At 53.1% G+C, this 65356-nt stretch overlaps 7 non-coding genes across 7 annotated transcripts; 5 read left to right on the top strand and 2 right to left on the bottom strand.

Annotated features, from left to right (window-relative positions):
* Positions 1-7494: 7494 nt before the first annotated feature.
* TRNAI-AAU (transfer RNA isoleucine (anticodon AAU)) lies at positions 7495-7568 on the top strand. The gene has a single exon. It is a non-coding gene; the product is annotated as a tRNA-Ile (tRNA).
* Positions 7569-16241: 8673 nt separating this feature from the next.
* TRNAA-CGC (transfer RNA alanine (anticodon CGC)) lies at positions 16242-16314 on the top strand. The gene has a single exon. It is a non-coding gene; the product is annotated as a tRNA-Ala (tRNA).
* A 5193-nt stretch (positions 16315-21507) lies between these two features.
* On the bottom strand, positions 21508-21580 carry TRNAF-GAA (transfer RNA phenylalanine (anticodon GAA)). Its single transcript has one exon. It is a non-coding gene; the product is annotated as a tRNA-Phe (tRNA).
* A 3994-nt stretch (positions 21581-25574) lies between these two features.
* TRNAI-UAU (transfer RNA isoleucine (anticodon UAU)) lies at positions 25575-25667 on the top strand. Its single transcript is given in 2 exon segments — positions 25575-25612; positions 25632-25667. It is a non-coding gene; the product is annotated as a tRNA-Ile (tRNA).
* An 8813-nt stretch (positions 25668-34480) lies between these two features.
* TRNAL-UAG (transfer RNA leucine (anticodon UAG)) lies at positions 34481-34562 on the bottom strand. The gene has a single exon. It is a non-coding gene; the product is annotated as a tRNA-Leu (tRNA).
* An 8543-nt stretch (positions 34563-43105) lies between these two features.
* TRNAF-GAA (transfer RNA phenylalanine (anticodon GAA)) lies at positions 43106-43178 on the top strand. The gene has a single exon. It is a non-coding gene; the product is annotated as a tRNA-Phe (tRNA).
* Positions 43179-58996: 15818 nt separating this feature from the next.
* Positions 58997-59069, top strand: TRNAM-CAU (transfer RNA methionine (anticodon CAU)). The gene has a single exon. It is a non-coding gene; the product is annotated as a tRNA-Met (tRNA).
* Positions 59070-65356: the final 6287 nt, after the last annotated feature.

Here is a 65356-nt window from a genome sequence, read left to right as displayed (position 1 = left end):
ATTAGCACCGCCCCCAGCCCCACGTCCGAGGCATCGGTGAACACCAGGAAGGGCTTGTTGAAGTCGGGATTTGCCAGCACTGGGGCCCTGACCAGAGCCTCCTTCAGCGCGCAGAGGGCCTCTTGGCACTGCTCGGTCCAGACCACCTTGTCAGGCTTTCCCTTTTTACACAGCTCCGTGAGGGGGGCTGCGATGGAGCTAAAGTGGGGCACAAACCTCCGGTAGTACCCCGCCATCCCAATGAAGGCCTGGACCTGCTTCTTAGTCTGGGGTGTTGGCCAATCTCTGACAGCCTCCACTTTAGCTGGCTCTGGCTTTAAGCAGCCGCTGCCCACCTTGTGGCCCAGGTAGGTCACCTCAGCCATTCCCACCTTGCACTTCCCTGCCTTGATAGTCAGCCCGGCCTTCTGGAGTCGGTCCAGCACCTGCTTGAGCTGGGACACATGGTCCTCCCACGTCTGGCTGAAGATGCAAATGTCGTCCATGTAAGCCAGGGCAAAGCTCTCCATCCTTTTCAGTAGCTGGTCCACCAGACGCTGGAAGGTAGCGGGTGCCCCCTTGAGGCCAAAGGGCAGGACCAGGAACTCGTAGAGCCCCACAGGAGTGATGAAAGCCGACTTCAGCCGGGCATCTTGGTCTAATGGCACTTGCCAGTACCCCTTGGTGAGGTCTATGGTGGTGAGATAACGGGCTCCCCCCAGCTTGTCTAAAAGGTCATCAGGCCTGGGCATGGGGTAGGCGTCCGAGACAGTGATGGCGTTAAGCTTGCGATAGTCCACACAAAACCGAACAGACCCATCTTTTTTAGGGACTAACACCACGGGAGAGGCCCAGGGGCTGGACGAGGGTTGGATCACCCCCAGAGCCAGCATGTCTTCAACCTCCCGCTCTATGTCCTGAGCCGTCCTCCCTGTGGCTCTGAATGGCACACACTTGACAGGGGCGTGGGTGCCTGTCTCTATTCAGTGGACAGCCAGGTCAGTGCGTCCGGGTCTGTCAGAGAACAGCTGTTGGTGCGAATGCAGCACCTCCTTGATCTCCGTCTGCTGGGCAGGGGTCAGCTGGTCTGAGAGGGGAATAGACTCCAGCAAGGAGCCGGCTCCAGTCCTTGTGAGTAAATCCACCAAGGGATCATCCCCCTGCCCCTCCCAGTGTCTGCACACGGCCAGCACCAAATTCTGCCTGTCCCAGTAAGGTTTCATCATGTTCACATGATAGACCCGGTGGCTGTGGGCCCGGTTCGACAGTTCCACCACATAATTCACGTCATTTAGCTGTTTGACGACCTTGAAGGGCCCATCCCAGGCCGCTTGCAGCTTGTTCCGCCGCACAGGTATAAGGACCATCACTTGATCCCCGGTGGCATAGGCTCGGGCCCTGGCGTTACGGTCATACCAGACCTTTTGCTTCCTTTGGGCCATGGAGAGGTTCTCCCTGGCCAGGCCCATGAGCTCGGTGAGTTTTTCCCGGAAGGTCAGTACATACTGTACCACTGACTCCCCTTCAGGAGAGGCCGTCCCCTCCCACTCTTCTCTGAGCAAGTCCAGGGGTCCCCGTACCCTCCTTCCATACAGCAGCTCAAACGGGGAGAACCCCGTGGATTCCTGGGGCACCTCCCTGTATGCAAACAGCAGGTGGGGTAAGTACTTGTCCCAGTCATGGGGGTATTGATTCATGAAGGTTCTCAGCATCTGCTTCAGAGTCCCATTGAACCTCTCCACCAGCCCATTGGTCTGCGGGTGGTAGGCTGTGGCCCAGGTGTGCCGGACCCCACACTTGTCCCACAAGCTTTGCAGTAGGGCCGACATGAAGTTGGACCCCTGATCTGTGAGGACCTCCTTGGGGAACCCCACTCTGCTGAAAATGGACAGCAGTGCATCTGCCACGGTGTCAGCGTCGATAGAGGTCAAGGCCACTGCTTCTGGGTATCGCGTGGCAAAATCTACCACTACCAAAATATATTTCTTCCCCGAACGCGTTGCCTTGCTGAAGGGGCCCACTATGTCTATAGCCACTTTCTGGAAAGGCTCCTCTATGATGGGCAGTGGCCTCAAGGCAGCTTTCCCCTTGTCCCGGCTCTTCCCCACCCTCTGGCAGGGATCGCAGGACAGGCAATACAGACGGACAGCTGCAAAGATCCCTGGCCAGAAAAAGTTCTGTAACAACCTTCTCCTGGTGCGGTGGATCCCCTGGTGTCCTGCGAGCGGGACATCATGGGCTAGGTACAGCAGCCTGCGCCGGTACTTTTGGGGAACCACCAGTTGCCTCTGGACCTTCCATGGCTCCGCTTTGCGTCTGGGAGCCCATTCCCGGTACAGGAATCCCTTTTCCCACAGGAATCTCTCCCTGCAGCCCTCCCCCAGCTGTGGAGCTGGGCTGAGACTGGCCAGTTCCCTCAGCTTCTGCAAGGAGGGGTCTCTCTGCTGCTCTGCCTGGAATTCTTCCGCTCGGGCAGGGGCGGATGCTACTTCCCCATCTCTGCCTGGCTCCAGCACCCCTGGCCTGTGAGATCTGGTTTTTGGGGGCCTCCTTTCTCTCAGGGTTGGCCCCTGTGGCTTTGGCTGGGCCTGTACCCCTGAATCTGGGGAGCGCACCCCTCGTTTTCTTTGGCTACGGGTCAGGACCAGGGCACGAGGGCGTTCACCTTGCCAGTTCTCCAGGTCAGCCCCCATCAGTACATCTGCCGGCAAATGGCTGTGCACGCCCACTTCCTTGGGGCCTTCCTTCTTCCCCCATTTCAGGTGCACCCTCGCCATGGGCACCTTGAAAGGGGTCCCATCAATTCCTGTTATCGTCAGGTGGGAATCGGGTATCATGCAGCCCGGTGCCACCACCCCGGGTCGGGCCAGCGTCACGTCAGCACCTGTGTCCCAGAACCCCGTGACCTTTTTCCCGTCTACCTCGAGGGGTTTGAGACACTTGCTCCACAGAGGCATTGCCGCCCCCACTCTGTAAACTGGCCTCTGAGCATTTGGTCCCCCTGAGGAGCTGGTCTGTGGGGCGGATTCGGCCCAATCCGAGTGCCCATTGTCAGCACCACCCACCTTGGCCGCCAGCCCCTCTGACTTCTGGGACCCCACCCAGTTGACTCCATGATTCCCCGGCCTGCTCAACCTGTCTGGGAGCCTGGGGCACTGGGCTGCTCTATGCCCCTTTCGCCCACAGCGGTAACAGCCTGGGTCTTGTTGTGTCCCTCGTGCCGGCTGCTCTGTCCGGGCTCTGTTTGGCTCTCTGGGGGGTGGGTGGCTGGCCCCTCTTTCCTGGGCTTGCCCAAGAGGTGGTCCCCTCTGTCGTACAGTTAGGGACCGGTCTCTCTGAGATTCTCGGTTTCTCCAGGACTCCCTCTCCCTCCGGGACTCCCTCTCTCTCCGAGACTCCCTCTCTTTGTGGGGCTCACTTTCAAACCTGGCCCGGCTGTTTGTGAAGTCATCTGCCAGTTTCCCTGCATCATGTGAGTCCCCTGGCTTCCGGTCCACGAGCCACACCCTCAGGTCAGGTGCGCACATCTCGTAGAATCGCTCCACGACCGCCAGCTCGATCAGGTCCTCTACGGACTGGACTCCCATTCCGAACGCCCACTTCTGGTAGTATTGCTTCAGGCGGGCGGTTGTATCTACATGGGTTTCCTCTGGCCTCTTCTGCGCCTCCTGGAACTTCTTCTTGTACATCTCCGGAGTCAGCCCGAACTTATGCAGCAGGGCCTGTTTGAGCCGTTCATAGTCCCCAGGCTGCAGCCCCACCAGCTGGCTGAGCACCGCTGCGCCCTTCCGGCCCAGCAAGGGGGTGAGGTGCCGGAGCCACTCATCTGGGGGAACCTCATGCAACTCACAGGCTCGCTCAAAGGCGGTGAGGAACTCATCCATGTCCCCTGTGTCCTGACACTGGGCCAGCACACGCGTCTCCAAGTGACTGGCCACCCCGAGCCGTCTGGCCCTCTCCCCGCTTACCGCAGCTGGGGCCTCTTGGCGTCTCGTCTCTGCCATGGTTCGCTCATGCTCCCGCTCTCGCTCTCTCTCCTCACGCTCTCGCTCTCTCTCCTTCCGTTCTCGTTCTTTCTCCTTCCGTTCTCGTTCTTTCTCCTCCCGCTGTGTCTCTTGTAGCTGGCGCTCGTGCTCACGCTCTCTTTCCCGTTCCTGGCGCTCACGCTCTCTTTCCCGTTCCTGGTGCTCCAGTTCCTTTAATCTCACCTCGAGCTCCAGCCGTCGCAGCTCTGCGGCGGGGGACTCTGCCCGCGATGGACCACCGCTAGCTGAGCGCGACCTGGTGGGCACCGCGTCTGTCTGACGGCGTCGAGCCCCTGCTCCTGTCGGAGAATCCGAAATGCTTCCCGAGGCTGACTGGCCACTTTCTGCCGGGACAGGCTCTGCCCCCCCGGATCGGTCATTCTCTTCCAGCTGTGCAATCAGCTGGGCCTTGGTCGCCTTCCCCACGGTCAGGCCCCTCTCTCTGCACAGCCCCGCTAGCTCTGCCTTCAGGAGTCGGGTATAATCCATCTCCCCGCTATCTCCCGGGGTATCCACTCACCAGCAGCAGCTGCAGGAATGGCTCTGTTCCCCCTCTGACTCCTGTGAGACTCCTTCCTTCTCTGGTGCTCAGTCAGCCACTGCTGGGAGCTCATCCGTGGGTGCAGTGCATCCCACTTCTGACACCAGTGTGATGGGGTTCAGGGGTCCCCCTGCACTGCACCCCGCCCGCTGGCAGGAGAGACTCTTACTCAGCAGGTACAACAGCAGGTTTATTAGGCAACAAATGTCCAGTTTCTCACAGAAGCAACAGCATAGCAGCCAGAGACAGTCCTTCCAACCTGTCCTGGGGAGAGGACCCCAAGGGGTGCCCCTCTGGGGTGTAGCTTTCCCCCTCCTCAGCCTGGCTGCCTTCCAGCTCTCCCTTCTCCTCGCCTCTAACTGCCGCCCCCGATTCAAAACCCAGCTCAGCTCCTCCCTGCTCTTTGTTCAGGCAGAGGTGTTATCTGCCAGTTGTAGCCCCAGGGTCATCCTTAGCCACTGGGAGCTGCTGCTTGCCTCGGACATCCAGCCTGACTCACACATGCACCCCCCCCACTCCATCACACCTTCACTCCATTACCCTTCCTAATGCCCCTTCACTGGGGTGCTGATGAGTGACAACCTGACCTGCAGGGCTTGTTATCTTCTGAGCAGCTGCTGCTGTGTCTGTCACAGCCCTGGATTTATAAGGAGGTTCTACACAACAAAGTTATTTAAAAATAACCATCCCAGCATCTACAGAAGGCAACCGCTGCTTTGAAATAATTCAGAAATAAATAGGGGACGGCTTACTTTGAAATCGGTAAACCTCCTTGTACAAGTACAAGTACAAGTACTAGCAGCTATTTGGAAACGGGCTGTGGAGATGGGGCTAGAGCCTATTTTGAAATAAGCCATTGTGCGTCCATTGGATGCATCTGAAATTAGCTTCCTGTGTGTATATGTGGTATTAGGAAATCTTGGTCTTGCCACTCACTGGTGCTGCAGCTCCCCAAACACTTCATGCACCCACAGGAATATTGGCACAACACATTAAGGCTGACACAATTTAGCACTGGTGAGGGCAGAACCTTAACCTGGTGTTTTCCCTGTCTCTCTTTTTCCCACCACCAGCTGGATCAGACTCTGACCCTCCCCACACAGACGCTGCCGTCCAGCGCAGTTAGTCGTGGGAAAGGAGAATGGGCCAAAGAGGATCCTCCTTGCGCTCACGTTCCTCACCATGAATTCTCTCTCCAGTCTCCGGGGCAGAGCTCTCAAGAGGGAGACTCCCTGAGGCAAAGCCCTGGGGGCGGGTCTCTGCGATGGCCCCAGCCCTGCAGCCTGTCCCACCTGGCCATTGTGCTGGACTGTCTGTGAGGTCACCACCTCCCCACCTCCTTTAACCAATCATCTGAGGTTCTTCCAAAGGCCCTTGTGATGTCACAGACACACCCACCAGTGCCCTGCAGGGCTCATGTCCTGCCCCTGGCAGCCCCCTCTGCAAACGCACCCCAAGGGTCTGCAACAAAAAAGGCACATAAAAACACGAAAACCCCTAACTCCTCCCATCCTCAGTGTCCTGTGGGATCCTGGCACTGGGGCAGGTGGGGAGAGAGGAGGGGAGATTGGTGGATTCTGACCTGTCCACTGCAGAGGGCACAATAAGTGAAAGGAGCATTTTAACTCCTCCTGTCCTCAATGTCCTCTGGGCAGCAACTCCAGCTTCCCTCTGGCACAATGTCTGTGCTGGGGAATGGGAAGGTGTTGTTGTGGACAGTCCAACCGTGTGGGTTGGCCCCACAAAGACACATTTCTTTAAAGTGCAACAAGACCATTTTTTTGGTTTAAGATACAGACTAACACAGTCACCTCCCTATCAGCAAGCAGTGACATAATAAGGTGGCTTAGCCGGCTAACGTACCTGACTAATAAACAGGAGATCATGGATTCAGCTCCCAGTGCTGCCCTGTTGTATGTCTTTCTGAATGTTTTCCTACGTCTGGCTGGGGAGCAGAGAAGACCTCCCCTGGCAATCTCTCTCCCTGCTGGGGAAGGTAAAGGCTGATGGAAAAGGAGCGTTGGAAAGAATCTGGTCACAGCCTGGAGCTCGGGAAAAGGCAGGTGTGATTGGTGTGGGGAAGGTGCTGCTGTGGCTGCCAGAAGACAGTCTGTGCCTCACAGCTTTGTGGTTCTGGGGGCTGCCTGTGCCAGCCAGCTCCTCCAGCACGTTTGTAACACAGACACAATTCCCTGTCGGCAGGAGCTCTGTTCTGCCCTGTCTGCGGGAGCAGCTCCTGCCCTCGACCTGCCGCTGCAGAGACACCCCCCAGCCCTGTCCCTGCAAACCATGTGCACACACTAGTGAGTGACAGGGGGCGTCTCACTCCCAGGCCCACCCAGCTCTGCCCCCACCCCAGTGGTAATTCACCTCTCACCCCAGCTGTCCCCAGTGCTGACCTGACACACCTGAGATCCCTCTTGTAGCTTCCTTTTGCTTCCTCACCAACATTTCCTCACCCTGCTGGGAAGCAAAACCCCTGCAGTGGACATGAATTGTGCAGGTGGGAGACGCTCTGACACAGCCCCTGGGCAGGGCCCAAGGTTTCAGCTGGTGACTGTGCAGTGCAGAGGGAGGAGGAGTTTGGCTGCCAGGGGGTAGAGGTGGCAGATGTGAAGGGGAACCCGGGCAGGGCTTGTGGGTGAGGGAGGAGGGGAAAAGGGCAGTGGGGGGGGTTGGCAGGGTCTAAGGGACAAGGGGATCAGGGCAGTGGGGAGGGGTGGGAGAGACAGGATCTGAGGGACCCACTGCGGGGCCCAGGACAGCTGGCAAGGGGCAGCCGGGGCTGGGGGAACTCCAAGCTGGGCTCAGAGCAGTGGGGGATGGGTGAGAGAGTCTGAAAGGGGAGGCCAGGCTGGTGGGGGAGGGGAGGAAATCTCCGTCCAGTGGCCCTGCAGCTGCCTGTTGCTCCTTTCCAAAAAGGTCCCTTGTGAGAGACTTTTTGCAGCTGGCCGGCTAGCTCAGTTGGTCAGAGCGTGGTGCTAATAACGCCAAGGTCATGGGTTCAAGCCCCATGCTGGCCCTGGGCAGGTCTTTTCTGCTTTCCTTCTAGTGGCTGCTCTGGGCAGGAGGCCAAAAGAGCTGAAGGAACCGGGCTGAGAGGCTGGCAGGGAGCAAGTGGGAGTCACCACCCCAGGCTGAGGGAAGGGCTGCAGAGTGGGCCTGGGGGAGGTGAGGATCCCCAGATTCCCAACTCTGCAACACACACCTCCCACAGGAAGGAGCAACAGGAGCCCTCTGCCAAGGGCACCAGCCCCCTACAGCAGCTCCATTGGCTTTCTCTGCTCCACACCTCCCCCCAAAGGCCTTCTGGCCTCCCAGGCTCCCTCCCTGGACACCTGCTACTGCAGCACCACAGGCCCAGGTAACTCACCAGTGGTGCCAGTCCCTGCCTGCCCTGCTCCTCTTCCTGCCTGAGTTCTGCTTCTTCACTCAGGTCCCCCAGCTGCTGCTCTGGTGGGCAGAGGACTGGGGAAGGCAGAGGAAGGGCCCTTGGGGGTGGGGTGCAGAAGCACAAGGAGCAGGCCCTGGAGGAAGTCCCTGATGAGCAGCTTTGGCCATGGGAGCTCAGGAGACGGGCAGAGAGGTACAGGTGACAGGGTGGTTCTCTGCAGAGGTGGGGTTGGCTGACAGTCCTGGGGGAACGCACCCTCCCCGGATGCTGTTTCCCTGCTGCCTCCGTGTCTGGGCAGCCCCTGATGCTGTCCCATCTATGTGGTGCTGAGTGCCGCTCATCATCCCCCTGAGAGCCCGGGGAACAGAGCTGTCCAGAGTCCACATGCACCTGGACTGGTGGCCCTGTGGGATGCCTGTGGCCACCCCGGGTGGGACCTGACACTCCCTCCCTGAGCACTAGGGAGGCTGGTGTTCATGGCACCTACCTAGGGGTCCCTCCAGGAAGGCAGGCGAGGCACAGTCGGACAGGACCCAGCTGGATGGCCTGGATGGGAGATCGATGACAAGAGCCCCTTCGCTTTAGCCCTTGTCATCGCTGGTGGGGTCGAGTGGCTGTGCTGTCCGTGGTCGCCTGGTGCTGGCGAACGACCCCGGATGCTCCTCGCCCTCGGTCGCTGTCTCTGGCTCAGTGTCCCTGACAGATGTGTTGAGGAAGATGGTGGGAGGTCCAGCCTACTTCAGCCCCAGGAGGCAGTGGAGCTTTTTGTAGAAGGGGCAGCTTGTGGGGGCTGCCCCCAACCGCCCGGCTGCGTCCCAGGCCCTGCAATACCCCTGCCACAGTTCTTTTACCTTTGACCGGACCTGGTCCAGTGTGCAGGTGGGGTGGCCGTGGCCAAGCGGCCCCTTTGCCAGCAGCTGGAAGGCGACTGCATTGTGGCAAAGGACCCCCCTTTGTTAGGGGACCTCCTCATCCTTCCAGAGGGAGAGGAGGTCCGGGATCTCGGCTTCTGTCCAGGAGGGGGCTAAATGATTCAGGGCCTGGGCCACCTCCTGGGACAACTCCCCGCTGTGTTTGGAGGGCCCCTGGGGTGGGTGGGAGTCTGGGTGGCTGGTCATAAGTCTGGGTGGTGTGGGGGACTGGCTGTCGGTCGTGGTGGCTGGTGAGCTGGAGAGCAGTGTGGCCTCACTGCTGGCTCTACACTCTCAGCTTCCTGCCTGAGGGTTTCTGGGAGCCTGCGTCCTCTTAAGCATGGTCGGACACTAGAACCACAGAGCTCCGTCTGTGCTGTGAGCGGTGCTGCCGCCTGCCGGCTGATTGCTGCCGTGGAGGACTCTCCCTTTTGAATGAGCGGGCCGCGGAGCGTCTACACTTGATCTCTTTCGAAGGAGGCCGCTCTTCCCATCCTGGGGACAGAGGACCGACTTCGAAAGAACACGGGAGTTCTTTCAAACTTACTTTCGAAAGGGCGCAGGGTGCGTGTATGGACGCTCAGCGGGTTCTTTCGAAAGAGCTCGGTCTTCCAATTCTAATTTCGAATGTACTTGCTAGTGTAGACGCAACCTTAGGGGCAGCTTGGAGCTAGAGCAGGCAGGGAGCCTGTTTTATGCCCATTGTGCTGCTGAGTGGGAACTGTCTTGAGATATTCATCTCCAGGCTGTTTGCACCACAAACATAGGATCCACAGCAACCCCCGGACAAGAGCTTAAGACCGTCTGCACACACTCCCAAGCCCCTCTCCAACACCTGTCCCAATATGCAAGGGGCTGCTCTATGGATTGTCTGTTAAGCCCCCTCTCGGGCTGAGTCAGCTGAACCCCACCCACTCAGGCCCTCTGGGCCGTGGTGCACACTGCAGTCTTCGGTTTCAATCCCTGCCTGCCCACACTGTGTCTGGGGACAGGAGGTGGCTGGCTAATGTTGGTGGCCAGCAACAGCCTGCAGCTGTTAACTGTGTTTTATTCTGGGCAGGCAAGAAAAAACAACTTATTTCCAGCTACAGAGGAGGGTGAGGAGAAAAGAAAAGCTCTGCAAAGACATAGGCCAAGTCATTCCTCCAACCCACCCCATATGCTGTGGCCTGAAGCAGCTCCCGTCATTTCCTCCCACACAGATTACAAAAATTGCTGCTGGGCACATTCTGATGGGAACCCTGACAGAAATCTGGGGTGGGCGTGTGACCCTGCAGCCTGCGGTCTGCTGGATTGCTCGTGAGCTTGCTCAAACCTGAGTAATTTTACCATGTGTCCCGCATGCAGCAAATGGAAATAAGGTCATGCAAGGGAAAGTGCTGCCTTGCATTGTGTAAGAGACCCCTTGTGGAGAACTCGACCTTGCGTCTTCTAACAGTGTAGGAACCTCTCCAGCTCTAGCAGGGCTGGGTACAGGCACCTGACTGATTCTCACTACCTCGACAATCGCACATCTACATCCTTAGCTGTGCAGAGTTTTGCCCTCCGCTTTGGTGCCAAAATTAACAAGCCATAAAACTCTGCAGGAAAATCCTGACCTCCAAGCACACGCTCTTCCAGCCTTTCATGCACTTTCTCCATCCTGTACACACAGCACAACTGAGAGCTGTGCAATGTGGATCATGAATGCAGTGGCTCCTCACTCAAGGCACAGTGCCCATATCCTGCCAGAGAACTCCCCATGCAGAGATGGGCCAGGGATGGCTCAGCCCCAGTCCAGCCAGTCTTGGCACAGGGAAGAGCCACGGCAAAGCTGTTAATTCTACCCCTCCTACGGTTGGACATACCCCACTTCGAGACCATCCCCAGTTCAACTCAAGGGGGCCTGGTAAAATGGAATCCAAAGGAGAATCAATGTCACATTTCCACTTTCCCCTACCCACCCTGATCCTGCATAACCAAGAATTACCTCAGCACGGCTGTCAGGTGTGTTCACCTGTCACAGCCCACTGGAAGCCTCTCAGCATTAGTGGCTCGTCAAAGTGCAGCTCCCTCTGCATCTCTGTGGCTTGCTGCCCTTCTTGAGAGATTGCAGCTCACACTATTGTTTTCTTTTCACAAGTGTTTTCTAGAAGCTGAGTGCTTGGGGAGCCATCCAGGAGAAATTCAAATGCAGCCCAGCCGATAAACAGAGCACCCACATCTGGCAGGGTGTGTTTTTACTGGTGGTGCCCACACGCACATGCCTTGGTGTACGTTTAATTTATTCTGCACATGGAAAGATGATATTAAAAGGTACGCTGCTCTCAGACCCTTGAACACCTGTGGGAGGGTGGGTCATTTCTTAGAGGGCTCATTCCCTCCCCCACATTCTGCTGTCTCTGCTTATGGCTTCTCACCCGCAGGCTGCTCTCAACATGCTCCCCAAGTGCCAGGCCTTAGGGCATGGTGGAGATGGGATCCTGAGTGTCGCTGTCCTTACTGGCTGGGTGCAAACAGACATGGGGAATTCCAGCTCCATCCAGGTAGGTGCCTCGTTGGGAGAGGCCAGTGGTAGCCAAGTGTTAGGAGCAGATGTTCATTGTTGGGGGTAATGGCTGTGCTGGAACCCATCCTACCCTCCACCTCCGCCCTGCACGGAGGGATCGTGTCCCACTCAGAAGCCCTCAGGGATTCAGTGCTGTGCCCTGGGCTTCCAACCTCCTGCTGCCGCTTGCTTGGTTCCTCAAGCTGCTGGCATCCCAGAGTGAAGGTGAGCAGCGCTGCTGCTGTGAGGAGCTGGAGAGGGGGAGCTGGTCGTCATGCGCACCAGCTTGCAGGTACTTCCATAGGGGTCATATCTGTGATCTCCATCCAGTGTCCTCATGTACCCCAAAACCCAAGTCTCAGCCAGGACCCTGGATCTCTTCTACACCCCACTCGCTACCCAGAGCCTAAACCCACTCCAGGACAACACCTCAGAGCCTGGACCCCCATCCTCACACCCACCCACAGTCCTGAGATCCTTCCACACCCAGAGCTCCCTTCTGGAAGCCTGAATCCCTAATGTCTGGCACCTCCCTAAAGCCCAAACTCCCAGCCAGAGCCCTCACACTTCTGTACCCCAACCCTCTGTCCCAGCCCAGAGCCCTTCCCCCACTCAGACCCCTTGGCCGCACTCCCACCACATGAATTGTGTTATGTGCACCAGGGTGAAGGGGAGGAGTCACACGTCAGCTGCGTGTTGCACCCCCTCACCTCGACACACATAAGAAAATTCATGCCACTCGGGTGTGGGACAATTCAAGGGAATGCCAGCTGGACCCTGCCTGTGGGCCCCTGGTGTCCTGAGTCAGTCCCAGGGCAGGCTCCCCCCTAACTCTGCTTCCCCCCCGCAGGCTCTACTGACGGCGGAGGCGAGTGTCCGAGGGATGCTGCACGTGCTCTCCACGCTCTGCGAGAAGGACAATGGGGCCTTTGGGAACTGGGAAGGGGAAGTTCTTCCCTGGTGAGACGCTCCCAGCCCTGCGCCAGGAGCTCTGGGCCAGGCTGTTCCAGTGACCCTGCTGTCAGCTGTGCCTGTGTCCTCAATAAACCCACTGAGCTAACGCAGCAGCACTGCCTGAGCCGGGCCTGCTCTGTCCTGTCCTGGGAGACACTGGCTGCGCCTGGGTGGAGCTGCCATGTGACCATTGGTTCCTCCCCGCACAGCCAAGGCGCAGAGCTGGCCTGTGAAGGAGGAGCTTTGGGTGGGTGGCTGTCTGGGAGGGGGTGGCTGAGGGTGGCAGCCGGGGTGAGGAGGACACCCAGGACCTCACTGTTGCAGAGAAGAGGGCCCAGGGAGAACCCACGTGCAATGATACCACCTTTCCTGGACTCATGCAGTGTGTTGAATTAGCTGTGCCGAGATATCCCAGCCGACACTCCCTAACCTGGGCCGAGAAGCACCTGTCCCCAAGGCAGGCAGGGGTCACTGGGACAGGGTGGCCAGGAACCTCTCCATACACTGGATCTCTCTCTCTCTTCATGTGTCTGTAAGACAGGAGGATACTCTGGGTACAGCTGAGAGAGCCAAACCAGGGCAAATTGCTTCAAACTGGGTGTAGAGGTTGGGTCAGGCATGTGCGCTCCCTCTGGGGTGGAGCAGGCCACAAGACCTCTCCAAACCAAGGCACTGCCTGGTTCTGGGCAGACAGCAGTCTCCATGGGCCCCAGTCCCATTTAACAGGGCTGCAGGTGGGCAGTCAAGGTAGAAGCCCCAGCCCTAGGGCAGTCCCTTAGTCAGACTCAGCCTCTACACAGCCAGTCTGTGTAGAAGCCCTGGGCCTGGGGCAGGGCTGGGCGGCGTTTAATCAGCCTCAGTAGCTTGTTCGCAGGGCGGGGCAGTCCAAACAATATAAGAGCCCTGGGGCAGGGGCAGGGCGGAGCGGTTCAAACAGTTTGCCAGTGGGTTTCCCCTGAAGCAGGGTACAGCACCAAGCACACCACCAAGGCACTCTGGGTTGGGAGAGGCAAAGGAGATGGGGAGGGGGCACAGGCACACCAGCTCTGGTCAGCGGGGATCCCCCAAAACACATCGACATGGGCTCTGATGGGGCGTTCCCCCGGCTGCTTCCTACCTCCACCTCCCTTGTCTCAAGGTCCCACGCCGTGTTATCTGGGAGGTTGGGCAGTTCTTTGTCGTCTGGGTAAGTCGCCGCCATCGGGTCTGGAAAGTCGGGCATGCCTACGTCATTGGGCTAGTGCAGTGACAGTAGAGCTGTAGGCTCAGGATGGTTCTGGACCCCTGGGTCGGTCTGGGATGCACAGGTAGCTGGCAGCCAGCAGATCAGGACCTTCCCTGGAGTGACTTCATAGAGGGGCAGAGAGCTCAGGTCAGTCCAGGACCTCTGAGTAGCAGGTAAGCAGGAGGGTCATCTCCACCTCTGGGGTCATGTCAAAGCAGCAGGTGGGCCCTTCTGGCCAATCAGCCACCTGGGTGTATGGTCTTTGTCTCCTGATTCCAGGACCTCAGCCAGACTCCTCTGCTTGGCGTAGAGGCCACCCTTTTAGTGAGCCCTGGGTCCTGTCATGAGCATGTCCTGTCTCCTGTGTCAGTCTCTGTGGGGCTGGGCGCAGGTGTTCTGGGCTCACCCACTGAGGCCTCCAGCAGGCGTCCCCTTCTGCTGGGGATGGGGGTGCAACACCCCTTTGCTACACAGGGCTACTTCCATCCCAGCACTGGGTGTTCTCCCCACATGGCACCAAATCAGTCACAAAGAGCACATCTGTTGCCAGCCTGGCCAGCAAGAAGTCACACAAGCAGTTTTCTTGCACACCCACCTTCCCTTGTGCCACAGCCCGTATCCTCCTCACCCAGACGTAAACCAATCTCACCAAATCCACCCAGGTTCTTCCAGTTCCAAAGGACCTGCCACAGCCCCAGGTCAAGGTACCCAGAAGGTCTTTCCCAAAAGAGCCCACTGGGCCAATCCTTTTGTGTTTATTAAGAAGAAGAAAGACGAGGTGGAGGGTAAAATTGCCAAAACAATCAAATTGCAGACCCCAGTCACAAAGTTTTTGACGCAGCCTTGCAGCAGAAGTGGGGCAGGCTGCTGTCTTCAAAGTCTCTACAGCTGGCAGAGAACTATTTTCATCCCTTGACCACTGGGTTCTGGGCACAGCACACCTGTGCTATGCCGCTCCACTCAGCTGTGAAGGCTTTACCCAGCATGCAATCTGGTGAGTATCCTGCACTGACGCTGGCAGAGGGCAAGTATTCTGCTGGCGAGTGGCTTTGCAGCCATGTGGTGGTCCTGTGGCTGTTAACTGGAAAGACGGTGATTCAAGCGCACCCAGGAATGGTGCTATTAAGAGTCTGCTACTGACTACCTTTGTGTGAGTTTCCTTACAACTGGAAGCAGCCTTCCCTCTCAGCTTCTTACCCAAAAGAGCAGACTGTGCGAATACCGCACAATCTAAATTCGAAAGCTTTCTTCAGAAATAAGAAAGGGAGAAAATGTTGACAGTCAAATGGTGAGAGCCACCCAATTACCGACCCCAATTGCAAAAAATTTGTTGCAGGCTTGTAGAGCAGCAGAGTAAACTGCCAGCTGGCTGAAACAAGACTCTTACCACCACCTCCTCCTGTCTGAGCGTGGCTCAGAAGGCCTTTTGGACTCACTTTTAGTACATAGGTTCCACAAGAGAGGAGTTGAAATGAAGACCAAAGTGGAGGCGCCCACCTGCATTCTGGGGGCTCTTGTTCCCACAGGGGAGTGCACTAGGCTGAATAAATCAGTTTCCCAACCTTGGCCAGAAAAATCACATGAATATCTGAGAGGTGTCAGGCAAAAGGAGTAGCATTGTCCCCTTCAGTGGTGTAACATGGAAGATTCCTCACCTTCCTCCTCCCATTCAATTCCAGGGGACGGAGAAAAGGTTTCTGCAGAACTATCTAGAATAACAGTTTCTGTACTGCTTCCATCCAGTGGTCTAGCCATTGTGGGAGGGCAGCAGCCAATGAGCCTCAACCTCTGCAGCCCTCATCCCTTCCTTTCTCAGCCACCAGAGAACCAAGGCCACATCCGTGTTCCCTCAGACATTGCCCATCCTCGGGCTGGAGGAATTTCCTTTTGGGCGGAATGAATTTTTCATGGGTGACAGCAATGATAGTGTTGTGTAGATTTGCCTCATGGGTACAAATAAATATCTTTGTTGTAAATACATATTTGGAACAGCTCATAGGTAGGGAAGACAATCAGATTTAAGCAGCTGATAACTGACAAGGAGCAATGAGTCTGATGATTATTTCATATGATGTCATTCTAAAAAGAATATTAACGCCCCATTTCAGGACCTCTGTTTAATCACCCATTCTAACAGCTCCAGCTGTTAAACACACCCAGATGGGACACTCTGAAAATGGCTTGAGAAATAAATGACAGACTTGGCTATTCAGTAAAAGGTTAAAAATATGCCCCAGAGGAAACCCCTCCTCCCACAGACCACTAACTCTCCACTGCAGCTGCTCTCAGAAATGAAGCATCTGCCAAAGCACCGCATGCTACAGACCTCTGCAGTTCACAGAGTCACCCGTTACATGTACCTCACCTGCCCACGGAGCTTAATCAAGCTGAGTCCAGGGAGGGGACACAGCCCCCAGAACATGTGCAGAGGACACCAGGCACTACAAAGCCACAGGAACCTCCCTGTCCAGAGCAGCCAGGCCACTTAGTCAAGATGCCCCAAGGGCTCACCTAGAGCTGGAAACTGTCATTTTGGCATTATTAGCAGCACTGTCTGAACAGCTCAGCCAGCCAGCTGGTAGGAACGGGTCTTACAAGTGTCGTCTTAGGAAAGGAGCCAGGGAGCTGCAGGGACATATGGACTCAACAGTGAGGGGGCTGGGGCACAAATTTGGCATATAGTCAGGGGAATTAGCTCAAATGGTAGAGCGCTTGCTTCGCATGCAAGAGGTAGTGGGATCGATACCCACATTCTCCAATGACTACTCCATTTTCCACACTTTTCTTCCAAGGCAGCGTGAGAGCAGTGCCTCCTTCCTCCTCCTTCTCGGTGACCCCCCAGAAAGCTCTCAATGTACAGGGGGGGGATCTGTAGCTCGCTGAGCTGAGCTGTGTGCAAGGGCTCAAGAGAGCACTTTGAGCATCTCCTCTCCCACCTGGTGGGAACAGACACACATTTGATGTGGAGGCTGGATATGAAAGAGGAGGCCGTGGCCATGGACTGCCTCTGCTGAGAGAAAGTGGTGATGCACACGTGAGCCATTTACCTCATAGGGAGATACCCCTGCAGTAGGTAGGAACAAGTTGCAGGTGTGTCATTTGGTGTTCAGGCTGAGTGCTGCATACACAGAGGTTCTGGAGTTGGGGTGGCAGCTGTGGGGTCTGCTCCTGTGGGCTCTGTGTCTGTGGGTAGGAGAGCAGACAGGGCAGCTGCTGGTCTAGGGCCCTGTGCTCTGGGTGAGCTGGGAGCAGCTGAGCTCAGCAGCAGGCAGCAGGCTGGGGTCCCTCCAGAGGAAGCACGTTGCAGCAGGTGGTGATGCTGTGACCCCTCTGGCAGGGAACATGGGCCTTGTTAGTGTCGTTCTCAGGGCAGTGGGGGTAGGGGATAGGCAGGGTCTGAGGAAACACCCGGCAGGGGCCTAGGACAGGGGGTGAGGGGCAGCAGGGTCTGAGGGAATTCCTAGCCAGGGCTCAGGGCAGTGGGGAATGGGAGACACAGACTGGGGCTGGGGGCGGGGGAGCCAGGTTGGGGCTCAGGATGGTGGTGGGAGGGGGTTTGGGAATGCGCAGGTGGGATGCTGAGCTGTGGGGGAGGGACAGCGATCTCACTGCAGGGGTAATACTGTCCTTGCAACTGCCAGTTGCTCCTTTCTGAAAGCACCTCGGAGAAGCCTGGTCCTCTGTGGGTTGGCTGGCTTGTTTGGTTAACACTCAGCCCTTTGCTACCTCGGAGACAGCTTCAGGGTGCTGGTCTGTTCCCCTTTGCTTGACTGCTAGAGACAGCAAGGGCCAAAGATCAAGGAAAGAGGTTGAGTGGCTTGTAGGGAGCAGGCCAGAGTCCTGCTGAGAGGAGCTGGCAGGATGCAGATGCTTTGCTGGGTGTGGGGGAGGCTCTGCCCTTTACTCCCCTCACTCATTTACCATTCCAAATCCCCTGTCACTGGGGTGCTGGTGAGTGACAACCTGACTTGCAGTGCTGGGTGTCTTCTGAGCAGCTGCTGCTGTGCCTGTCACAGCCCTGGGTTCATAAGGGGGTTCTACACAGCAAAGCTATTTCAAAATAACTATCCCAGCGTCTACACAAGGCAACCGCTGCTTTGAAATAATTCAGAAATAAATTGGGGTTGGCTTATTTTGAAAGGCGTAAACCTCATTGTACGAGTAAGAGCAGCTCTTGGGAACAGGGGCTGCTAAGACAAGGACTGGAGCCCATTTTGAAATGAGCCGTAGTGCGTCCAATGGCTGCATCTGAAATAGGCTTCCTGTGTGTAGACGCTGTATTTGGAAATCTTGATCTTGCCGCTCACTGGTGCTGCAGCTCTCCCAAACACTTCCCGCAATATCGACACAACAAATTAAGGCTGACAAAATTGACCTCAGCGCGGAGCCAGTGCAGTCGGTAGAACAGGTCTCTTTTTCATGTACAGCTGCACTGCACATTACAAGAGACTTTTCTGTGGCAGATGGCCTGGTAGCCCTGCTCCAGAGAAAAAGGCATTAGTGGCTCACAGACTGTTGCGCTTTCCAGCTCTGGGCCAAGGGAGCTGGAAGGAGAATCCTGATTCATTTACTGTGCGGTTCCATTGGGGATTGCAGAACCTTAAGCTGTTGTTTTCCTGCCTTCAATTTGCCCAGCACCAGCTGGATCAGACTCGACCTTCCCCACAGGGACGTCTGCCATCTAGCGCAGTTAGTGGTGGGGAAGGAGAACACGTCAAAGAGGCTTCTCCTCACGCTCATCTTCCTCACCCTGAATTCTCTCCCCAGCCTCCAGGGCAGAGCTCTCAAGAAAAAGACTCCCTGCAGCAAAGCCCTGGGGGGGACTCTGAGATGGCCCCTGTCCTGCAGCCTGTCCCACCTGGCCATTGTTCTGCACTGTCTGTGAGGTCATCACCTCCCCACCTCCTTTAACCAATCAGTGACTGCTCTGCAAAAGGTCCTTGTGATGTCACTGCCACACCCACCCCTGCTCTGCAGGGCTCATGTCCTGACCCCGGCAGCCCCTTGGGTGAACACACCCGAAGGCTCTGGAACAAAAGAGGTACATAAAAAAGAACCCAAATAATCTGTCTGTCTCTCTGTCTGTCTGACTGTCCGTCTGTGTCTCTCTTCAAAATGTTCTGCCCTGCCGGGATCTTTCTCATAGTTCTGGAATTGTTTCCTTGAATTCTGGGGCCCAGAGGTGTGTCACTGTGGAGTGAAGGGCACAACTCTGTCCCAGTACATAAAGGGAGAGGGACATGGATGGTTCTTAGCCAGGAGAGTGAGAGAGGGGAGCTCATACGCTGGGTGTCCCTAGTCTCTGTGTGCCAGAGATGTGTGGTGCAATGGAAAGCGGTCTGGCCTTCTAAGCTATGTCCAGAGGTTGGTGTCTGGTGTTTGCCACAAAGCAGAGTGGTTACCCTCGACTTCCTTTTCTGCAATGTCCCAGTTTCCCTGTGCTACATCTCTGGGGACTCCATACTGCCCACCATTAGATGCAACGCACTTCTGCTTAACACCAACTTCCACATCCTGAGATCTTTAATCTCTCTCAAGGTCACATCCCTTAGTGCCAGGTCGCAACCCTCACACACCAGGGTGGAAGCACCTGCTCCTGATGGGAGGCTCCATGTCACAGCACTACTGCTTTGGGATTTCCCAGACACTTCTTCCATCCAGCTCCCAAAGATCTCAGTTCAGCTCCGGTCGTGTCATTGACATGTCTTTTTTTGCCAACGTTCACACAGGCCCGTGTTTCCCAGCTGGTGTTCCGCAAAGTGACTGCCCTTCCCCAGGAGCCTCTGTGTTACCAGCTTCCATCTCTGACTTATAGCTCCATCTGCTCCTGCTAGCAATGAATCTCTCCTCCCTGCCTTTTCCTGCAGGTACAGCCAGAGCAATGGGGGGCGGATACCCTGGCACAGTTACCTTTTGGTTTCATTCATTCTGAGGATTGTAATTTGTTCCGGTCTCTGAATGTGTTTTGTGCCTCTGAGTGTTCAGTTCTTGATCTTCGATCTTTTTCATGGCCAATCTGAGCAGCAGGAAACATGTCAGGCTGCTGTTCCAGGTAAGAAACCCCTCATCCTCCAGACTCTGGCCTCTCTGGGAGTCCCAGGGTTAACTCATAAATGAGCCTTTTGGGGCAGAAGTCACTCCAGGGACCTCTCATCCTTTCATTCTCAAGGCAAGTTGTCACGATCATGAGGGTTAGCCAGCAGCCTGGAAGTAAAAGGATTAACCTCCTGAGCCAGGTGGGGTTGGCCTATAGGAATGGAGGTAAGAATTGAATTTTGGCTCCTCCCTCTTCTCTTCTCTGTCTTTTTCCTCCTTCTTCTTTCCAGCCATGAGGGAGAGAGACACAGAATATCTCCCTCCAAGAACAGACCCTCCAATCTTCTGTGAGTCGGGTAAAGTTTAGATAGATCCGTTAGGCTTCATTGCTCTATGGTTTGGGAAGTGGGGTCTGATGTCTGTGCACTTTTTAGAAATGTTCTTTTACTCTCCTTGTAACTAAGTTCTAGGCCCATGGTGGAGACTCCCCATGTGTTTTACTTTGTGACTCTTCCATCTCGTCATGAGGCTTGCAGCACAAATATTGTTGTAATAATAAAAGTTCTTCCTTTTTCTTTTTATTAACCTGGTATTGGTTAATGTTTGTGTCCTGGTTCTTACTTTTGGGGCTGAGATTTCCCACGTCGTCTCTGCCCGGTTTCCTTATTATTACTTGGCTGGTGGCAGCAAATTTTATCCCCAAAGTCTAAGGTTTTTAGAATTTTTGGAGGGAAGTTTATACCAAAACCTGGTAGATAAGGTCTTGGAGGTACTTTTGATGGGCCCCACTTCTCCATTTCTCTTCCTAGAGTGGGGAAGGAGCCATGAAACAAGTTTCTAACCCCTGGCTGTGGGGTTGGTGTTCGCATGGCTCACTCATGTCTTTCTTTGGGGGCTTTGGGCCAAGGCCTGGGGCTCTGCAGCTGGGAACTTTTCTGAGATGTGTTGGCCCTTTCTGCAGCCCCCACTGTGGGAGGGCTTTGCCTGGTCCTGGGCTGGGTTCTTTTCGGGGGCTTCCAGCAGCTCTGCCCCTGCCATTTGAATGTATCTTGGTCAGAGACACAGGCTTCTTCCTGTGCCTGCGGTGGGCCCTGATGCTGCTGGACGAGCGTGATGAAGCCAAAGTGCTGTGAGCTCAGTCTGAACCAAGTGGCCTTTGTGTGTTAGATTCCTGAGCCCCCTGGCTTTGGGCCTGGTTCTCCTGCCCAGCACAGGCCACTGTGAGCAGGGCCCTGCATATCTGTGATGTACAGTACCCTCGTGTGTTCAATGGATCAGAACCCTGAGCTTTGCAGGCTGGGAACTGATCTCAGCTGAAGGATAGGTTTGCTCAGTGCTGGTACATTGGCAGAGGAAAATGATAAGTGTTTAAATCTATTTCAAACATCCAGGGAAAACCCCAAATGGACTGGAGATGAAGATCTATTTCCCTTAAGACAACCATCTGTGAAGGAGCACCTGGGACTTTTTCATCTGCAGTCAAATGCTCCAGCCACGAAGCTGTACTCTTTACCAGTGGAAAATGGTAAAAATTCACCACAGAATCTCAGCTGTGTTCCTCTGACCCTCCCCTGCAATGCCATCCACCTGTGTGGCATTTGCCATGACACCTGGATGGGCCAACCTGGAGAAAGTGGTGGTGAGAGGGCCTAAGAGCTGCCTTTCACTCACTCATCGGGTTGAGCAGTGGACTTTTGGGAACACTCAGCAAGATCTGTGAAGTTGCCTGGATCATAATGGGCACAATGGGGTCTTTATTCCTCCCCTTGCTCAGGAAGAGCAAGAGAAGAAAGGCAGAGCATGCTAGCGCCTTGGTGTCCCAATAGTGCCAAAAATATCCTTTCCAGGAGCATTTGCCAGCAGCAAGGCCCCACGCAGTCACTAATTGCTCTCTGGCCAAAGTTTGGAAAAGCTCTGCTGAAGCTTGGGATTGAACCAAGGACCTTTAGATTTTCAGTCTAATGCTCTCCCAACTGAGCTACTTCCGCAGCTGTTTGTGAGGTTTTCAGGCCATCACCTCAAATTGGAGATGTTTTTCTCAGCTATTGATGTGATCGCAAGTGTCCTTGGGAGGCAGGAGGAATGTTGGCAGCTTCCTTCAGCTTGAGTTCCTCTTTTGCCCCATTTCTGCCTTACTTCCTGGGTTCACCCAGTGACCGCAGGGGACGGCAGGATACTGATGGCAAGGAAGGAGATGGGATTTGACTCTTTTGCCACAAGAGTCTCTTTCCACACCGTCCCCACTTGGCCCCAGGATCATTGTGTGACCGGATGGTGCCCAAGCTTTTGGTGAGGGGCAAGAAGTAGGCAGGGCCACTCATTTGTAAAGGCCAAGAGTTACAAAGACAAAACAACCCCAGGAAGAGCCTTTGAAGAAGTGACCCCGAATGAGGAAGCATCTAGAGGTCCTCGGGTGCTCTCGGCCGTACTCCTTGTTGAAGGAAAAGGTCCAGGATCATTGAAGATAAATGTGTGGTTTTGCAGAGAGCTATGTTTTCTTCAACCATGGGATTCTGTTCTGGGCATACACATTGCTAGGCTGAGATGGGGTGACTTAAAAAAGAGAAGATTCTATGTTTCTATGACCCTATTGTGTCACTATATAAGGGGAGTTCAGAGAGAGTTAAAAGACTATTTAAAAACAAGCCACAGACCTGGTCTTGAGCTCCAACAGCACCTCAGCTCAAGACAGTTTCTCTTGAAAAGAGAACTGGCTCCACAACCCTGAAGTTTTTGTTCCATTTTAACTCTTTGTTCAAAAAAAGTCTGTAATTATCAGGTTGATTAACCCACCCACCCCCATTGTTCTCCTTTTCTGAAGGGAAGGGGAGTGGGGCATGGGGGTAGTTAAGATGCCTGCACAACTGGGCTTTTTTCTTTGGGCTATTTTTTTCATGTTGGCTTAAAGTCCATTTATTTCCTGTTTCATTGGAAATTAGAGCCCTGTCTGACCTTCTTATAGGATTATAAAGTAAATCACGACACTTAACAGTCCTAAAAATGTTGTGTCCGTAACTGAGCTGTTTTTGGGGTTTTACCACCTCTTGGTTTAAAATACATTCTGTTTTTCAGTGGGAACCAGAGCCTTGTAGGACTTCTTAGAGTATTTAACAGTAAATCATCATGCACAACAATCCTTCATGTCAATGTGACCTTGTCTGGAATGAGGACCCTATGCAAATATCAAAGTGGTTTTTTTTTAAAAGATGCTTCTTTCATATTTTGAAATAAATCTATTGCAAGCATAGGGTTCACTCGACAAATACCTCTACGTTTGTAATATCTGTTAATTTTAACAGCAATTGCTTGTTCTGAAGTATGGTAGAAAAATTGGGAATCCTTGAAACATTTCAGTTTGGGTTAAACTTGGGGCTTTTTTCCCCCAAATGTTCCTGAGTTACTAGAAAGGGTGACTCATAGGCGGTTTCTACACAGGTCACTTCCTTCAGAACTGCCATGCTAATACATGGAGAGAAAGATGCTATGAGGTACGGATACAAATTCCCTGTGCGTCAATAGTATTACATCACATGATTTGGAGTCCAGAAGACCATTCTTCCGGACTCCAAAATGCCATGTAGAAGTGTGGCCCAGGGGGCCCTTCCAGAGGCCCCTTCTTCTCAAAAATTTTCAGGGGCCCAGCTTATACATGATGTTCAGGAGTCTGGGGGAGCATCTTCTGGTCTCCAAATCATGTGACCTTATGCTAATGAGGTGTAGGAAATTTGTAGGAAACCCTTGCTGGGTTCTGGGCAGTCTCAGACCAACCCTGGACCAGCCTGGCAGCCCTGTTTACCCTGATTCATGTTAGACAGTGACAGGGTCAAGTTACCACCTTTGGCTCTTTCTGAGCCCCTTGAGGCTATTGCCACTCCCACCACAGTTCCCATCCCCTGTGTGAGCGGTGTGGGGCAGGACTGAACATCTTTCCCTTTCTCCCACTCGGGTACCACAAGTACCACAGACGTGTGTGTGGCTCCCTCCCTCTCGCATGGCATCGTTCTGGCCACAGGCTGAGACTAAACAGCAATCCCAGGGCACAACCGCAAGGTGGGAAAGTGACAAAGGGCTTTGGGGTTCCTCCCATGCTGCCCACACCCACTCTGCAGCCACCTCAGCTGTCCACCTGTCAGTGTTTGTTACTTCTTCCTCCAGAGTGGTGGCAGCCGCCTCCTTCAGCTCTCTGCATGCTCCAGCACAGCCCAGAGGTGCTGCAAACAGGTGAGAGGCAGCCAGAAAGATTTGTCCAGGCACCACTGGGTGCTGCTTTCCTAATCTCCACTTACCTGGGAGGTCCATGGCCAGAGCAGCCACAGCACCTCTCTGGGACTTTTCTCCTAACTTGTTTGCGTTTTGTCAGTGACAAACAGAGGGATGTGAGAGGAGAGTAACTCTCCCTCTCCTGCCCTCCTGCACCTGCAGCCAGCCCCAGAGAACCACAGGGCTGGGAGGATCAGCCTCTGTTCTTGCCTTCAGAGGAGCCACCTTCCCAACACCTCTTACACCTGCCTTTGCCTGAGCTCTTGCCTGTGACTGGATTCTTCCCAATGCTCCTCTCCCATCAGCCTTTGCCTTCTCTGCCAATGACTGCGATTGCCAAGGGAAGGCTCTGTGGTTCCCCAGACAGATATAGGAGAACGTCGTCCAAGCTGTCTAATAAGGCACCACTGGGAGTTGAACCCAGGATCTCCCATTTACAAAGCAGGTGCTTTACCCAGTTATGCCTTGGTGCCCCCTCACTTCACTGGTGGGTCCTGACATGGAGGTATCTGTATTAGTCTGTGTCATCAGCCAAAGAGCAGTCCTGGAGCACTTTAAAGACAACCAAACTAATTTATCAAGTGATGAGCTTTTGTGGGGGCCGACCCACTCTGCTGGACTGCCCACAACAACCCCTTCCCGTTCCCCAGCACAGACATTGTGCCCGAGGGAAGCTGGATTTGCCGCCGACAGGACATTGAGGATGAGAGGAACGAAAAAACCCCTTTCACTTCCTGTCCCCTCTGCCGTGTGCAGATCAGACTCCACCAATCTACCCTCCTCCCACCTCACTTGCCCCAGTGCTGTGCATTCTGTCTGGACTGTCCGTGTGCCTGGATCATAAGAAATAACATAAGCTGTTTGTGACCCTGACCTACCCCCACATTTCACTCTTGCTTGTGCCACTGATCTTCCGGCCCCTTTGGACAAACCTTTGTTCCCCAGATTCCATTTACTGTCCCAGCCCTCAGGGGTTTTACAAATGGTTTTTTTTTTAAACTTTCTCTCCCCAGGTGCACACCACAGCTTCCCCCTACTCACCTGGCTCCTCCCACGCACAGAGCTGCCTTCACTCAGGGAGGCTGGTTTCATGTGAGTGGGGGACGGCTCTCCCATCCACTTGGGCTGTGGCCACACTTGGCCACAACTTTGAAATGCCCATGCAGATGGCCATTTTGAAGATTACTGATGAAGTGCTGAATTGAATATTCAGCACTTCGTTAGCATTAGGACGCTTCCAGCTGCAGCACTTTGAAAGCGCTACCTTCGAAAGCACATGGCTCAGCACAGCTACACGGGGGTCCTTTTCGAAAGGACCCAACTCCTTTCTAAATCCCCTTATTCCTCTCAGCGGAGGAGCCCTTTTAGTGCCTTATACACAGCAGCTGTGTGGAATAGCAGAAGCACAAGCTGGAGTTGGAGGAGAGGCAGCCAAGGGGGCTGAGTGGGGGTAAGTGGGGATGGGCCCCAAGCTGCTGCCCCAGTGTAAAGAGGGGGAAGGATCCTGATGCCATGTCACAGCCTTGGAGAGGGTTTGTGATCTGCCCCAGACTGGCCCCCCAGACAGATTCTGCTCTGTGACTCCCCCACTGGGTCCCAAGGCCATAGCGGCATTTGGCAACATGGATGCGATGGAGGTGAGGGCCTGTGACCTGTCCAAACAGGTCCTGCTGCTGAAATATGACCTGACCCCTAAGGCACATTGGTCCTTTTAAAAGCACAGCTCCAGTGGCGCAATGGGTTAGCGCACAGTACTTATAGAGCAGTACTGCCCTAGACATGCTGAGGTTGTGAGTTCAAACCTCACCTGGAGCATTGCTTTTTCACCTGGTTGGCTCTGAATCATCAAATACTTTGACTGGAAGGGACCTCGAGAGGCCAGCGAGTCCAGGCCGCTGCGCTCATGGCAGGACAAAATACTGTCTAGACCATCCCTGATAGACACTTCTGTAACCTGTTCTTAAATATCTCCAGAGGTAGAGATTCCACAACCTCCCTTGGCAATTTATTACACTGTTTGACCACCCTGACAGTTGGGAACTTTTTCCTAATGTCCAACCTAGACCTTCCTTCCTGCAGTTTAAGTCCATTGTCTCTTGTTCTATCCTCAGAGGCCAAAAAGAACAAGTTTTCTCCCTCCTCCTTGTGACACACCTTCTGATATCTGAAAACCGCTTTCAAATTCCCCCTCAATCTTCTCTTTTCCAAACTAAACAAGCCCAGTTCTTCCAGCCTGTCTTCATAGGTCACATTCTAAGAACATAAGAACGGCCATACTGGGTCAGACCAAAGGTCCATCCAGCCCAGTATCCTGCCTGCCAACAGTGGCCAGGGCCAGGTGCCCCAAAGGAGGTGAACTGAAGACAATGATCAAGCGATTTGTCTCCTGCCATCTGTCTCCAGCCTTTGACTAAAGGCTAGGGACACCAAACTTTACGATTGGCTAACAGCCATTTATGGACCTGACCTCCAAAAATGTATCAAGCTGTTTTTTAAATTCTGTTAGAGTGCTGGCCTTCACAGCCTCCTCCAGCAAGGAGTTCCACAGGTTAACTGTGCACTCTGTGAAGAAAAATTTTCTTTTATTAGTTTTGAACCTACTACCCATTAATTACATTTGGTGTCCTCTAGTTCTTATATTATGGGAACAAGAAAATAACTTTTCAATATTCACCTTCTCCACACCATTCATGATTTTCTCTAGACCTTTAATCATTCTTGTGTCTCTTTTCTGGACCCTCTCTGATTTCTCCACATCTTTCTTGAAGTGAAGTGCCCAGAACCGGACACAATACTCCAGCTGAGGCTGATTCAGCGCACAGTACAGCAGAAGAATGACTTCTTGTGTCTTGTTCACAACAGACCTGTGAATGCATCCCACAATCATGTTTGCTTTTTTTGGAACAGCATCACACTGTTGGCTCATATTTAGATTTTGGTCCACTATTTCCCCTAGATCCCTTTCTGCTGTTGTCATTCCAAAACAGTCTCCCCCCATTTTGGGCTGGTACATTTGCAGAGGAAAATGTTAAATGTTTAAATCCAGTTCAAACATCTAGTGTAACCCCCCACATACTGGAGAGGGAGATGAAAAGATATTTCTTTTCAGGAAACCCTGTGAAAAGGAGCTTTTGGGACCTCTTCAGCTGCAGCCAAGTGCTCCACCACTTTGCTGTTTACCAGTGGAAAATTGTGAGACATTTGTGGAAGCAACTTGACCTTTCTCTGAAGGAATGTGCACATGAGAGTCTGGCTAGCCAAGGAGTACATGGTACCGGCCTCCCAAGACTGTCCAGAAAAGGCTTAAGTTGCAGGTTGCCTGGTGTAATGGGCAACACTCAGAATTCTTAACTGTGTAATCTGAGTTGAAATTTCAGTGGGACCTCCTGGTACAGTGAGTGTTGGCTGTAAATCTCTGTCTGTTCAAGGACTGGGCCTTTTTTATCCACAGGGACACCTGAGTGTGTGACTTTTCCTCACGCTGAATGAATGAGGCCATCTGGAGCTTCACAAAGAGTATCTCACCTTCAGAGGAACCGTCTGGAAATTGGCCCATGTCCCCCACTGGTTCAAAGCCCTCCCCACGGACCCAGCCAAAGGGGAATTTTTTGCTGTGTTTAGCTCAGCTGCTCTGAGGGAGGCTGTGGCTGAAACCCTCCTGCAATCTCCTGCCACTCAGCCAGCCACTGTTTTCCTGAGAGAGGGGCCCCTCCTAATCTCCACTATCTCCCCTCCACCAGCAGCCACCACAAACCTGGCACTGCACTTAGTTAGCTGGAGTAAATGCAAGTCGTTGTCATGCCACCATTTCCCACTGGTGTGGTCTGTCCCCTGGCTCAGCCACCCACCAGCCTGGCCCACTTTCCTCCTCAGCCAGCACTGGAAAGCTGAAAACCAGCAAAGCAGACCCCACAAACCAACATGCTCTTTCTTGTTCCTTCCACTGAACCAACTGATCTGTTTACAGAAGGGAAGGAAGAAACTCAGGCATTGAACGCAGACCACCTGCTCGGAAGACAACCAGGCTAACACTTACACCACACCCTCTTTGCCCTGCTTGTAACACCCAGAAATAGGGATCACTGAGAACCTGTCTTCATCCCCGGTGCAGCCACAGCACCTCTGGTGCAGTTCAGTCGTCTTCTCCGCTGGATATTAACTTTCTCTGAGAGGCGCGGGGGCTGGCTCCAAGCACAGTGCTCTGGTTTGGCTGCCACTTGCTGCGTGGACAGTCTCAGGTGAGACTTTGACAGGGACTCTGCACCAGTCACACCTAACGTAGGTGTCATACGGCCAGCTGCCTTCTGCTCTGTAGGGGCTATTTTGGGATTGGCAACAAACAAGGAAGAGGAAAGGCCCGGAAAGGCTGAGCGGTTGTAACTGAGAGAAAGGCTGCAGGTGGATCTCAAAATAACTTACACATTTTGCATATTTGGAGATACGTTATTTTGAACTTGGGGGATTGGAGGATTTGGAGGATTCCATTGGCCCTCTTGTGATGAGGGGAAGTGGAACTGGAATACCACATTGAACATCTCTGTATCTCGGTCTGATGAGCTAGCTGCTGCAGCCTACTGTTGGGAGTAAGGGACCTTGGATGTTCGGCAGGTACTTCGAAGCGCCTGCTGCTACACTGCCTGTCAGTGCCTCAAGGTCAGCAACTTTGAAGTTCCCAAGGTGGCCATTATGCTTATGAAGTGCTACATATGCATCACAGCACCTCATTCGTCTCCTCCGACATGCCTGCTTAGCACACCCCATTGGATGGAGGGGGCTTGTATGGAAGCACCCAGAGAGGAGTTACTGACACTGAACGCAAACCCAGCAATACCTGTTGGATAACGTGGTATCCGTCACTAGGTTCTCCCCTACTTCTTTGTAATCACTGCTGAGGCTCCAGGCCCTTCATGCACAAATCATCTGCCTCCCTAAGCTGCGGTAGCTCTGTGGGTGGGAGAAGCCAGGTCAGTGCGGGGGCAGCTGTAGGGTGCCCCTGGAGAGAGAAAGTAACAGAGAGAAAGCCGTGCTAGTCTGTATACTATCCAAACAAAAAAGCAGTGAAGTAGAACTTTGAAGACTAACAAAATAATTTATCAGATGAGCTTTCGTGGGACAGACCCACTTCTTCAGACCAGAGCCGGACCAGAACAGACTCAATGTATAAGGCACAGAGAACCAAAAACAACAATCAGAGTTGACAACTTCAAACTCTCTCAGACAAAGAAGAATGTTCAGTCTGCTTTGGAAAAAGAGACTGCTGAACTCTCTTTCGTATTCAAATTCGACACATTAACATGCGGTTTGAATCAGGATGCAAATTTTCTGAGATACTATGGGGCGCTTTTGCATACTTGGCTTCATCTAATACTTGACTCCCAACCCCCAACTCCACCCCTCTGCTCTCTGATTTGCTGACCTTGATAATAATTTTTTTCTGATTTGTCAACCATGATGACTATTTTTGGTTCTCTGTGCCTTAAATATTGAGTGTGTTCTGCTATGGCTCTGGTCTGAAGAAGTGGGTCTGTCCCACGAAAGCTCACTTAATAAATTTTTTTTTTTGTCTTTAAAGTGCGACTTTACTGTGTTTTTGTTCCAGAGAGAGAAAGTTTAATTAAACTCCATTTGTAAAACCACTCTGGACATGGGGAGGAAAAGGAGCTGGGGAAGCCAGGTTTGTCCTGCAGGGGCCTGAAGATCAATGACTCAAAAGAGAGTGTCTGTCACTTGCGTACAGAGGAACGGCAAAGCCCAGGGCAGGAAGAGGAAAGTGCTTGTGCTGCCAGCGGGAGAGAGCTCACTCCATCAGTCTCCTCAGGCTGAAGGCAGGTGGTAACAGGAGCCACTTGGGTACCCACAGCTTTGAGTCTCTTCCTTTCCCACAGTGGCCCATTTTCACCAGGTAACACCTTTGTACTGCAGACAAAGGGGGAGGTGGAGCCCAAGGAGTTCAGATTGAAACTGGGAGTTGGGAAGCAGTTAAGTCTGGGCTGGAAGGGAGAGAGACAAAGGAGGGGGCAAGGACCCAGCTCTGGGGGCCCTCAGGGCCTCCTCTCCCCAGCATGGATTGGACTGGCTGTCTCTGCCTGCTGTACTGACTCTTCTGTAAGACGCTGTGTCCTGTCAGCTAATAAACCTGCTCTTCTCATGCTGAGTAAGAGTCACTCCTGCCTGCAGATGGGGTGCAGAGCTTGGGGAAGACTGAACCCCATCACAGATGCAAACAAGGAAGTGATATGAATATGCAACAACTCATTTGCATAAAGGCAACCACATGCATTTCTGGAAGTACCGCTAATGCACCATTGCTCCTCTCTGGTTTTCAAAGCCCCCATTTTTATGTACCTTGAGACTGACAGTAGGGTCAGAGAGCTTCACCCCAGGTGGGATTTGAACCCGCAATCCTTGGCTTAGAAAGCCAAGGCCTTATCCATTAGGCCACTGAAGTAAAAAAAAAACAATGAGGGATAAAATTCTCTCTCAAACATGTACATTTCTTACTTTGGAAGACAAGAAGTTGCTCTTTCTTTGTGTTTGTTCTTTCTTTGTTGTGAATTTGAGAAACATCCAGGGACTAATTCTGCTTTAGCAACAAAGGAGTGACCCACACCCACCTAGATGTTAAGTTACCATCCCTGGCCATTCACCAGGAAGGGACATGTAGGAGACAGGTTCACAATTGCCATGAAAGGCAGCTGCTCAATAGGCTGTTCGCCCTGAGGTGCCTGGCTCTGAGACACACCGAAGATCTTTCTGGCACCCAGTGGAGCATGTAAAGTAAGGGACATTGACATGATCATTTCTCCTCTCCTCCTGTACCAATACTGAAGGCAGCAACAATGTTGGAAAGACAAAGAAATCTTTGACGTGGCCTAATTGGAAAAGCATCCCAGGAAGCACAAACTGCTCGAAGTTATGGGGAAGGGAAACCTTCCAATCTGGCTCAGCATGAGCACATTTAGGAATTAGACTGGAATTTCTCTTGTAACAGTTCTGGACTCCTGCACCAATTCCACCTCGAAACACATACAACTGATCTCTTTGTGGGGAATAAATCTCAGCTACTGAAGTTTCGATTGACATTTGGGGAGTGTGAGCAAGGAAACGTGCAGGGAACTGGGCTTGTTGACCTCGTGAGGTCCCTTCCACTTCTAGTACTCTAGGAAAGAGACTGGAGGATAGTCACCCCTTTGATTTACTGAGGGACTCATGAAGGAGCTCAGTCTGATAAGAGGGTCTACAGCTGTGAAATGTAAGCCTTTTGTCAGAATGAGTCGGGAGCAACCAGGGTCTGTTTCAACATCGAGGGGTCCCTTTTCATCCATTTCACATAGAACCGGCTGCAGCCCCCACCCAGAACCCTGGGAAATTTGCGGAGCCCTGGGTGCCTCGCAGGGGCAATGCTTCCCCACTCACAAGCACAGAGTCTGAGTGTAGAAAATGAGCTTTTAATGAAGAGGCAGAAAAGTCATATGGCATAAGCTTGGGAAAATACCACACCCAGAGTTCACAACCAAGCCTCAAGTAAGTATCCCAGCTCAAGCAGATGGAGCAGTGCCCTTTGCCTCTCAGGCTCAGCAGTCCTATACTGGAAAGAGCCAATCCACACACCCAAGCTTTCTCCGTACCCACTTCAAATGCCCCACTTCCAAGTCTTCCCAGTCCCTGCACTCCCTGACACATCACTTTCGACTTGTCTACACTCGCCCCTTCATAAAACTGAACAGGAAGAAGGGACATTTGAAGAATAGGTGGTCCTTTCGACAGGCCCCCCCCCCACACAGATGGTACAAGATTCGAAAGTGGCACTTTTCAATCGCCTTGTGCTCCATTATGCTTATGAGGCACTGCACGTTGATGGCAGCACCTCATTATCATCTTCCGACCTCACTCATTACCATGCCCCTTCCGAAAGGAACAGGCTAGTGTAGACATGGCCCTTGCTGCATTCCCTCTCTGAACTGGAGGTAATGCAACCTTTGTGCTGGACCGGCGTTCCGCATCCCCTCCCAGCTGCCCACCCGCCGCTCACACCTGCTGGCTGCTTCTCACACCAGATGTCCCTCTACTGTCTTGTGGGTTTTGCAATAGACAGAACCCTGTGTTTGAAGCACTCCAGGGCCTCAGCTACCAGCTCATAGGGGATTTCAGTTCACACTGGTATTCAGCTCTGCATCGAGGTACAGCATCTCGGTATTCACCAGGATGAATTCTAACAGAATAGTTATTGACCCATTTTTAGGTCCACCTTCTAACAGCGGGGGGAAGAAATAGTCAAACCAGTTTTACCGCTGTATAGCCCAAAGGCTTCCAGCAAGCTGAATCAGCCACTAGTCCTACCCTTTCTCACTTCATAATGTTTCCATGAAGGGATCCCTCTGTAATCCATATCTGACACAGCAGTCATGAGTGCCCTGTAGCCCACAACAACTTCAAGCACCGGTGAGATTCCACAATTCTTACATTGGGGAAAGTCATAAAATGTGACTTTCCAACAACAAGCTATTTACAAGAGATGAAAACGCTTTGCTTCACTTGCTCCCATCAGGCTTTGTTTTCAAGGCATTACATGGGTGCACCTTTACATTTGAGGACACATTCCCCAAATCCTTCAGCAGTACAAAGCTCCTGTTGGCACATTCTTTACAGGAAGAAGAAAATTTCTGAGAAGCAGATTAGCTGGTGTCTCCCTGCAGAGAGTTCATGAGCAGGGCGGGGGACCGTACATGCACTTCACCTAGCTGTGCCTCTTCACACTGACAGCCATGTGACAAAAAAGCAAAAAGGGGCTACTTGCTAGTGAAGAGGAGACAGTAAAGTGTGTTCTGGGGCACTCAGATATCCCAAAGTCAGACTGTCAGGGTTTAAAGGAGAAACAACCCTCCAGACCACACTCTGGCAAGCAAGTAATGAAGCCTCGGTCTCTGATGAGACAGCTCCCTGCAGCCCTATTGACAGTCCCAGAGCAGCTGACTGGCTGGCTGGCCCTACTTTAGCCAGCACAGGAATAAAAAGCTGTGGAAACAACCAGTGAGAACTCACAAATTTACAGCTTCTTACCAAGGCCCTTGATGACCTCTGTCCCTACACAACTTGCAGGGGAAAGAAGAACCAGGCAGCAGTTCTCTGTCTGTGCTGGAGTTCACAGAAGCAATGAATGCTGGTTTCCCTCCCCTGGGACTCAGCAGGTAGAGTTACAGACCCCTCTATCTGGCACTCGATTCTCAGTCTGATAATCTCTTGGTTGATCTGGAGCTGTTGGACTTGTGGAGGGTATTTCATCTCCTCCAGCAGTTACTTTCTTTCCCATTCTCAGAGTCTGGGCTGGGCTGAATGGGTGGGGAACCAGCCAGAGGGGAATTTTAACCCAAACTTGGCTCTTCTGAGCATCTCGAGCACAATGGTTCTCAACTTGTTCACTACTGTAGGCTGCATATGAAACCACAGTGTGTAATGTGGGCTGTGTCCAATACTACCTGTGTGTTTGTGAGGATGTCACAAGTGGGTGCTGACTGAGCTGCAAACAGGTCACAGATTGTGAACCACTGCTGTGGTGTGGAGCTACTGGAGCTGTTGTGGAGCCAGCCAGAGGAGGCAAGTGTCCTTTTGCACACAAAGAGGGCAGAGCAGGGACAAGGGAACTCAGCTTTTCAATCTTCTAAGCTGAGTGTGACGCTCCTCAGGGACACCCAGGATTGTGAGGGACCTGCTCCCACCAGCCTGTGGTACCGTACAAGCAAGGCACGAACAAACTTCCACACACTTTATTTCCAAAAGTAAGACCTCTTGACAAAGCTGCTGCACTATTTTGTAGCTCTCTGTAAGGCCCCTGCTAATCTTCTAACTTCTTCTTCATGTTTCCTGTGTTTCCAGACTGCCAGCAGCCTGGATTCACAGTTCTAGAAATTACAAGCAGTCTTACACCTAAAGCACCACATTCCCTCCCCTCTTGAGAAGCCTCTTCATTTTAAAATAAAACTGATTCTAACTACAGCAACAAATATGGAATAAGCCACTATACTGTTGGCAGAAATACGACATCGAAAACACTAGAAATACGACATAACATGGTCTCTAGTCTAGCCAGGTGGTCGTTTGGATCTGGCAGACCTTCTCTCAAATCCAGTTCCTGATGCAATATCTTGTTGTGTTGGCAACTACGGTGAAGTCATCCAATGGGGTTGGGTGTTGGCATCATCTCCTTTTGGTGCACAGGCAGGTTTCCAAAGGACCCCGCAGACTTTGAAATCCCCCTATTCCTATCAGCAGAGTAGCTGGCCATTAGCATGACTATTCTGAGGTTTTGGCCAAAGCCCATTTGTCCTTATTGATCCTCATCACATTTCTTTTGACCCCACCGTGCAATTTATCCAAGTCACTCAGGACCTTATGCCTACCCTCCAGCAGATCAAACTCTTCCCCTCGTTTAGGGTCATCTGCAAATTTGCTAAGGGTGTAGTATTCCCCCTCATCCAGCTTTTCAATAAAGATGTTGAACCTTGCAAGACAGAGAATTGATCATGAGGACATCATATTTGAAACCCATCTCCAAACAGAGATGTCAGTTCCAACTGTTGGGGTCTGGCCATCAATGCAGCTTTCTATCCATCTTGCAGTTCATAAAGAGATGGCAGTGGTGGGATTTGAACCCACGCCTCCAATGAGACTGGAACCTAAATCCAGCGCCTTAGACCACTCGGCCACACTACCTACAAAAGGCAGCTCCCGCGAGCATCAACCTCTCTTGACATTTCCTGAGTTTCAGAACAGTTTACACCAAGAGTACATAGGAAGTTTTAAAAAGCCTCATATGTCATACCTAGTGAAAATGTCAGCATGTTTTCAATAAAAGGGGGCTGTGACACAGTATTCCAAAAAGATGGCTTTTAGCACATCCTAACCTTCCGCTGCCGTCTCTCTCGGCTGCTTTTTATCCCAGATCACACTGACACACAGAGGAAGGTGATAGGGATTACTGGTCATGATACTCTTAAAGCTGGAGTCACAGTTCCTGAGTGCAGCTGCCATCCTCTGCTCTGGCAGCTGAGCCTTTGAAGGGCTCCCCACGTGGGCCAGGGTGAGCAGTGACTTGTGGATGGACGTGATGGGAGGGGAACCCAACCCAGATAGAACTTCTGTAGCTTTGTGGTTGTTACATTTGCTTTACACGTGCAATGTACTTGTTTAAAGCCCCATGAAAACAGCAGTGCTTTGGTTGCTTTGCTCCCCTTTGGGGCTGAGAAGAGCTGGTCTCATTCTGTCTCCGGGTTAAACCCAACTGCTGTGTGAAAAAGGGTAGAGGTATCAGCAGAGCTTATACGTCGCTCTCAGACTGGGGAAGCTACACAAGTTCGGCCGGTCTTTTTCAGGAGGTTTGTGTCTTGGCCTCCTCTGCCCTTGAGGATTGACCTACTGAGGCCGGCTCTCCTGCTGGCCTCCTTTGCGTGACTTGCTAAAGGAAGAAGTGAGGCTGGAAGGGGGCAGAAGAAGGAAGTAAAGCTGAGGCAGGCAGGAGAGCAGCTTAGCACCTCAGTGCAGTTAATGGAGCACCACTCTTTCTCCTGCCAAAGCCTGTGCAGGTGAGGCTGGCTGCAGGGAGGCAGAATCCTGTGCCTGTCCAATGGTGCTCCAGGAATGGCCCCTGGTACCCCAGGAAGAGAAGTGGGATTCTGGGTGGAAGGAAAACAAGCAAAGCTCTGTCTGAGTGAGTAAGGAGCAGGTCCTGGGTGGACTGGGCAGTGGTGGTCTTGAGGGGCTCTCTGTCAGCCTTGGGGCAGCAGGGACCACTGTCCCTTTGTGACTGAGCCAGGCTGGTGGTTCATGGCTTTGGATGTGTCCGGTTGGGAGCAACTGGGACCACAAACCCTCCACCTGCCTGTGTGATGGGCAGATGTGCTTAATATGACATTTGAGGGAAATGGTTTAGCTGTCAAATATCAGAACCTCTTTTCTGTGTGTGAACAGCCTTTGTAGCTGGGTGCAGGATGTGTCTGTCTGTCTGTCTGTCTGTGCTACAGAGCGTGTGGTAGGTTTCTGGGTCACACTCGCAGACGATTGGGCAATACGCTGCCTCGCCTGCTTCATGTCCCATCCTGTAGCCCCTGCTCTCTTGTTGGCTCATTGGGAAAGTGAGGGGTACAGCTGAAGGCTCAGCAGCTCGGCTTTGCATGAAGTGTGGGCGTCTCAATTATCGGTAGCAGCCGAGGGCAATTTGAGGCCCTGTGGTGAACATCTAGCCTGTTAGCCCCCTTGTCTGTACGCTTCAGTCCAGGGTCATGCTGACACTGCACATCTGTGCTCTGAAGCATCTAAACGCTGGGCTTGAGATAGGCGCGTCTGTGTTTTCAAACGCTCTAAGACTGTGCTGTTCCTTTGTGCTGTGTGCTCAGAGGCACCGAAAAGGGGCAAGATGGAGTAGAGCAGGGGGATTGTGTCTGGTTACAGGACCCCAGGGGCTCCCGGGCGGGACAGTCACATGGACACCTGCCTGAGGCCCTGTGGCTGGTGCTGCAGACTGATCTAGTGCTCTCAGTGTCAGAGAGAGGGGAGTTTGACATTCAACCCCAGAAGCAAGTGTCTGCCCCTTTCCCAGCTGTGCACAGCCCAGCTCATCCCAGCTGCTGGGAGAGACCAGAGCCCCTGAGCCAGCCTTGGGGACAGGCCCTTCCCTCACAGGCAGCTGCCCATGTCAGTGGCTGAAGCTGAACAAGGGCTTCCCCCCACCTCATCCCCATGTCTGGCCGGGGCACTGCACCCCAGCTGTTTTTGGGGCCCTGCTCACCTCAGGAAGCCGCACTGCAGGGGACAGGAGTGAGAGTAGAACTGTTGGGCCAAATCTGCCCATCCTGTGTCCCTGGCCAACCAGCGAGGTGCAGAAAGGTTCCTGGCAGGATTGACTTTGGGAAGGATGAAAAACTTGCAGCACATGAAGATGAGGTGTTGAAGGTGATTGATTGTTAATCTATTGTGCTCTGCCTGCAGGGGTTCAAATCCCATCCTCACTGCATCTTTCTTTGTTGATTTCCAGCCCCATTGTTTGCAACTTCCAGCACACCTGAGTTTGCCGCCTCCCAGCTCCTGTGTTGGGCAGACTCCAAGCACAGGACACCTCTGTGAGGCTGAGCTGAGCTCTGGCTGCCAGAGCTGGGGGATTGGATGATTTCATTTGCCCTGAAAGTGCCAAGCCTGACTGAAGTGTCAGTTCCACTCACCTCTGCCCCCTTCAGGGCTGCTGTGTGGGGCTAAGTAGGGCCCAAACACAGCCAGGGGTGTAGTTCCCTGGCAAGGAAGGGGCAGCCCTGACTCAGCTGAGGCCAGGCACAGGTGCAGCTGCCTCTGAGTGAATTGCTGGTTCCCCAAGGCTTGATGCAGTGCTCTGGTCTCTCCCAGCTCCTGGGCTGGGCAGTGCACATCTGGGAAAAGAGCAGATACTTGCCCAGGGGGAAGGAATGTTTCTCTGCCCCTAACAGCAATAGATCCAGCCACAGGGCCTGGGGCAGGTCTCCATTCAACTGTCTCACCCTGGGCAAGTCCTGAGTTCTTCTGTGCTTCTCAGCATCTGGGGAAAAGCCTCTTTGGGACATATCTCCTGCCCCACAGCTGAAAGGAGCACACAGGAGCTGCTGGGTTCAACTCCCAGGGGTGCCAGGCTGCGACCTTCTGCAGCACCTGGTGTTGGCCCTGACAGGACATGGGGCTGGAGGGACCTTTGTTCTAACCCACAATGGATGTTCTGGAGGTTCACATGCTGGTGACAGGCCAGTGCTTCAGGCCCCCCGGGACACTCCTGTCCTTGTGGGAAAGGAGCAGCTCTGGGCTTTCAGGTCAAACTGCACATGGCGGCTGCCACACTGTGGGGTGGCTCTTGCAGTGCTGCTGAGCCCAGCTTTGTGTGCTGTGTCTGAGACTGGAACCCCCAAGCCCCTTTGGGGTAACGACTGTGGCAGGACAGGTCAGTGTCCCGGCCCCAAAGCAGCCAGACCCACTGAAATGCCGGAGAGTCCAGGGAAACACTTCCCTGCCCCGGGCTGTTTTCATGGGCCAAACTCCCTTCCAGCCTTGACCTGAGTGAGACACTGACATGGCCACTTCCCAGCCCCAGCCCTGGGCACTCACCCACTAGCACCAGTAAATGTTCTATCCCTGGAGCGCATGACCCTTAGAATAAGCAAATGTCCTGACCCGCACAGCTCATTCCAGAGACCACAAACTCTCTGCAGCTGCCCATGGCTCCTTTCCATCGAGGCTGGTGAGATGAACTGGTTATTGGGAGTCTCCTAATGCTCCCATGATGGGTTCAAGTCCTGCGGTACCTTTTAGCTCACCTTTGCTTGTTGTCCTGGCTGCAATGGACAAATAGGCTCTACGATGCCTAGGGGGCTGTGCAGGGGTCAGCCTGGACGGTGGGGGGTTGCTGGGTGTCACTGTTGGCATCACCAAAAGAATTCCAAATGCCTCTGTCCAGGTATGCTGGTGAGTGGCAGTAACCTGCTGTTACTGTTCTTGGCATCCTCTGTGTTTCTGTGCCTGTCACCTGCCTGGTCACACAGATTTGCTGAGCTACTTGGGCAGGTGAGATACATGCAACAGGGCTGGTTGGGTCAACCACACAACTCTGCCACTTGCGAGCATTTTGGTGGATGCTCCATGTTCTGAGAGCAGCCGCAGTGGAGATGTCGTTGTCTCCGGCAATAAGAGTTCAAACTGGGGCTCATGGGGTAGATTTTTGTGCTTCCTTTCATGCTTACTAAACTGTGCTCTGCATGGGCTGTGCCCCAAGGGGTCTGTTCCCTCTGGGTGCCCAGAGGTAAACTCACAAATGAGCCTTTTGGGGGAAGGAGTCACTCACTGGACCTCTCGCCCCTTCAGTCTCAGGGCGAATTACTTCTTGCTTCGGTAGCTCTGAGCCAATGTGTGAGACTCGGCAGTTATGTTTCTTTGTTTCTCTGCTGCATTGGTCCTTTCTGCAGCTCCCTCTGTGGGAGGACTCTGCCCGGCCCTGTGCCCAGCTCTGCCCCCTGCCTACTGACTATTTACTGCTCAGAGCCACAGGCTTGTTCCTGGGCCTGGGTCAGTCTTGTTCCTGGGCCTGGGTCAGTCTCGTTCCTGGGCCTGGGTCAGTCTCTGTTGCTGCTGGCTGAGTGTGACACGGCCTAGGTGTGTCAGCCTGCACCAAGGGCATTTCTGTGTGAGGCTCCTGAGCCCCCCGGCTGTGGGTCCGGTTCTCCTGCCCAGTGCAGCCCATGGCAAGCAGAGCCCTGCGCATGTGCATCGTACTGCACCTTTGTGTGATCGATGGGAACAGACACCTGAGCCTCAGAGGCTGGGAACTGAGGCAGCTGAGGGACGGGTTTGCTCAGTTTTTGTACGTTTGTAGAGGAAAGCGTGAAGTGTTTAAATCCATGTCAAGCATCCAGTGCAACCCCAAAACATACTGGAGCCAGAGGTGAAAATGGATTTCCATTAAAAAAACCATCCAAGCAGGGGCATCTGGTATAGCTTCATCTGCAGTCAAGTGTTCCACCACTGAGCCAGGCTCTCTATCACTGGAAAATGGTGAGAGGTCTGTCCCCAGCCCATCTCAGCGTGGGGATTTCTCCGGCGGGATACAGGCACAACAGAAAGTTCCTTACCGGATGGGAAGTCTGATCTAAAGCCCAAGTGAATTGCAGGCAGACAAAATCTGACGGCCCTGCCCAACACAGTGCTGGAGGCTGGAATGATGACAGCAGGATGGGGAACAAGGGGAACACAGCGAGTGACAGGGATTTGTGCAAGTAGCAAACCCAGGCAGCAGTCAGGCCCTGTTGGCTGTGCCCTGTACCTTGCTGCAGTGATAGGAGATGATTTGGACCATGTCCCAGCCACAGACATTCTGGATGGAGCCAGCCAAGCTGGACATGTTGACGACGGCCGCCTTGCTGCAGCTCAGCCCTGTCTGGGGGCTTCCCTGGGCAGCCTGCTTCAGCAAGGGTAGGAAGGCCTGGGCAGAGGGGAGAGCAGAGCAGCTGTGGGGTCAGAAAAGGAACCAGAGTTCTGCTCGTGAGGCCGGGCACCAGAATGGAGGGTGGGTCTCTGCTCTTCCCACTGATGCCCAGCCTCCAGCCAGCCCAGAAGCAGGAGCCTCACCCAGGAAGGTGTGCGGAGCCATGGATCCTACTCATACCCTGTAGAGGCCAACAATGATCCCCAACTCATGTCCCTGCATTCACAGTCTTCATCCAGGGCAGATTGGGGGGGTCTGTGGCTCCCCACTGATGCCCACTTGGGTCTTGCCATGGCCCACCTGCAGCTGTTCAGCAAGGAGGATTTGTCCACCCAAGGGTACCCCCACCTGCGGCAGTGGATGGTCAGGTATGTACCCCACACGGCACACACCTCTGTGACACGGGGCGGGGGCACCAGACATGACTGGGAGCCCCACACCCCCAGCGGACCCCGACCTGCAACTGCACAGTAACAGCCCCAGGCCCTGCTCAAAGGTTGCACACAGGGAAAGCTGGGAAAGTCAGCCCCACCCCCAGGGCACAGTGATTTGCACTGGGCTGGTAATAAACCAAAGGGGTTGTGTGGAGGGTCACAAGTGGGACTGAAGGGCAGAAGGAGACAGAAAGGCAAAATGTTCTTCTCGTTACACCGCAGCAAATGCTCACCCTGAAAAGCTCCAGCCGGGGCAGCACAGCCCATCCCCCACTCCGTGAGAGACAGGAGATAACTCTGCCCCGGAGCTGGGCCCTCCTCGCCCCACCCCTGGGGTGTGAAGAGGGAGAAAGGAGGGTGTGGGGAGCACAGAGTGAAAGTCAGGCTGAGGGAGCAAAGGGGGGCAGGACTCCAGGCTCTGCTGGTGGGATCCTGGCACTGGGGCAGGTGGGGTGGGAGGAGGGTAGATTGGTGGAGTCTGATCTGCACACGGCAGAGGGGACAGGAAGTGAAAGGGGGTTTTTCATTCCTCTCATCCGCAATGTCCTCTCGGCAGCAACTCCAGCTTCCGTCGGGCACAATGTCTGTGCTGGGCAATGGGAAGGGGTTGTTGTGGGCAGCCCACCAGAGTGGGTCGGCCCCCACAAAAGCTCATCACTTGATAAATTCGTTTGGTTGTCGTTAAAGTGCTGCAGGACGGCTTTTTGGCTGAAGACATAGATGAACGCAGATACCTCCCTGTCAGGACGCACAACACAAGCAAGTGGGGCATCATGGCTTAACTGGTAAAAGCGCCTGCTTTGTAAACAGGAGATCCTTGGTTCAACTCCCAGTGGTGCCTTGTTGTCCATCATGAGCAACATTTTCCTACAGGTGTCTGGGGAACCAAAAACCCCTCCCTTGGCAATCCCAGTCATGGCTGGGGGAGGCAAAGGCTGATGGGAGAGGAGCATTGGGAAGAATCCAGGCACAGACAAGAGCTCAGACAAACGCAGCTGAAACTGGCGTTGGGAAGGTGGCTCCTCTGGCTACAAGAACAGAGACTGATCCTCCCAGCCCTGTGGCTCTCTGGCACTGCCTGTGCACAGCTGCTGACAGCGCAATCTCAGCTGGGCAGGAGAGGGAGAGTTACTCTCCTCTCACATCCCTTTGTTTGTCACTGACAAAACCCAAACGAGTTAGGAGAAAAGTCCCAGAGAGGCTCTGTGGCTCCCCTGCCCATGGACCTCCCAGGTAAGGGGAGATTAGGAAAGCAGCACCCAGTGGTGACTGGACAAATCTTTCTGGCTGCCTCTCACCTGCCTTGCAGCACCTCTGGGCTGTGCTGGAGAGTTCAGAGCTGCAGGAGGTGGCAGCTGCCGTCCTTCTGGAGGAAGAAGTAACAGACACTGACAGGTGGACAGCTGAGGTGGCTGCAGAGTGGGTGTGGGCAGCATGGGAGGAACCCCAAAGCCCTTTGTCTGTTACTAAGGCAGGGAGGTGATGCCCTTGATTCTTGTTATTCACCAACAGGTCTAAGGAGCCAGGGGCTCAGCATGAGATCCTGGGCCACTGAGCACTGGGGAATCCCATTCACAGTGTGTATTGCCTCCTGGCCCTCTCCTGCCCCAGACCTGCCTCTGCAGAGACACCCCCCACACTAGTGAGCGACAGAGTTGGCCTGTGCTTGGAGTCTGCCCAGCACAGGAGCTGGGGGGGCAGCAGGCTCAGCTGTGCTAGAAGTAGCATCGCACAATAGGACTGGAACTCAACAAAGCTCAGCAGGGTGGTGCCTATAAAGGCTCAGTGAGGATGGGATTCAAGCCCTGCAGAGCACAATGGATTAGCCGTCCATCCCCTTCACCACTCGGCACCTCACCCAACATGCCTGGAACTTTTTCATATGTCCCAACTTCAGCCCTGCCAGGAACCTTTCTGCCACTCACTGGCTGGCCGGGGACACGGGATGGGCAGGTTTGGCCCAACAGGGCTATGATCACTCATGTCCCCTGCAGAGCTGCTTCCTGGGGTGAGCAGGGGACTGTGGTGCCCTGCCCTGGGAGCAGCACAGCTCAGCCCATGTGTCCCTGCTGGGTGGGTCCAGAGCAGGGCCATGGGCAGGGTCTGCAGCCTTTGTGTCTCCTCCTGTCACGCTCTGCTCCTTTCCAGCTGCTCTGTTAGCACAGCAGCTCCAGCTGGATTGGCCCCTTCTCTGCCAGGTCAGTCTGTGAGGGGCCGACGGGAGGCAGGTTCAGGAGCAGGCTTTGGCTGGGTCTGGCTGGGACTGAACATGTGGGATCGGGCAGGGGCACTTGCCTGGCACAGCTTCTTTTGGCTGAGGGGCAAAGATAGCTCTGTGATTCCCAGCCAGTGACATCAGTGAGGGCAAAGCCTTCAAGTCCATGCTCCTGACCTTGCCTCCCATCACACACACACATTGCCCCCACCACCACCCACTCACCGCCCCCACAGGTAACACATGGGGGGTGAAAAAATGAAACAGATTGTGATAGTGTTGGGGGGGGCGTGTGGGTGCATGTGTGAGACTCAGGCTGTAGGTAAAGTATCTTCTGTAAAAGGCCTTGTGATTGGAGAAAAACATCTCCAATACGCCTACCTTCATACCTCCAGCTTCCACCCCAGACACACCACACGATCCATTGTCTACAGCCCAGCATTAAGATATAACCGCATTTGCTCCAACCCCTCCGACAGAGACAAACACCTACAGAATCTTCTGACTCAGGAAGCTGCCAACGTTCCTCCTGCCTCCCAAGGACACTTGCTATCGCAGCAATAGCTGAGAAAAACATCTCCAATATTGAGGTAATGACCTGAAAACTTCATAAACAGCTGCTGAAGTAGCTCAGTTGGGAGAGCGTTAGACTGAAGATCTAAAGGTCCTTGGTTCAATCCCAAGCTTCAGCAGAGCTTTTCTGAACTTTGGCCAGAGAGCAATTAGTGACTGCTTGGTGCCTTACTGCTGGCAAATGCTCCTGGAAAGGATGTTGTCAGCCCTTCTGGGACACCAAGGCGCTAGCGTGCTCTTCCTTTCTTCTCTTGCTCTTCCTCAGCAAGGGGAGGAAAAAAGACCCCATTGTGCCCATTGTGATCCAGGCAACTTCACAGATCTTGCTGAGTGTTCCCAAAAGTCCACTGCTCAACCTGATGAGGGAGTGAAACGCAGCTCTGAGGCCCTCTCACCACCACTTTCTCCAGGTTGGCCCATCCAGGTGTCACAGCAAATGCCACACTGGTGGATGGCATTGCAGGGGAGGGTCAGAGGAACACAGCCGAGATTCTGTGGTGCACTGGTAATCACAAAACTCTCCAAGCTGAAATCAGCAAAAAACACAGTATGTCATTTGTGTCCTGGCATGTGTTCCTGCTTCTATGGCTGGCCTGGAGCCGGGCATTCCCTGCCCCTGCGACTGCCATCAATCAGACAGCCTGCAGTACCTTTCAATGAGACATGGGAACACTTTTGTAATTAGTGAAACAAAAAACATTCACCAACAGTAGCTGTCCCCTTTGCTGCACTTAGGTGCCTGTATGCTGTTGATTTCTTCTCTTTGAGGCAATAAGAAGCAGCCAACTCAGAAGGTGCTGAGCTCGCTCATCTTCCCTGAGATGTGAGATTGCCTCTCCCCACTTGAGACACCCTTTGAGGTGGTGGGCCGAGAAGCCTTAAAAGGACTCGCTTTTCTTAGTTTCCAGCTTTAAGCTGCTGGATGAGGAAAGAGTGGCTAGACAAGTGGGTGGCTGAAAAAGAGAAAGAGGTCTGACAAACAGGAAATGGTGGAGTGACAACAAAGTCCACAACCCCTTGCATATTTTTCCAGCCAACAAAATGCAGCACCAGATTTGTGCTTGGTCCACAGGGAGGGCTTAGAAGCAGTTAGGGAACGTAGGCCATTTTCTCTGAGGCTCCCCTAAAGTTAAAATACTGTTGATGGAGCTCCAGAGGGCCTCACTCATCCACTAGGAGGAAAAAGCCCCAACTCAGGTGTACCTGTGGAGAAGAAAGGCCCTGGACAGACAGAGATTTATAGCAAAACCCACAGATTTGAAATCAGATTGCAGAATGCAGAGCTCTGAACACTGCCATTACGCCATGGGACCTGCAGATAAACAATTTCTGGGCACCTGTGATTCTTTGGAGGTTGGCACCCTGCTTACCTTGGCTATTGATATTGGCATACATGCATTCCTCCTGAGAAAGGTAGAGTTGCTGTGGTGGGGTTCAGGGGTCCCCATGCACTGCACCCTGGCTGTAGGCAGGAGTGACTCTCACTCAGCAGGTAGAGTAGGAAGTTTATTAGGCGACAGAAGCCCAGTTTCTTACAGAAGAGTCAGTGAAACAATCAGAGAAAGTCATTCCATCTCATCCTGGGGAAAGAAGCCTGAGGGGTTCCTCTCTGAGGTGCAGCTTCCCCCTTGCCCGGCTGGCTGGCTTCAAGCTCCCTCTCCCCTCCAGCTTCTAACTGCCCCCTCCAATTCAAAGCCAGATCAGCTGCTCCCTCCTCTTTGTTCAGGGCAGAGGTGTTACCTGCCAGCCTAGGTTATAGCCCCAGGGTCATCCATAGCTACTGGGAGTTGCTCTGCTTCTCTCACACACATCCAGCCTGAGTCTCACACATGCACTCCTCCCACTCCATCACACTTGCCTCTACAGCATAACCAAACTTTCACCATTTTCCACTGGTATAGAGTACAGCTTCGTGGTGGAGCATTTGACTGCAGCTGAAAAAGTCCCAGGTGCTCCTTCACAGATGGTTGTCTTAAGGGAAATAGATCTTCATCTCCAGTCCATTTGGGGTTTTCCCTGGATGTTTGAAATAGATTTAAACACTTATCATTTTCCTCTGCCAATGTACCAGCACCGAGCAAACCGATCCTTCAGCTGAGATCAGTTCCCAGCCTGCAAAGCTCAGGGTTCTGATCCATTGAACACACGAGGGTACTGTACATCACAGATATGCAGGGCCCTGCTCACAGTGGCCTGTGCTGGGCAGGAGAACCAGGCCCAAAGCCAGGGGGCTCAGGAATCTAACACACAAAGGCCACTTGGTTCAGACTGAGCTCACAGCACTTTGGCTTCATCACACTCATCCAGCAGTGTCAGGGCCCACACCAGGCACAGGAAGAAGCCTGTGTCTCTGACCAAGAAACATTCAACTGGCAGGGGCAGAGCTTCCGGAAGCCCCAGAAAAGAACCCAGCCCAGGACCAGGCAAAACCCTCCCACAGTGGGGGCTGCAGAAAGGACCAACACGTCTCAGAAAAGTCACTGACAGTTCCCAGCTGCAGAGCCCCATGCATTGGCCCAAGCAGCAGTAGCAGTAGGCATCCTTCAGTCTGCACAGACTATGGATCGCGCCCTTTAAAGTTTCAATGTAAGACTTCATTTACAGCGTCTATTGTGACTATAAAGACCCACACGAGAGTGACAGTCCTTGCTGCATCTCTTGCAGATGTAGTGGGTGTCTGGCAAGTCCTTATTGTGCTTTCTGTGTGCTCGCTTCTCCTTTGCTAGCTGTCTGATCTTCAACTCGCCCTTCTGCAGGCCCTTGTGTAACCCCTGCCTCCATCTGCCGCGGTCATCTGCTAGTTCTTCCCAGTTGTCCAGTTCGATGTCTACCTCTTTGAGGTCTCTCTTGCAGACATCTTTGTAATGCAACTGGGGGCGTCCGGGGGCTCTTTTGCCAGAGGCTAGCTCACCATTCAGGATGTCTTTTGGAATCCTTCCATCGTTCATCCCGTGGACGTGGCCAAGCCAGCGGAGTCGACGCTGCCTGAGGAGGGTGTGCATGGTTGGGATTCCAGCTTGCTCGAGGACGGCAGTGTTGGTAACTCTGTCCTTCCATGATATTCCAAGGATGCGCCTGAGGCAGCGCAAGTGGAAGACGTTCAGCCTCTTTTCCTGATGGGCATATAGGGTCCAAGTCTCGCTGCCATGAAGGAGGGTGCTGAGGATGCAGGCTCTGTAGACTTGCATTTTGCTGTGAGTGTACAGCTTGTTGTTATTCCACACTCTCTTGCTGAGTCTGGACAGAGTTGTGGCCGCTTTTCCGATCCTCCTGTTCAGCTCAGTGTCCAACGACAGGGTGTTAGTGATGGTGGACCCGAGGTAAACGTACTCGTGGACAACCTCTAACGTATACTTGTCAATGCTGATTGATGGGGATTCAGCAACATCTTGACCAAGTACATTTGTCTTCTTTAGGCTGATGGTAAGCTCAAAGTCCTTGCACGCTTTGGAGAACCGATCCAGCAGTTTTTGAAGCTGGTCTTCTGTGTGACACGCTACAGCAGCGTCGTCTGTGAACAGCATGTCTCTGATGAGGACTTCTCGCACCTTACTCTTAGCTCTCAGCCTTGCAAGGTTAAACAGTTTCCCATCAGATCCTGTGTGCAGCAAGATGCCCTCTGTTGAAGATCCAAAGGCATGCTTCAGGAGGAGTGCGAAGAAGATCCCGAACAATGTCAGAGCAAGCACGCATCCTTGTTTGACGCCGCTCCTGATTCTGAAAGCATCCGATAATGCGCCGTCATATTGGATGGTTCCTCTCATGTTTTCGTGGAACGACTGGATCATCTTGAGTAACCGTGGAGGACAGCCTATCTTGTGGAGCAGTTTGAACAGACCATCCCTGCTGACCAAGTCAAAAGCCTTCGTCAAATGCTCTGTGGCAAATACTGGACACCCATCTCCAGATATAGGGGAGCTGCTGTCCTGTGTCAGGGCTCCATGGTGATGGGGGGCTGTGCCCCATGGAGAGGCACCACAGGTGGAGGTGCAACAGCAGAGATGAGGGGCAGCAAAGGAGAGGGAGCCCCAGAATCTCCTGGTGGGGGTGTGTGCTGAGAAAAGGGACTGTGAAAGCTCTCACTGGGGGCGGGGGGTCAGGAAATGCAGCAGGGGTTCCTGGCAGTGGGGCTGCCATGCTGGGGAAAGGGGCAGCTGTCCCATGGAGGAGATTCCTTGCAGCAGAAGCTGCCTCACTCAGTTGTGGCGTAAGACAAGAGAAAACAGAGCTGAGGTCTCTGAAGCGTAGATCCCGGCTGTTTGAAGTCCCTGCTCTGCCATCTTCACCAGCCCTCCCAACGGGTAATGCACACCAAAGTGAGTCTGGCAGCATTTGAACTCACACCCTTTGAATGACTGGCCTTAACTGAAGGTAACCACACAGCACAAAACCGCACAAATGCAGCACTTTACAGACTAACAAGACAATCTCTTTGGTGATGAGCTTCAGATCAAGGTGATCACGACAGCTTAGAAGGCCAGAACGTTTTCCATTGCACCACACACCTCTGGCACACAGAGACTAGGGACACCCAGCATATGAGCTCCCCTCTCTGACTCTCCTGGCTAAGAACCATCCATGTCCCTCTCCCTTTATGTACTGGGACAGACTTGTGCCCTTCACTCCACAGTGACACACCTCTGGGCCCCAGAATTCAAGGGGTGGGTGTGGCAGTGACATCACAAGGACCTTTTGCAGAGCAGTCGCTGATTGGTTAAAGGAGTTGGGGAGGTGATGACCTCACAGACAGTGCACAACAATGGCCAGGTGGGACAGGCTGCAGGACAGGGGCCATCTCAGAGTCCCCCCAGGGCTTTGCTGCAGGGAGTCTTTTACTCGAGAGCTCTGCCCTGGAGTCTGGGGAGAGAATTCACGGTGAGGAAGATGAGCATGAGGAGAAGACTCTTTGACGTGTTCTCCTTCCCCACCACTAACTGCGCTGGATGGCAGACGTCCCTGTGGGGAATGTCGAGTCTGATCCGGCTGGTGCTGGGCAAATCGAAGGGAGGAAAACAACAGCTTAAGGTTCTGCAATCCCCAATGGAACCGCACAGTAAATGAATCCGGATTCTCCTTCCAGCTCCCTTGGCCCAGAGCTGGAAAGCGCAACAGTCTGGGAGCCACTAACGCCTTTTTCTCTGGAGCAGGGCTACCAGGCCATCTGCCACAGAAAAGTCTCTTCTAATGTGCAGTGCAGCTGTACATGAAAAAGAGACCTGTTCTACCGACTGCACTGGCTCCGCGCTGAGGTCAATTTTGTCAGCCTTAATTTGTTGTGTCGATATTTCGGGAGGTGTAGAAAGTGTTGGGGACAGCTGCAGCACCAGTGAGTGGCAAGATCAAGATTTCCAAATGCAGCGTCTACACACAGGAAGCCTATTTCAGATGCAGCCATTGGACACGCTATGGTTGATTTCAAAATGGGCTCCAGTCCCTGTCTTAGCAGCCCCCGTTCCCAAGAGCTGCTCTTACTCGTACAAGGAGGCTTACGCCTTTCAAAATAAGCCAACCCCGATTTATTTCTGAATTATTTCAAAACAGCGGTTGCCTTGTACAGACGCTGGGATAGTTATTTTGAAATAGCTTTGCTGTGTAGAACCCCCTTATGAACCCAGGGCTCTGACAGGCACAGCAGCAGCTGCTCAGAAGACACCCAGCACTGCAAGTCAGGTTGTCACTCACCAGCACCCCAGGGACAGGAGATTTGGAATGGTAAATGAGTGAGGGGAGTAAAGGGCAGAGCCTCCCCCACACCCAGCAAAGCATCTGCATCCTCCCACCTCCTCTCAGCAGGACTCTGGCCTGCTCCCTACAAGCCACTCAACGCCTTTCCTTGATCTTTGGCCCTTGCTGTCTCGAGCAGTCAAGCAAAGGGGAACAGACCAGCACCCTGAAGCTGTCTCCGAGGTAGCAAAGGGCTCAGTGTTAACCAAACAAGCCAGCCAACCCACAGAGGAGCAGGCTTCTCCGAGGTGCTTTCAGAAAGGAGCAACTGGCAGTTGCAAGGACAGTATTACCCCTGCAGTGAGATCGCTGTCCCTCCCCCGCAGCTCAGCATCCCACCTGCGCATTCCCAAACCCCCTCCCCCCACCATCCTGAGCCCCAACCTGGCTCCTCCCCCCCTGCCCCAGCCCCAGTCTGTGTCTCCCATTCCCCACTGCCCTGAGCCCTGGCTAGAAATTCCCTCAGACCCTGCTGCCCCTCAGCCGCTGTCCTAGGCCCCTGCCGGGTGTTTCCTCAGACCCTGCCTATCCCCTCCTTCTCTTCCTCTGAGCACAACATTAACGTGGCCCATGTTCCCTGCCAGAGGGGTAACACCATCACCACCTGCTGCAATGTGCTTCCAACGGAGGGACCCCAGCCTGCTGCCTGCTCCTGAGCTCAGCTGCTCCCAGCTCACCCAGAGCACATGGCCTTGGAGCAACAGCTGCCCTGGCTGCTCTCCTACCACAGACACAGAGCCCACAGGAGCAGACCCCACAGCTGTCACCCCAACTCCAGAACCTCTGTGTATGCAGCACTCAGCCTGCCCACCAAATGACACACCCACAACTCCTTCCTACCTGCTGCAGGGGTATCTCCCTATGAGGTAAATGGCTCACCTGCGCATCACCATTTTCTCTCAGCAGAGGCAGTCCATGGCCACGGCCTCCTCTTTCATATCCAGCCTCCACATCAAACGTGTGTCTGTTCCCACCAGGTGGGAGAGGAGATGCTCAAAGTGCTCTCTTGAGCCCTTGCACACAGCTCAGCCAGCTACAGATCCCCCCCTGTACATTGAGAGCTTTCTGGGGGGTCACCGAGAAGGAGGAGGAAGGAGGCACTGCTCTCACGCTGCCTTGGAAGAAAAGTGTGGAAAATGGAGTAGTCATTGGAGAATGTGGGTATCGATCCCGCTACCTCTTGCATGCAAAGCAAGCGCTCTACCATATGAGCTAATTCCCCTGGCTGTGGGCAAAGTTTGTGCCCCAGCCCCCTCACTGTTGAGTCCGTATGTCCCTGCAGCTCCCTGGCTCCTTTCCTAAGACGACTCTTGTAAGACCCGTTCCTACCAGCTGGCTGGCTGAGCTGTTCAGACAGTGCTGCTAATAATGCCAAAATGACAGTTTCCAGCTCTACATGAGCCCTTGGGGCATCTTGACTTAGTGGCCTGGCTGCTCTGGATAGGGAGGTTCCTGTGGCTTTGTAGTGCCTGGTGTCCTCTGCACAGGTTCTGGGGGCTGTGTCCCCTCCCTGGACTCAGCTTGATTAAGCTTCATGGGCAGGTGAGGTACATGTAACGGGTGACTGTGTGAACTGCAGAGTTCTGTACCGTGCGGTGCTTTGGCAGATGCTTCATTTCTGAGAGCAGCTGCAGTGGAGAGTTAGTGGTCTGTGGGAGGAGGGGTTTCCACTGGGGCATATTTTTAACCTTTTACTGAATAGCCAAGTCTGTCATTTATTTCTCAAGCCATTTTCAGAGTGTCCCATCTGGGTGTGTTTAACAGCTGGAGCTGTTAGAATGGGTGATTAAACAGAGGTCCTGAAATGGGGCGTTAATATTCTTTTTAGAATGACATCATATGAAATAATCATCAGACTCATTGCTCCTTGTCAGTTATCAGCTGCTTAAATCTGATTGTCTTCCCTACCTATGAGCTGTTCCAAATACGTATTTACAACAAAGATATTTATTTGTACCCATGAGGCAAATCTACACGACACCAGCATTGCTGTCACCCATGAAAAATTCATTCCGCCCAAAAGGAAATTCCTCCAGCCCGAGGATGGGCAATGTCTGAGGGAACACGGATGTGGCCTTGGTTCTCTGGTGGCTGAGAAAGGAAGGGATGAGGGCTGCAGAGGTTGAGGCTCATTGGCTGCTGCCCTCCCACAATGGCTAGACCACTGGATGGAAGCAGTACAGAAACTGTTATTCTAGATAGTTCTGCAGAAACCTTTTCTCCGTCCCCTGGAATTGAATGGGAGGAGGAAGGTGAGGAATCTTCCATGTTACACCACTGAAGGGGACAATGCTACTCCTTTTGCCTGACACCTCTCAGATATTCATGTGATTTTTCTGGCCAAGGTTGGGAAACTTATTTATTCAGCCTAGTGCACTCCCCTGTGGGAACAAGAGCCCCCAGAATGCAGGTGGGCGCGTCCACTTTGGTCTTCATTTCAACTCCTCTCTTGTGGAACCTATGTACTAAGAAGTGAGTCCAAAAGGCCTTCTGAGCCACGCTCAGAGAGGAGGAGGTGGTGGTAAGAGTCTTGTTTCAGCCAGCTGGCAGTTTACTCTGCTGCTCTACAAGCCTGCAACAAATTTTTTGCAATTGGGGTCGGTAATTGGGTGGCTCTCACCATTTGACTGTCAACATTTTCTCCCTTTCTTATTTCTGAAGAAAGCTTTCGAATTTAGATTGTGCGGTATTCGCACAGTCTGCTCTTTTGGGTAAGAAGCTGAGAGGGAAGGCTGCTTCCAGTTGTAAGGAAACTCACACAAAGGTAGTCAGTAGCAGACTCTTAATAGCACCATTCCTGGGTGCGCTTGAATCACTGTCTTTCCAGTTAACAGCCACAGGACCACCACATGGCTGCAAAGCCACTCGCCAGCAGAATACTTGCCCTCTGCCAGCGTCAGTGCAGGATACTCACGAGATTGTATGCTGGGTAAAGCCTTCACAGCTGAGTGGAGTGGCATAGCACAGGTGTACTGTGCCCAGAACCCAGTGGTCAAGGGATGAAAATAGTTTTCTGCCAGCTGTAGAGACTTTGAAGATACCAGCCTGCCCCACTTCTGCTGCAAGTCTGCGTCAAAAACTTTGTGACTGGGGTCTGCAATTTGATTGTTTTGGCAATTTTACCCTCCACCTCGTCTTTCTTCTTCTTAATAAACACAAAAGGATTGGCCCAGTGGGCTCTTTTGGGAAAGACCTTCTGGGTACCTTGACCTGGGGCTGTGGCAGGTCCTTTGGAACTGGAAGAACCTGGGTGGATTTGGTGAGATTGGTTTACGTCTGGGTGAGGAGGATACGGGCTGTGGCACAAGGGAAGCTGGGTGTGCAAGAAAACTGCTTGTGTGACTTCTTGCTGGCCAGGCTGGCAACAGATGTGCTCTTTGTGACTGATTTGGTGCCATGTGGGGAGAACACCCAGTGCTGGGCTGTAAGTAGCCCTGTGTAGCAAAGGGGTGTTGCACCCCCATCCCCAGCAGAAGGGGACGCCTGCTGGAGGCCTCAGTGGGTGAGCCCAGAACACCTGCGCCCAGCCCCACAGAGACTGACACAGGAGACAGGACATGCTGATGACAGGACCCAGGGCTCACTAAAAGGGTGGCCTCTACGCCAAGCAGAGGAGTCTGGCTGAGGTCCTGGAATCAGGAGACAAAGACCATACACCCAGGTGGCTGATTGGCCAGAAGGGCCCACCTGCTGCTTTGACATGACCCCAGAGGTGGAGATGACCCTCCTGCTTACCTGCTACTCAGAGGTCCTGGACTAACCTGAGCTCTCTGCCCCTCTATGAAGTCACTCCAGGGAAGGTCCTGATCTGCTGGCTGCCAGCTACCTGTGCATCCCAGACCGACCCAGGGGTCCAGGACCATCCTGAGCCTACAGCTCTGCTGTCACTGCACTAGCCCAATGACGTAGACATGCCCGACTTTCCAGACCTGATGGCGGCGACTTACCCAGAAGACATAGAACTGCCCAACCTCCCAGATAACACGGCGTGGGACCTTGAGACAAGGGAGGTGGAGGTCGGAAGCAGCCGGGGGAACGCCCCATCAGAGCCCATGTCGATGTGTTTTGGGGGATCCCCGCTGACCAGAGCTGGTGTGCCTGTGCCCCCTCCCCATCTCCTTTGCCTCTCCCAACCCAGAGTGCCTTGGTGGTGTGCTTGGGGCTGTGCCCTGCTTCAGGGGAAACCCACTGGCAAACTGTTTGAACCGCTCCGCCCTGCCCCTGGCCCAGGGCTCTTATATTGTTTGGACTGCCCCGCCCTGCGAACAAGCTGCTGAGGCTGATTAAACGCCGCCCAGCCCTGCCCCAGGCCCAGGGCTTCTCCACACACTGGGTGTGTAGAGGCTGAGTCTGACTAAGGGACTGCCCTAGGGCTGGGGCTTCTATCTTGACTGCCCACCTGCAGCCCTGTTAAATGGGACTGGGGCCCATGGAGACTGCTGTCTGCCCAGAACCAGGCAGTGCCTTGATTTGGAGAGCTCTTGTGGCCTGCTCCACCCCAGAGGGGGCGCACATGCCTGACCCAACCTCTACACCCAGTTTGAAGCAATTTGCCCTGGTTTGGCTCTCTCAGCTGTACCCAGAGTATCCTCCTGTCTTACAGACACATGAAGAGAGAGAGAGATCCAGTGTATGGAGAGGTTCCTGGCCACCCTATCCCAGTGACCCCTGCCTGCCTTGGGGACAGGGGCTTCTCGGCCCAGGTTAGGGAGTGTCGGCTGGGAAATCTCAGCACAGCTAATTCAATAAACTGAATGAGTCCAGGAAAGGTGGTATCATTGCACGTGGGCTCTCCCTGGGCCCTCTTCTCTGCAACAGTGGGGTCCTGGATGTCCTCCTCACCCCAGCTGCCACCCTCAGCCACCCCCTCCCAGACAGCCACCCACCCAAAGCTCCTCCTTCACAGGCCAGCTCTGCGCTTTGGCTGTGCGGGGAGGAACCAATGGTCACATGGCAGCTCCACCCAGGCGCAGCCAGTGTCTCCCAGGACAGGACAGAGCAGGCCTGGCTCAGGCAGGGCTGCTGCGTTAGCTCAGTGGGTTTATTGAGGACACAGGCACAGCTGACAGCAGGGTCACTGGAACAGCCTGGCCCAGAGCTCCTGGTGCAGGGCTGGGAGCGTCTCACCAGGGAAGAACTTCCCCTTCCCAGTTCCCAAAGGCCCCATTGTCCTTCTCGCAGAGCGTGGAGAGCACGTGCAGCATCCCTCGGACACTCGCCTCCGCCGTCAGTAGAGCCTGCGGGGGGGAAGCAGAGTTAGGGGGGAGCCTGCCCTGGGACTGACTCAGGACACCAGGGGCCCACAGGCAGGGTCCAGCTGGCATTCCCTTGAATTGTCCCACACCCGAGTGGCATGAATTTTCTCATGTGTGTCGAGGTGAGGGGGTGCAACACGCAGCTGACGTGTGACTCCTCCCCTTCACCCCCGTGCACATAACACAATTCATGTGGTGGGAGTGGGGCCAAGGGGTCTGAGTGGGGGAAGGGCTCCGGGCTGGGACACAGGGTTGGGGTACAGAAGTGTGAGGGCTCTGGCTGGGAGTTTGGGCTTTAGGGAGGTTCTGGAAATTAGTGATTTGGGCTGCCAGAAGGGACGTTTAGGTGTGGAAGATGCTCAGGACTGGGGTGGGTGTGAGGATGGGGGTCCAGGCTCTGAGGTGGGGTGCTGGAGTGGGTTTAGGCTCTGGGTAGGGAGTGGGCTGTAGAAGGGGTCCAGGGTCCTGGCTGAGAGTTGGGCTTTTGGGTACATGAGGATACTGGGTGGAGATCACAGATATCACCCCCATGGAAGTACCTGCGAGCTGGTGCGCATGACGACCAGCTCCCCCTCTCCAGCTCCTCACAGCAGCAGCTCTGCTCACCTTCACTCTGGGATGCCAGCAGCTTGAGGAACCAAGCAAGCGGCAGCAGGAGGTTGGAAGCCCAGGGCACAGCACTGAATCCCTGAGGGCATCTGAGTGGGACGCGATCCCTCCATGCAGGGCAGAGGTGGAGGGCAGGATGGGTTCCAGCATAACCATTACAACTACAATGAACATCTGCCACAACATGTGGCTACCACCGGCCTCTCCCAGCGAGATCGCTAACTGGTCAGAGCTGGAATTCCCCATGTGTGTCTGCACAGCACCAGTGTGGACAGCGACACTCAGGATCCCATCTCCGCCGTACCCCAAGGCCTGGCACTTGGTGAGCATGTTCAGAGCAGCCTGTGGGCAAGATGCCATGAGCAGAGACAGCAGTGTGTGGGGGAGGGAATGAGCCCTGTAGGAAATGACTTGCCCTTCCGAGGGGAGGGACGGGAAAGGCTGACAAGGAAGTGAGGCGGCATTAATTTTAATTTTGTCTTTCCATGTGCAGAACAAATGTTACGTCCACTGAGACATGTGTGGAGGGGCACCGCCAAGAAAAACACATGCTGCCGGCTGTGGGTGCTCTTCTAATCAGCTGGGCAGCATTTGAATTTCTCCTGGATGGCCACTCCAGCACTCAGCTTATGGGAAGCACTCGTGAGAACAAAACACTCCTGTGGGCTGCACTCTCTCATGCTCTCAATGATGACAGCAACCCACAGAGATGCGAGTATAGCTGCCCTTTGATAAGCCACTGATGCTGAGGCCTCCAGTGAGCTGTGACAGGTGACCACACCTGAGAGCCGTGCTGAGGCTGCTCTCGGTTATGCAGGGTCTGGTTGGTTAGGGAAAAGTGGAAATGTGACATTGATGCTCTTTTGGCTTTCCCATAACTTTTCCAGATGCAGTGAGGATCTGGCGCCCCTTCAGTTAAACTAGGGATGGTCTCTAAATGGGGTATGCCCACCCATAGAAAGGGGTAGAATTAACAGCTCCTCAGTGACCCTTCCCTGAGCTAACACTAGCTCGACTGGCGCTGAGCTGCACCCGGCCCATCACTGCATGGGGATTTCTCTGGCGGGAGACAGGCACAACAGAAAGTTCCTCACCGGATGGGAACTCTGATCTAAAGCTGTGAGCTTCCACGGCTGTAAGTGGTGTTGTACGCAGGGGAGGGAGAAAATGGCAGTGGGTGAAATAAGACTATCATACTTGCCCTTTATAAAGCTATGGTATCCCCACATCTTGAGTACTGTGTGCAGATGTGGTCTCCTCACCTCACAACAGATATATTGGCATTAGAAAAGGTTCAGAAAAGGGCAACTAAAATGATTAAGGGTTTGGAAGGGGTCCCACATGAGGAGAGGCGACAGAGACTGGGACTTTTCAGTCTAGAAAAGAGGAGAGTGAGGGGCGATATGACAGAGGTAGATACAATCATGAATGGAGTAGAGAAAGTGGACACAGAAAAGTTATTTACTTGTTCCCATAATAAAAGAAGTAGAGGACACCAAATGAAATTAATGGGTAGCAGGTTCAAAACAAATAAAAGAAAGTTTTTCTTCACACAGGGCACAGTCAACCTGTGGAACTCCTTTCCAGAGGAGACTGTGAAGGCCAGGACTCGAACAGAGTTTAAAAAAGAGCTCGATAAATATTTGGAGGTGAGGTCCATAGGTGGCTATTAGCAAGGTGTAAGGTATGGTGCCCCTGGCCTTTTGTTGAAGGCAGGAGATGGATGGCAAGAGACAAATCGCTTGACCATTGTCTTCGGTTCACCTCCTCTGGGGAACCCGGCACTGGCTACTGTCGGCAGACAGGATACTGGGCTAGATGGACCTTTGCTCTGACCCAGTATGGCCGTCCTTATGTTCACCTTACCGACTGGGTAAGGGCAGCGATGTTCTTATGTTTTTTCTTAACAGCCTTTCTGTGGGCACTGCTGAGCAGGGACCCCAGGGGCTCCAGGGTGGGACAGCCACATGGACACCTGCCTCAGGCCCTGTGGCTGGTGCTGCAGACTGATCTATTGCTCTCAGTGTCAGAGAGAGGGGAGTGTGACATTCAATCGCACAGGCAAGTGTCTGAGGCTGTCAGAGGCTATTGGAGACACACGCCATGAGAGCACTTTATAGATACTGGGAGCTTATCCCCGCAACGACCCCCGGCTATGACAACCCTTGTGACAACAGCGATTGTAATAACTATCGCAGCATCTCCCTTCTCAGTACAATGGATCCACGTTCACCCTTCTCGAACAGAGGTGCATGCACTGGCTGGGCCAGGTCTCACGCATGACAGATGGCCAAATACCAAAGGACCTCCTCTTCGGCAAACTGGCATCTGGAAAGAGGCCGAAAGGGCGACCTAAATTGCACTACAAGGACATGTGCAAGCGTGACCTCAGCGCGCTCACTATCAGTGTGAACACATGGCATTCGCTCGCCTCAGACAGGCATGCCTGGAAACAGGGAGTGAAGGAAGCTCTTGTTATGTCGGAAACTACCTTGGTGAAGGAAGCAGAAGAAAGGAGAGCCCTCAGGAAGATCCCTGCCCGTGACACCAGAGCGACATCTGCCTACTGCTGCTCACAGTGTGGAAAGGACTGCCACTCCTGCATTGGATTGCACAGCCACAGGAGATGCTGCTCGAATCAGTCCAGCTGGGGCGCAAGCCCATGATCCCTCAGGATGCCTGCTACTAGATCTTCAGGAAAAGGAGTCCCTTATGGTATGGTTAATGTTAAGTCCTGTGATGATCTTACTGGTGTGGATATGTGAGCAGAGTTGACAGTGAGGTTTGTTGCAGGGATTGGTTCCAGGTTTTGAGTTATTCTGTTGTGATCTAGAGTTGCTGGTGAGGATTTGTTTAAGGTTGGCAGGCTGTCTGTAGGCGAGGAAAGGTAGGGTTGCAGATCACCGATGATTCGCGGGAAAGGCCTTAGCTGGGGGCTGTATGTGATGGCCAGTGGTGGTCTCTTATTTTCCTTGAGAGGCCTGTCTTGTAGCAGGTGGCTTCTGGGTACCTGTCTGGCTCTATCGATCTGTTTCCTCACTTCCTTCGGTGAGTACTGTAGTTTAAGGAAAGCTTGGTGAAGGTCTTGTAGATGTTTGTCTCTGGCTGATAGATCAGAGCAAATACAGTTATTCCTTTCTGCCTGGCTGTATAAAATGGATCATGTCATGTGCCCAGGATGGAAGCTGGAGGCATGTAGATAATCAGAGCCATCCATGGGTTTTTGGTAGAGGGTGGTATTTATGTGACCATTGCTTATCTGCACAGTAGTGTCCAGGAAGTGGATCTCTTGTGTGAACTGGTCCAGGCTAAGGTTGATGGTGGGGTGGAAACTGTTGAAATCACAATGGAACTCTTCAAGAGCCTCCTTCCCATGGGTCCTGATGATGAAGAAGTCATCAATGTAATGCAGGTAGAGGGGAGCATGAGGGAATGACAACTGAGAAGGCGTTGCTCCAGGTCAGCCAGAAAAATGTTGGCATACTGTGGGGCCATGAGGGTACCCATAGCAGTGTCACTGGTTTGAAGGTAAAATTTGTCCTCAAATCTGAAATAATTGTGGGTAAGGACAAAGTCACAAAGCTCCTCCACCATTTGTGCCTTGGTCTCTTCAGGGACAATGCTCTTAACAGCTTGGAGTATGATATCTTCATGGGGGATATGGATTTAAAGACCCTCTACATCCATGGTGGCCCGGCTGGTGTTTTCAGGAAGGTCATCGATGGACTGTAGTTTTCTGAGGAAGTTGGTGGGATTTTTGCAATTTGTGGGATTCTTTTGAAAAGGACCCCCATGTAGCCATGTCACATCTGGCAGCATGCTAATGCTAATGAGGCACTGAATATTCAACCCTATTAGTATTCATTTATTTGGCAATTAGCATGGCCATTTCGAAGTTTCCGCCAAGTGTGGTCACAGCCCCAGCGATCCATCCCCTTTTTCTAATTCTCCATGAACTTACCCAGCTCTTTTTTAAGTCTATTAGTGTCTTGGGCTTCACAGCATCCTCTGGTGGGCAGTTCCACAGGTTGGCTGTGTACTGAGTGAAGAGATACTTCCTTTTGTTTGTATTTGTTTCAGCCCTGCTTCCTTTAATGTCATTGGGTGACTACTAGCTTCTCCATTACGAGAAAGAGGAACTATCACTTGGTTGGGTACCCGAAAGAAGATAATAGGTCAGCACCATCTTTCTCATGTCCCGAGATGAATGAGGATAAACCAGCACTGCAAACAACAAGGCTCAAAGTCAGTAAAGTTAGAAGGAAGAAACTCATTTTTCATTCCTTATATTTTCATCTGTATCACTGCTCCAGAGGGTCCCACATACCTGGGGGCTCAGGTCCTCTGGTGCCTTCTTAGCACAGCTGGTAGTGCGTCAGTCTCATAATCTGAAGGTCCTGAGTTCAAGCCTCAGAGAAGGCAATTGGTTTTGCTTCCTGCTTCAGCTTTTCTGAAGGAAATCCCATGGGGAGTAGAGTGCTTTCTGGATCCCCTCTCACCCACCAAACACACCCACACAGGTTTGACTAAGACATGTACTCTTCCTGTCCTTTCCTGACTCTTGACTGCAGCTGGAAAGACCAAGCCCTGACTCCCATTTCCTTTTCCTTCTCTGTATTGTGGGGGACCTGGCCTGTCTTTAGTACTTTGTGCCAGAACATTTTTTCATGGGCAGCATTTCCCAGGAGTTGGGGCTGCATTCTGGCACCAAACTGTCACTAGACTTTGATGGGCAAAAGCCTGTGAGACAAGGAGTCCTTTACTGGGGACTGAAATGCCGGGCCCTGTGTAACTGCCCCTCTCCTCCCCCATAGGCGGGGCTGCCCTGCTGTCATTGGCAGCACACGGAGCAGCACAGCTAGCCAGCACTTGACAGACAGGCTCACAAGTGTCCCTTTCGGAGAGGAGCCTCAGGCAGCTGCAGGGACATTGCAGGCTCTGGAACAGGGTGGGTGGGTCAGGGCGGCTGCACCTCAGCAGGGGAATTAGCTCATGTGGCAGAGTGTGAGCTTAGCCTGTGGGAGGCAGTGGGATAAACACCAATGTTATCCAGTCCCGTCCCTCCCCTCCACTGCCTACGTGATCTCCCCCAGTCCTGGAAGGCAGCTCCCAAATGCAGAGTGCTCCCTCTGTGACAGGTGGTGCGATTGCTCCCTCGTCGGTATACAGAGTTGGCCCCTCTGTTGCTCACCTAACCCTTATGTCAGCAACACGCTTCATGCAGGGACCTTTGTGCTGGAGTGCGTGGCCAGAATGCAGGACTCAGACCCTTCCTCAGATATGGGCTGTTTGCCCCCATATGATACTCTTCCGCTTAAGCTGTGTGTCTGCCTCTAGCGTGGGCTTTGCTCAGGGACCACGAGAGTGATCTGCCTCCATCTGGGAGGTCATCAGGCCCCTGCCACCAGTCTGTTCCATCACTCAGTGCAGCCCAGGGAGCTAAGTCACCGTATGCTTGAGTGAAGCCGGGCAGGGCAGGGCAGAGCTGGGTGTGGCCCTGTGTCTGTGGCCATGTTCCCTGTCAGCTGTGCACTTGAGCAGCTGCTCAGGAGAGATTCCAAAGGTGCTCAGACAACTATTTGCTGCTATTGGTGAGGCCCATTTGTACATATCTCAGTGCAAATAGAAATTATCCCACACACGGCTGGAGAAGCTAAGAGGGAACATAGTCTCTGGGTGTCCCACTAGGCTGAGAAAAGGCTGCTCACCATGTGCTGGGCCAGGGAGGTTGTGTAAGTCCAGATGGGGATCCTGAGCTGGGTGTGCTCCTGAGATTGTCGGGTTCCATAAAATTGACATTCTCTTCTGAGGTGCGGTGCTTGTTCTGGGGGCTAACGTTAATCCCCATGACACACTTCATTCTGGGATCATGGCTGGAGCCAGGACTCTGTACCCCTTCCCAAAATATAAGGATCCTTCCCTGCATCTGAGACTCTGGTCTATGGAAGACCCCAGAGCCATACGTTTGCTTGGCTGATGTCTCAGCTCACTCCAAAAGGTGGGGAGCCAGTCGAAATGCTCGTGTTCAATGGGAAAGGTCATGGCATTCATTTCTGAGTTCCCCAAAGAATGCGATGGCATTCCTTCTTCCTACATCAGTGCTGTAACTCTTCCTTTCTCATCTCCTGGGTGGGCCTCCATCTTGTTAACAGCAGGCAGAAAAGCAAAAGGTGTCCGTCCCTGTGCCTTAGTGGGTCACAACTGAAAATATCAAAATCAGAACTGCTGAGAAATAGTCAGCCTGGACCCCAAAAGCAGTAGTTAGTCTCCCAGAAGTTGTAGGAAACCAGCCGCAAAAGGGAACATAACTCTATCACCACACTAGCTATCAAAAAATCACACAAGCTGTCTCCTTCTGTGTCTTATCCTTATTTCACCCCCCAAAACATGGACTTTTCCGATGAGTGGCTGTTTGAAACCAATTCCACCGTACAAAAGTATTCATCTGATCCTGAGGGAACAGCCACACACCCAGGTTGGTAGACAGCTCAGATCTTTCCATCTATCAGTCTGTGGCCAATCTTTCTTTAGCTAAAGGATCCTTGATGAGGAAAGAGAAAGCTGAGAGTCCAAACTGGCCAATGCACTCAAAAAACCTACACTCCAGAAATGCCATTCAGCCCCATTCCATTGCCTCAGCTTTACTTCACAAGGCTCAAGATGAGGAAAAGGCCAGTCTTCGATGGAAAACGCTCTGCTTTCCATCAGCCTTGCAAAGTCGCAAATGCATTTCTATAGGAAAATGCACAAACAAACGTTGATGTATCACTATCAGAGAGGTCATGGTGTTAGCCTGTATCGTTAAGAAATGCATCTGATGAAGCGGGTCTCTGCCCATGAAAGTGAGTGGGAGAAGCCAGGTCAGTGGGGGGAAGCTGTGGTGTGCACCTGGAGAAAGAAAGTTTAATCAAACCCCATTTGTAACACCACTCTGGCTTGGGACAGAAAAAGCAGCCTGCAAAAGAAGGGTTTGTCCTACAGGGACCTGAAGGTCAGTAACAGAAGCAAGAGTGAAACGTGGGTGTAGGTCAGTGGTAGAGTTTTTGACTTCAGACCAAGTGGTCTTATTTCAAATCCATTCCCTGTCCCCCCAACTTAAAAGGCAACTACTTGAATGACAATAGTTGTTTCACCTTTCTCAATGCACTTTGGGTTTCTATTGTGTGGGGATTCTTAAAATGGAGATGAACCATCAACGTTTGCCAGAGCTGTTGCATGTAAACCAAGCAAACCCATTCCACAGCTGAAATCTGGCTCCACAGGGAAACTGACAGTTGATACTGATATGAGGAGTTTTGGGTCTCCTTTCTATAAGGAGGTGCTCATTCATCGTCTATCAAATGTATCACATTCAGCGACAAGGTATCTGCACACTTTGCAAATGTGTGTATCGAGAGGATGTCAATTAGTCTGGGAATTCACACACAGGGCCATTATGTGCTTCCTCAGCCAGATATTCATACACAAGTATCACCAAGCTCCCCAGTTTCTGCATTTCTGTTAATTCTTTGGCGGCTGCTTATTGTAATCTGGTCTCTGTAGAGAGATGTGGGTTCAAATCCCACTCCTGACACACCCTTTCTTTAGCCTTGTTATGACGTTGGGGCTGAGGGGCTCAGCAATGGTGGAGGGAGGTGAGTCAACATCGTGCCCTTGGAGCCAGGGAGGCTAAAAGCATTGGGGCCTTGGCAGAAGAGTTTATAGCAGATCTTCACAGTTTATTATCTCCCCCTTGTTCCGGAATTGGTGAGGCCACAGCTGGGCCTCATCTGTACTAGCCACCTCCTGGGAAGGGGACATGTAAATGAGTCAGCTCTGTGAATTACAATGAGGTGCTGTATTGCATACGCAACACCTCATTTGCATAATCCTCACAGCCCAAACCTCAAAGTTCCCTTCCTCCCAAAACATGTACTGAGCAGCATGTTGTGCGTATGTGGGACACAGGTGATAATGAAAGATTCAAAGGGAAGGCTACTGGCCTTTGAGAGGAGTTGTAGTAGAAAGCTCCGGAGAATAGGATTGCTGCGGAAACTCGCGAAGGGGGAATTCTACAGGAAGGTACAGCCAAAAGAGAATCTGTACAAGGGAAGATACAGCTGTTCGGGCATATCTGCAGAATGAATGATGAATTGAAAACCAAGAGCCTGGTATTAGGCATAAGGGAAGGTTCAACACGGAGAGACAGAGCCCACAGAGAATGGGTAGATGACAAAGCAGATTGGTGCAGAGCTGGGCTACAAAAATGAAGCGACTCCTCATTGGACAGGGAAAGATGGAAGGAAATAGTGAGACAGGCATAGGACACCAACAGGTGCTGAGCCAATGGTGGTTCTTGATGAGGATGATGATGATCCCAAAAGCATCCCTTGTGTGCTCCCTCAACAGCAGCACAGCCACTCTTCAGAGCAGGAAAAGGGGACCCGAAATCACTGATGGTTCTGGCTGGCAAAGGAGACAGGAGACGTTCACCTCTCCCACACCAGCGCTTGACTTTCCAGCAGGCCGTCACGGGCACCTCTCAGGACAAATGCCACAAAAACGAATGGCATTTCAGAGCTGGGGTGAAAGACCTCACCAGCAGAGGGGCTTGTGATGTGCGCTTGACATGCAAAAGGAGCCCGAATCAAAAACGGGCAGAAACACGGCCTGTGGTTCTCTGCAGTTCCCCCTTCTGCCCTGCCAGCTGCTCCTTCTTCATCTACTGGGTCAACCTGGGAAGGAAGGTGGGAATGGGGCAAAGAAGCGGGTCAAGCTGAGGGGAGCTGGCAACACTCAGCTTGCCTGCAAGGGCCACAGGGAAGAGCTTCTTTCTCGTGCACTACGGCTGAGCTCGAGAAGCGGCAGTGGTAGAGGCTGCAGAGCAGCTGGCAAAGTACCTCAGCTGGACAAGTGTTGTGCTGAAGCTCTAAAGGTCTTGGGCCTAATCCCAGACTTCGCCAGAGACCTTTCTCACTCTGGAGAAGCAGATATTTGGCTGCTTTCGGGAGATGACAGCTGCCTTTTCCTGGACTGTCATTGTCTGCTCGGTCACAGCGTCAGTGTGTGTTTCCTTTCTTCTTTTGTTTGGCAAAGCGGATGAAAAGGGACGTGCTCCTTCGAACTGGAGTTCAACCAACCACTTGAGGATAACTTGGTGAACATTCCCTATCGTCTTGGGCTCTGCCAGCTGAGCTATTAAAGGGCAGTTGGAAGCTGCCTCACTGTCCAGGGAGGCCCCTCTGCGTGTGTCAGGGCGAGTGCCTCCCAAGCGGATGGTGTTTCAGGGGAGAAGCCAAAGAGGCCAGTGCAGATTGTGTTGCCCACTGGGCTCTCATGTTGGCCAGGCATGCAAAAGTGCCCCCCAGTTGAAAGCGGATGGAAACACTTCATCTCTTTCTTTGCACATCCCCTTTCTGTTCTGTCAGGCGCACCCAGAGATGACGCTGTTCAGACTGTGCTCCTCAACACGTGCAAGAAATCCCATTCAGCCCGGTTCAAGTGCCTCTGGGTATGTCTGCACTAAAAAATGAGGTTAAATGAGTTCAGGTCAATTTTGTAGTGCCTCATTGTAGTAAGAGGGAAGCCAACCTTGGAGAAAAGAGATACATTTGCAGGCTGACAACACAGGGCTCTTGGGGGAGAGGAAAACCAGCAGCGGGAGAATATAGACATGGAACGGACTCTCGTCTAACCAGGTAACACCCCACATATGCAAGCAGTTTGAGATACCTGCCAAGCAAAGTGAAGGCTCCAGGGTTTTAAGTGGAAGAGGGTCAGATGTGTGTGATGAGACGGGAACATGTATATTCGCGGAAAGGATCCTGAGTGCCAGATCCCAGCCACATGCTTTGGCACAAAAAGCAATGGCCCCTGCATCAGATGTGTGGTGGGGATAAGAGTTACCCCCACAAAAAGCACCACACCTCAGAAAAGAAAACCACTGTGATGTTACCCAACAAGCCCAGCTGCACACCCAGCTCAGCATCCCCAGCTGGCCTTCCCCAAACGCTCAGTGAGGCCCAGCACACACTGAACAGCCCTCCCTTAGTCAGGCTGGACACCCACAGACAATGGTCCCTCCAGCCTTTTCCAGCCTCATGTGGAATAAATTTCATATGCTCTGAACTAGCCACCAATGTGTACCACCACCAATGGAAACCAAAGCCTCAGCGGTGAGCACTCTGCTAATCAGCTGAGTGACATTGGAATCTCTCCTGAGCAGTTGAACAAGCCCACAGCTGACAGGGAACAGGCCCTCAGACACAGCACCGCACCCAGCCCTGCCCCAAATTGGCCCTGGGATGCACTGAGAGGGAGAACCAAGTGCCCCTGAGCTCAGCCCATGCTGGAGGCAGCCAGACACCTATAGCAGAACACAGTGTCACAGCAGGGGTAGATAGATATATTTGGGGAAGGGGTCTGAGATCTGCATCCCAGCCCTTCCCCTGATCCATGGCCCTGACTTCCTCTTTCAAATCCACCGTCCTGGTCACAGCCTTTCCCTTTCCCTCCCTGGGGGAGGGGAGTTGTTCATGGTGCTCTCTTGTGCCATTGCAAAAGGCTACGCATAGACAGTCCCAATCCCCCCACCCCCGTGTGTGCTGGAAGCCAGGTTGCTGTTTGAATTCTGCAACCCGTCATTGTACCTGAATGCATTTCCCCTTCCACCAGCACAGCCATCCCTGGTGCTTCTGTGCTTCTCGCTTCTGACCCCAACTGGCTGCAGG

The sequence above is a fragment of the Carettochelys insculpta genome, chromosome 33 (assembly GCF_033958435.1).
Source record: "Carettochelys insculpta isolate YL-2023 chromosome 33, ASM3395843v1, whole genome shotgun sequence".
In the NCBI taxonomy this organism is placed as follows: domain Eukaryota; kingdom Metazoa; phylum Chordata; order Testudines; family Carettochelyidae; genus Carettochelys; species Carettochelys insculpta.
The sequence above is the reverse complement of the archived record's forward strand: the minus strand, read 5'-3'. Positions and strand labels throughout refer to the sequence as shown.